The sequence below is a fragment of the Lycium barbarum genome, chromosome 12 (assembly GCF_019175385.1).
Source record: "Lycium barbarum isolate Lr01 chromosome 12, ASM1917538v2, whole genome shotgun sequence".
NCBI lineage: Eukaryota > Viridiplantae > Streptophyta > Magnoliopsida > Solanales > Solanaceae > Lycium > Lycium barbarum.
The window spans coordinates 10,975,089-11,047,177 of NC_083348.1; the positions used below are offsets into that span (position 1 = coordinate 10,975,089).

General features: G+C 36.8%; 4 protein-coding genes across 4 annotated transcripts; all 4 read right to left on the reverse strand.

Annotated features, from left to right (window-relative positions):
• Positions 1–8,795: 8,795 nt before the first annotated feature.
• LOC132624119 (PKS-NRPS hybrid synthetase cheA-like) lies at positions 8,796–9,719 on the reverse strand. Its single transcript, XM_060338945.1, has one exon. The coding sequence runs from the start codon at positions 9,717–9,719 to the stop codon at positions 8,796–8,798; it is 924 nt and encodes a 307-aa protein (XP_060194928.1).
• A 4,215-nt stretch (positions 9,720–13,934) lies between these two features.
• Positions 13,935–24,351, reverse strand: LOC132622286 (protein S-acyltransferase 11-like). The gene is made up of 5 exons (XM_060336872.1): positions 24,198–24,351; positions 20,868–21,093; positions 16,077–16,375; positions 14,717–15,196; positions 13,935–14,385 (listed from the first exon to the last, which is right to left on the reverse strand). Exons 1-4 carry the CDS (start codon positions 24,264–24,266, stop codon positions 14,729–14,731), a joined length of 1,062 nt encoding a protein of 353 aa, XP_060192855.1. The 5' UTR covers positions 24,267–24,351; the 3' UTR covers positions 13,935–14,385; positions 14,717–14,728.
• A 1,048-nt stretch (positions 24,352–25,399) lies between these two features.
• Positions 25,400–26,149, reverse strand: LOC132624120 (uncharacterized). The gene has a single exon (XM_060338946.1). The coding sequence runs from the start codon at positions 26,147–26,149 to the stop codon at positions 25,400–25,402; it is 750 nt and encodes a 249-aa protein (XP_060194929.1).
• Positions 26,150–35,504: 9,355 nt separating this feature from the next.
• LOC132624121 (uncharacterized) lies at positions 35,505–36,090 on the reverse strand. Its single transcript, XM_060338947.1, has 2 exons — positions 35,870–36,090; positions 35,505–35,811 (listed from the first exon to the last, which is right to left on the reverse strand). The coding sequence occupies exons 1-2, from the start codon at positions 36,088–36,090 to the stop codon at positions 35,505–35,507; spliced, it is 528 nt and encodes a 175-aa protein (XP_060194930.1).
• Positions 36,091–72,089: the final 35,999 nt, after the last annotated feature.

The following is a 72,089-nucleotide window of genomic DNA, read 5'->3' on the forward strand; positions in this document are numbered from 1 at the left end:
TTCTATTTCAGATATGGCAATCCGTAAGTTGTTTGCAACTTTCATACCTATGAGCAATGCCAAGATTTCAGTGTAAACTAAAGTGGATTAGTAGCAAGAGAGAAATTCATGTAATATCCCAAAATCCAGTTCCCTAAATGATCCCTTATCACCCCCCAATTCCGCCAGAGTTATCTTTTTCTAAGTAGGAACCATCTATGTTGAGCTTGAATGTATTTTGGGCCGGAGGGTTATTCAAGTGTTTACATACAAATTCCTGGATAGAATTGGTATGTGTTTAATTTTTTGCGCGGAGTGCCCTTCTTTTGGGCTGGTCTTTATATTTTGTCCCTCATTTATGCCTTCTTTAATTTTTGCCCCTGCCGCCTGTTTAATGAAGTTTTTTTGACGCAATTACCCTTACCCCATTAAAACCCTTTCTATTTCGTCATTTTCCCTTTTCTTTTCTTTTTTTGCTTCTTCGTTCCTCCTCTGTTTTGTGTCTGTCTTATTTGTTCTAAAATTTAGGTACGAATTTGGATCTTTTGCTCGTTTCAATATTTGTTTTTATGTTAAATTGTTGTTTGTTGAATTGATATCTTTGTCTTCGTCGTTTTTTATATTTAATTGATCCTTTTTTATTTAAAATTATAGTGTTTTGTTAAAGTGTCTATATGATTTTTTGAACTTTAGTTTCGTTCCCCATGTATATATTTTGGTTTTTTGAATGTCGTATTATGAATGTCGTAATATGTTTTAGTTGATTTTGATATGCGTTTTGATTTTCTCTTTATTGAATCTTTGAAGTTTTGCCTGTGAACAGCTGTTTTATGTTGTTGGTGTTGTTTTTGTTTAACAATCTGGTTTTTGTGAAGAATGTGTTTGTGCGAGGCGGCATATGCCAGTTCTGGCAGAATTTTTATTTTTTGAAACTGAATTTATGCCTATTCCGGCATAATTTCGTGATTTAAGTTAGTTTGTATGTGTTTTGATTTTTTGGTGTTTTTTTTTTTTTTGTTAATAATGTTGGTTTTTATGAAAGTTTATATGTTTTCCTGATTATAAACTTTAGTTTAAGATTTTTGGTGTTTTTTTTGTTTAGTAACCTGTGTTTTCATGAAGACTGTGTTTGTCTGAGGCAACATATGCCGGGTCCGGCAAAGTTCTTGGTTTTTTAAACTGAAGTTATGCCGGTTCCGGCATAAAGTTATGCCTGTTCCGGCATAACTTCTTGAATTAAGTTAATTTATGTGTGTCTTGGATTTTTGGTGTTGTCTTGTTAATAATTTTGGTTTTTATGCAATCTTATGTGTTTTTGGTGTTGTTTTGTTAATAATGTTGGTTTTTTATGCAATCGTATGTGTTTTGGTTCTTTCTTCTATTATGCAGGTATTTGTGTACCAGTCTAGGGAGCTGATTTTTTATTATGGTATATGTTAATTATTTTCATTCTCATTTTTGGTTTATTCTTATGTAAATTCTTGGTTTCTGTTGACATTAATTTTTCTTTTATAGGAGGAACATCCCTTAGTTAAGTTTGAACACTGGGTTGAAGGAGGTGGCATGTGGAGTGGTGATTTTCATTTTCGGAGTTTGATTTTGTCCTTTTTGAGTGTCTCTCAATTGGACTTGTTGAAAAAGGGTGTGTTTGGACAGTTTATGGATTTGGTTGATGTCCACCTGAGTGATAGTATTTTCCATTGCTTGATCTTATCGCAACTTTCATCTAGTAATGATAGTGTGTTAAAGTTTAAGATATTTGATCGCGTGTGTGTATTTGATTCCGAGTCTTTCCGTCTTATTACTGGTTTGGATTCTTGTGTTGGCGATTTTAGTGTTGTGTCTAGCAGACCAAATAGATTGTTGAGACTTTATTTTCCAAATCAGGATAGAATAAGGTTGTGTGATCTCAAGAGTTTCTTACAGATCAAGTCAAGTAATCGTACTGGTGGTTTTTGGGAAAGATCTAGTGATCCTGTTAGACTTGCTGAGGTCTATATAATGGAGAGGGTTTTGTTGGGTCGTAACGAGAAATGTGTTGTTAAAGGTCATCTAATGAAGATAATTGATGATGACAGTCTTCGAGTATCTTATGGGTTCTCTTAATTTTAATTGGTTGGTACGGTCGATTCGTGGTTGTGTGAAGACTTTCAAGAGCATGCCATTTACACGTTATATGATTAGTGGTTTCCCTTACGCTTTAAATGTGTGGCTGTTGGAGGTTTTCCCTATCTTTCGAGGGTTTTCAAGTTTTCATGGTCTGAAGTCTCCTCGTATGTTGTTTTGGGGTCCTTCAAAGCAAGTTGATTATAAAGTTATTACTGATAATTTCTTACATGCTGAAAAAATATGTGTTTCCCTTTTGTTAATGCTTCTTTTTCTTGGTTCTTTTTCCCTCTTGTTATTTTTTGTGTTTTTGTCTAATTGATTTGTTTATATTGTGTTATAGAGATTCAAGAAATTTATTGTCCATGCTGTTGTTGTTGGTACGGAACAAGAGATGTTGGATTATCCAGTTGCACTTAAATTTCCTGATGATTCAGGCCCTTGTTCTTCCCGTGCGGTTTTGCCATCTCAAGTTACTTCTCAGATAGTTGATATAAGTTGTACTTTACCTTTTGTGTTTTTGGTTGTTTAACTGAATTCTGAGTTAGAGGCCTTGTGGTAGAGTATTTTAGTAGGAGACATTTTTGTAGTCTTTTCTGTTTTGGTTATGGAAATTAAAGTTTATGCCCCTTGAGGCGTACTTTTTGGTTTTGCAAATGTAGAATCTGCCTCTTCCGGCATACATTTCTCCTTTCATATTTCAGTTCTGCCCCTACCGGCATACTGTTCTCTTTTGAGACTAATTTTAGTAGGTACCACATTTTGCAGTCTTCTCTGTTTTGGTTTTGGAAATGAAAGTTTATGCCCCTTGAGGCATATTTTTTGGTTTTGCAAACTTAAAATCTGCCCCTTCCGGCATACATTTCTCCTTTAATATTTGAATTCTGCCCTTACCGGCAAACTGCTTTCATTTTCAGACTTCAGTTCTGCCGGGTCCGGCATACTTGTTCAACATTAATTTAATGACATCAAAAGTAATGTGTTGTTTTATTGATCTGTTATACAGGGTATTTTGTCTAGTGTGAAGAAGCAACTTGATGATGAACGATCTACAATTGTCAATCAAGTAAAGGTATGGCTTTTTATTTTTTTATTTTTGAGTTTGTTCATATGATATGTATACTTTGCATGCTGCATTCGTTGTTTTTGTTTATTCTCATTTTCTTTTCTTCTTTGTTTAAATTTTTTTTCGTTGTTTTGTAGTCTTTGGATAGCCGTTTCGAAGAATTGGATAAAAATTTTGTTGGCGCGATTAATGCTGTGGATAGCTTAGTTCGTGTACATGATGAAACAAAGTCATGTGTAGCAGCTTCTGAAAGTGCTAAAAGAACTTGTTTAGAAGGTAGACTTGACAGTTTGGAAAGTAAATTTGATTATGTGATGCATTGTGTTGAAAGTTTAGTTCGATTGCATAGCGAAAACAAATCTTTTAAAGCTTGTGCATCTGGTAAAAGACAACCTGATTTGGGTTATTCAGTGAATGATGAGGTGAAGTTAGATACACATCTTGGAAAAGATTTGCAGGAATGTATGGAGAATATGCTTTGTAAAGCAAGGTCTACAAAAAATGAGACGTCTCCCATGCTCGATATGCTCTGTGATGCTGTTGTTTCTTCATCAAGTCAACTGTCTGATAAAACTCAAACTCTTTCTCAGTTTGAAAAGGAATTTGTGAAAGAAAATGAAGACTGCGCAAAAAAAGAAGCACTTAAAGAAATTGTTGCAATTAATAATGCTTTTCAATGCGGAGATTATGTGTTTTCTTCTAATGAAACATCACAAAATGTAAATGAAGTAGTAGCTGCTGTTGAAGATAGTAGAAAACGTCCGAGATGTGAAGATGGAAACAAAGAAGATGATGGTTATCCTAATTGGTATTTGCTTACACCAAGCAGTACTCCAGTTGAGAAACGGTTGAGTTCTGTTGTTGAAGATATATATTGTACTGCAGAAGAGTTAGGAAAGTGAATTGATTTTTTTGTTGTTATTTACGGCAAGTGTTATGTTATTGTGTTTCCCCCTTTTTCGAATGATGTATATGTAAATTGGTCTTTCATTTCTGTACATATAATGAAGTTTCACTTTTTCAAACTGTGCTCTGTTGTAGTCTGCCTTAACCGGCATACTTTTGCCATTTTTGTGAACAGATGTTCTGCCCCTTCCGGCATACTTCTAAGATGGAAGTAACTGTTTTTCCTAAAAATAAAAAAGATAATTAAAAAGTGACTCTTGTTCCAAAACATCTCGAATAAGTGCGACGGTTACTTCCAATTAATGTATTAATTGTTTTGTTTTTTTTTAAAATAAAAATGGAAAGAAAAATTGAAAAATTCTTTGTATTTTTGTCAATAGTTGCGACAGTTACTCCAATTTAAATTTGAGTAACTGTTTTTGGTTTTAAAAAACAAAAAACTGCAAAACTTGTTGTATCCTCAGCCAATTGAAATCCAAAGAGCTTAATATGCAAAAGTCAAGGCAAATAATCTTGCCGCCTCCGGCATAAGTTTGCCCGTTGGGAACAGAAGTTCTACCCCTTCCGGCATACTTCTAAATTCGTAGTAACAATTTTTTTTTCGCTAGAAATAAAAAAAGATAATGAAAAAGTGACTCTTATTCCCAATATCTCTAATAGGTATTGCTACATTTACTTCCAATTGAAAATGTATTGATTCTTTTTTAAAAAAAGAAAAGAAAAAAAAAACTGAAAAACTCTTTGTATTTTTGTCAATAATTGCAACAGTTACTTCAATTCAAATTTCACTAACTGTTTTTTTTTTGTTCAATATATATTTGCCCACTCTTCCTGTAATTTACTTTTTATTTTCGTTTGTTCACTTTAAAGCTGAAGAAGGCAGTTGCTTTGTCACATTTCCTATATCATCTTTATCAGTTTTTTCATTGATTTCTCTTAGTGGGGTTTCAATTTCATCTGTAAGTTATTAGTTACTATTTTATTACTTGTTGATAAGTTATTTCCTTCAATTGTTTGTGTCTGTATTTTATTCGAATAGGGTTTTCTGTTTTTTTTTTTTTTTTTTTTTTTTTTTTTTTTTTTTTACGTTTTTCGTAATGCATTGTGGTAATGCATTTTTGTTGGTAATGTTTTTTATGTGTTTTTTTTTCCTGATTGAATTTTATGTTTTGCTCATGTCAGTGTGCTAAATCATGAGACGTCAATTTGGACAAGTTGTTGACTATTATATTCCTCCGGAAGAGTGGACAGACACACGCATCAGTGCTGTATGGCGAGGGGATGAAAAGTTTGTTAAATTTGTTGAGAAATTTCTTACAAAAGAACAGTTGGTAATTTTGAAGAATCGTCCTTTTGGGAAATTTATGGAATTACATAATATAAAAATGTCGGGTATCTTGGTGAATTTTATGTTGTTGTCAGAAGTTCAGTGTTCTGAAACAAATGAAATGCATTTTAATATACAAGATAAACTTGTGACATTTACAGACCAATCATTTAAGAGAGTCACTGGGTTATCAATTACTGAACCTCCTAGATCTTTCTATGCTAAATATAACAAAACCAATGACAGTCGTCTTTTGAAAAGATATTTTGGTGTTGAAGATGGTAAAAGGAATTTGGAAATGAGGGATTTGAAGAATGTGATGAGTGCTGAAAATTTAGATTTTGAAGATGACCTTGATGTGGTGATGCTAGCAGAGGTATACATTCTTGGTCGTGTTTTATTGGGCGGTAGAATTAATAAGAAGGTATTGTGGCAGCATATTGTATACATAGAGGACAGTGAATTGTTTGAGCAGTTGAATTGGGGGTCTTTGTGTTTTGTTGAACTCCTCAAATCAATATATAAGCAAGGGATAAACAGACATACCATTGATTATGGTGTTGTTGGTTTTGTTTATGGCTTTAGCGTTTGGGTTTGGTCTAGGTTCAATGACTATCACAGACAATATGTTGAAATTATTGGCGATTGTCGTGAACCTCTGATGTTGTCGTATGTCAGTAATAAATCTCCACATTTCAATGATGTCAAGAAATTGCTTGTATCCGAAGAGTACACGAGAGGAAAGGTAATGGTGTTTATTGCCCTTTACTTTTCATGGCAACTTTTAATGTGGTTTTCTTTTTCTATTTTGATGTATTATTATTTATTGTTGTATGGATTTTATTACAATAGCGAGGTAAAGGGGTGATTGATGAATTTCCGGACAATTCAAGTGGTGATGGAAGTGAATCTGAAGATGCCAATATTGTTGGCAAATCCACTGAAAGCTCTTCTCTAGAGCGTCGCGTTGAGGTATTTCTCATCATTCCTGTCTGTTTTTCCTCTAAAAGTTTTGTTCTTTTTTTTTTCTCTTGAGTTTAACACTTTGCTGTATTTGTTTATTTTCACAGTTCCTGGAAAATGTTTGTGATGTTAAATTGGATAGGATTTTGAATAATCAACAGCAGGAGAAGGTCTGGATGGATCAGCTGATTTCTGCTCTGCAAAAAACAGGATTAAATTTTGAATCCCAAACTGCTCCTGATGCTGAAAATGTTCGTCGACATGTTGATTCTCCTTGTCATGTTGAAAAGGGTAGACGCAAGAGTACGAGATCTGTTTGTAAAATTGCTGCTGCTAAAATGAAAACTAAACAAGCCAGGTCACGTAAAAATGTTGAGCAATCTTCCATTGGCCAACGAAGAAGATCGGTGCAGTCTCATGTTGGTGAATATATTGCTGACATTGAACAAGCATTTTGGGATGCTGAAACTGCCACCAGAGACGAGGGGGGCAACTCGTTTGGTATTGATTTGTCTAATGTTGAGGCTGAAAGTAATTAAGAAATTCAGATGGAAGATGTGCAAGCCGTTTCTAGTGAAAGAACCTTTGATGAGACAGAGTTGGGAGGTAAATTCCGGTTTTACAAGAGAAGAAAATTACACAAGACAGTACAAGATGTAGATGCTTCTCCTAATCCATGGCTTCCGGATGGTCCTCAATCTACAAATGTGGCAGCTGATAGGGACAAAGCATTTGAACATGTTTTTGGAGAAGGACAAGCAAATGTGACATGTCCTATGGAGACAGATGTTGAACAAGTTCAATCTCTAAATGCAACTGAAAACGTTGAGGCTGAATTGCCTTCGGTAATTTTACATTTATACTTTGTTGTTTTCTAAACCTAAGTTTCCTGGCACACTTTTCCGGCAGTTAACACTTTGTGTGCTCTTTTTTTGTTTTGCTTATGCAAATGATAGTTTTGCCCCTCCTGGCATAACCCCCCCTTTTATTTCAAACTCATGTTCTGCCTACTCTAGCATACTACCTTTTTTGCAAAGTTACATTTCTGCCTACACCGGCAAAATTTTACTTTTTGAAACTTAGCTCTTGCCCCTTCCGGCATACTTTCACATTTTATTTTGCAAACTCATGTTCTGCCTCCTCCGGTATACTCATCTCTTTTAGAAAGTTATTTTCTGCCCACTCCGGCATGACTTTACTTTTTGAAACTTGAATCTTGCCCCTTCCGGCATACTTTTCCCTTTTTCAAGCATAAGGTTTGCCCCCTCCGACATATTTTTCAAAACTTGTTGATAAATTTTCTTTTTTGTGAACCTAACTTCTGCCTGTTTTGACATAATTTTCAATCTTTTACCACTTGCAGAATTTGTTAATTTTTTATTTTAATATTTTTGCTTCGATGATGGATGTTGTGTTTCTTAATTTGTTACTTTATGTAGGTTGTTGTGGAGGAACAATTGGGCGGTGAACAGCTTCGTGACGCCAATCATAAAGAATCCAACGTATCTCCACCAAAAGGAGATATGCCTCAAAATCTTGAGCAAACAACAGTTGAAAATCTTGAGCCTATAAGATGTGAAACACCTGAAGCTCAAGTTTCTAAAGAGGGTGATGAACGCGCTGTTGTTCCTCATATTGGTGTTATGCCCGAGCCTATTAAAACGATTGAGCCATTGAGGACCGAACCTGCCAATGCAGACGCGATTCAAGTCACCACTCCAAGGGAGTCTGCTGTTGATGATGGAAAGGGTGATAACTCTCAAGGAATGGAGGACAATTTTCGATATGTGTCCTTTGAAGATATTGCAAATGTCGCTTCTTCCGCTGTCAAAGAGAGTACTGTTATTCAAACCCATCCTCTTGCTGAAGAAGAACCTATTGTTGAAGTGGAGGAAGTGCTATCTTCCTTGAAGACAAGGCGCTAGAGGAAAAGGAAAGCAGTGGGTGATACCCCGGCGCCCGGATGGATGCTATATTCTGCACGTAGTGATCTTCCTTTTGGGTCACGGAAGGACGAAAGTGACTGGAATGAAGAGTACAGAAGGATGTGCCCATTCCATTACATCAAAAGCAAAGTTGCTGTGAACTTTTGGAAAAAAATTATCAATCCTCGAAATCTTCCACCAAGTAACTTTCGACCTACTGGGTAAGTTGTTAGTTATGTGTGTGCTTTCTTGCATTTTTCTTCCTTATTTTGGGTTTATGTTTTTTTCTTTTTCAGTCTTTTAAGTACAATCTCTGTATTTTTTCCCCTTCCAGCATACTTTTTCCTTTTTCAAGCATAAGGTTTGCCCCTTCCGGCATATTGTTCAAAACTTGTTCATAAATTTCCCTTTCTGTGAACCAAACTTCTGCCTGTATTTTTGTAATTTTTGTTCCCTTTTCTTTAATCAGGGATGAAGACGAGGTAATGTATCCTGCAAAGTTGAAACAACTCAGTGAAGTTTATCAGTTGGGTGATTTTAAGCCAAAATATAGGATCGCCTGTTTGTAGGTAGTTGTTGCATTGTAGAACAGTGATAGGATCGCTTCAGATGGGAAATATTTCTGCAAGTTCTTCTCCATGTGGTAGATGCATATTTCATGCTGGGTATCTGGATACAGTTCTTTGATTGCAGTTGCAATTGATGCGTGGCGATCGGAAAGAATTGATAGGTCTTTGCGCGTGCCAAACACCTTTTTCACGTGTCTGAAGAACCACCTGTAGGATTCATTACTCTCAGAGTCTGCAATACCAAATGCGAGAGGAAATATGCTGTTGTTTCCATCTTTTGCTACTGCTATCATGAGCACACCGCGGTATTTTGATTTCAAGAAGGTTGCATCCACCATCATTACTGGTCTGCAGTGTTTCCAACCCTCAATTGATGCTCCATAAGCGAAAAAAGCATACTTAAACTTATTGTCAGCGGTCCATTTGATGTTAGCAACTGTTCCAGGATTTATTAATTTCATCATGTGAAGATATTGCGATAGAAGTGTGTAGTTATTTTCTGGGCTTCCTCTTATGACATTATAAGCGTGTTGGAGGGAACGCCATGCTTTGTGGTAACCAATGTGCAAGCCATATCTGCTTCTCATTTCTTCAATGACAAATTTGGGTGTTATCTCTTGTAGTGTATGGCGTACTAGGTCTGTAATGTATTCCGCTATGACTTTTGAAGTTGCATTCCTCATGTCAGAGGTGATGAAATTTATTGAACAACTATGTCTCTTTTCAAAGTTAACTACTTTGAAAAGTTCTGATCCTCTGAACCTTGAACTGTGGAAACGCCAAATGCAGGTTGGGTCAACACATCTGATGTAATACCGTTGCGTGCATGACTTTTCTACCTTGTACTGTTGATGACGAGTAATTGCAATGTTATTCATGCACTTTTCACGGTATCTTTTTCTTTGAATAAAATGCCAACTTCTATTTGATCAATCGATGCACTAGGTGTCAAAATTTGTGTATCATTTTGTATCCTCTTCCTCTTTAGTGTCTTTCTTTTGTTGTATGGCTGTGTTTGTGTCTCTTCAACTGTCATGCTCGGAGTAAGTGATACAACATTCAATAAAGTTGGATGCTGAGAAAGGTCATTGTTTATAACTTGCTCAATGTTTGGCGGTTGCCATTGTAGTTGCTGAGGTGTCTGGTTAGGAGTTACTATCTCGCTCTGCTCATGTGGAATCCCAAGGTTATGTCCAATAGGGCTTTGTTGTTCGTCATCCAATCCAACTTCAGACATGTCTTCTTCATAAGCAATGCAGAGTTGTCTGTCAATTTCCTCTATGGTTTGTCCTCCTGTCATTAGGATAGAGTAATTATGATGTTCTTGTAATGGGTTGTTCTACGCATCAGCTGAATTGAACTCTAATATGAAACGGGAATTTCTGAAGTTGTCATTGTTGTTGAGCAGGTACAAGCAAGTGTGAAGATCAATGTCGTTTGTTACACGCATCCCTTTGGATGTTTTCTTACTGGTGTCAAACCATATGTTGGCCTTTTTTTGCTGAGTATCTTGTGTATGCCCCGCAAATATCTGTTGAGTGAATTGTTGAAAATTTATACCATCATTGATAAGTATTAGCTTGGTTTCATGATTAACATAATTGTAGGCGGCGTCCCATTTGCCGTTGAAGGCTACGTAGATGCATCTTGGTGTCATTGTTTTGTTAAACTTCCTGCATAAAGAGAGGTTCACTTGAGAAAAAACCAAAATGAAATGTATTTAAGTTGTTAGTTTTGAAAATTTAAGTTCTGCCCTTCCCAGCAGACGTTGTATGTAAAGTCATGAAGTATGCCTGAAACGGCATACTCTACCACTTTGTAAACAGAAGTTCTGCCGCTACCAGCATTCTTCAAAAACGGAGTAACTGTTTCTGCAACAGTTATTTCAATGAAATTGCAACAGTTATTTTCATGAAACTGAAAAACCTCCTCTGTCTTTATCCAATTTAAATAAAATCCATGCAACAGTTATTCCAATTTAAAATGGACTAATTTATACTTCTATATAAACCAACACAACTTTTGAAAGAAGGAAAAAAAAAACACTTTACTTCTGAAACCATATATAATCACATACAAAATGAACCAAAATCAACATATTATACATGTTAATGGTGGCCACGGGCAAGCACATGAACATGCCCATCTTTATAACCAAATCCATCCTAATATTGCAAATTTGCAAATTACTCATGAAATTGCTGATATCAAAAGAGACATAGATTTTCTGAGGGCTCTTTACGGTGCTCTAAGTAGAGAAAATGATGATCTGCGAAGAGAATTACGATTTGTAAGGCCGAGGTTATTCCAGCACACTGGCCAAATTGACAATGGGGCAATTTGGAATGGGTACACATGAAATTAAAACTAATGATGATAGTTTGATACTTATGAAGTTAGGATTTTAAGTTTTGTGGACATATATATATTTAAATGTATGTTAATGAAGTGTAAGTTTCTTTAGGTTTGTAGAATTTTACTTTAATGGCTTCTAAACAGAAGTATTGCCTTCTCCGGCATACTTGTTCAGAAGTTTGTTCAAAACTTTGCCTGTAACGACATACTCTACTACTTTGTAAATTGTACTTTTGCCTCCTCCGGCATAAGTACTTTTTGTTTTGCTTAACATAATGCAATAACTGTTTTTGGTTAGAAAAAAAAAATGAAAACCTTTTCTACTTTCATCCAATTTAAATCAAATGCCTGCAACAGTTATTCCAATTAGAGGATTGACGCAACTGGACTAATTTATACTTCTATATAAACCAGAACTTTTGCCTTCTCCGGTATACTTGTTATGAAATTGGTTCAGAACATTGCCGGTAACAGCATACTATACTCTTTTGTAAATTGAACTTTTGCCTCCTCCGGCATAAGCACTTTTGTTTTGCTGATGATAATGCAGTAACTGTTTTTGGTTAAAGAAAATAAAAAAAATGAAAACCTCCTCTACCTTCATCCAAATTAAATCAAATGCTTGCAACAGTTATTCCAATTAGAGGATTGACGCAACTGGACTAATTTATACTTCTATATAAACCAGAACTTTTTCCTTCTCCGGCATACTTGTTATGAAATTGGTTCAGAACATTGTCGGTAACGGCATACTCTACTCTTTTGTAAATTGAACTTTTGCCTCCTTCGGCATAAGCACTTTTTGTTTTGCTGATGATAATGCAGTAACTGTTTTTGGTTAAAAAAAATAAAAAAAAAATGAAAACCTTCTCTACCTTCATCCAATTTAAATCAAATGCCTGCAACACTTATTCCAATTAGAGGATTGACGCAACTGGACTAATTTATACTTCTATATAAACCAGAACTTTTGCCTTCTCCAGCATACTTGTTATGAAATTGGTTCAGAACATTGCCGGTAACGGCATACTCTACTCTTTTGTAAATTGAACTTTTCCCTCCTCCGGCATACTTGTTCTAAATTTGTACACAGTTTGCCTTAATTCAAGTTTAAATCGATAAGCATTGCCTGAATTAAATTGAATTTACTATAATTACAATTTCAAGTAAATAAGCATTGTATACTAATTTAATTAAGGTATAAAGTAATTAAAATCAGAACAAAGCAATAAATCCAATCAATTCTATTTTGTTGATTAATTTTATCATGCGCAATGTTCAATCTGAGCTGTATGTCATCTGTTTCTTAATAATCAGGTCGTAGAAGATGATTTTTTTCAAATATTAAGAATCTAAACTCAATAAAATCGTTAAATTGAGTTGAATTAAGATTTATACTTTTTACTGATGTTGTAGCAGCAAAATCAATTGAGAAATCTGGCTTGAAACAACGATTTGAATAATGTGAAAAATTGGGAACGAAGTTGGGCTGGGTTAACGATATGAAAGAAGGGAAGGATTTGAGAATAACAATATTTGTTTTTATATGTAACAGTTAGGGGTAGTAATGTCTTTTTACTATGTTACTTTTGCTCGGAAGGGCAATAATTAAAGACCACCATTTTGAGGGGCAGAATCTAAAGACCAGCCCAAAAGAGGGGCATTCGCGCCAATTGCCCTATTTTATTTAGCAAAATTAAGCCTAAAAGAAATGAAGTTCAATAGTCATCTCCTTTTATCTCTCCATTTTTCCTCTTTTACATTCCATGTGTTTAAATCTCTCTAATTAAAATCGATATTTTATCAAAATATTTTGCATATTTTTTAATTCAATTCAATTGATTGATTAGGATAATGGACACCAATTCCAGTTCAAAAAATGTGATTTACATCATATGTACACTACCATAATGTATCTTAAATAAATCAGTGCTATACACACTGATATACATTAGTATTCCAGCTCCCATTATATACTAATAATGTGCATACACATATTCCAGCTACTCCCAATTTCACGCTTTCTCCTTCCCAAACTCAATTTCACACATAAATCCAGATCTTTGTTGCCAAAGAAAAATCGAAGAGGATGAATCAACAGCAGCTGCTCTCACATTTGAATTAGAGAAAAGAATATAAACTTGTACAAGTTTTGTCCAAGAAAATCACCAATCATTGGATCTAACGAGTTCAGACAATTCGATGGCAACGTGTATATATTCATGTATATCACTATTAACACATTGATCATCAACAATTAGGTACACTGAAGAAAATTTGTTAGACTCAGTGCTCTCTTACAAAGCATGTATTAAAAATTAGCAAGCAATACCTGTCAAATGTGTCACTGAACATCAATGTAATAAAGGAATGTATAAATGGCATACTGCTATCAATTCGATGCGCTGAGACGATTATAATCCTATTATATTTGGTTCCCATATTGAAGCCAAAGTATGCGTATTTGGAGAGTGCTTTGGGAGAAGATTTGAGAAAAAGAGTTGGCTAAAACTTTAACAAGAGAGGAGATTTAAAAATTTAAAGCTATTTTAAAAGGAGATTTTTCAATTATAAGATACAAATTTTGTAACCTGAAACATGGGTATTGAGTACCGGGTGCCATTTTTTCAGACTTATGTTTGCGCCATTTAATGACCACGCTTGTCATACTCTCTTTACCTTTTTACTAACCACAAGATAAAGCAATCAGCCATCAATTGTTTTTTGAACACATGCTCTTATCAAATACTGGATTGAATCTTAGTGGAGATAAACATAGCGGAGCCAATATCAACCCTTTCGATTGTGTGACCAGTTTTTTTTTTTTTTTTTTTTTTTTTTTGACATATCTGTTACAATTTTTTCGGGACAGAAAGATGAAATTTTATACATAACAAAAAAGTCCACAGGGAAGTTAATGTTATGGCTGAGCCACAATATCACAAGCAGGATGTGCATTAAGTAAAGTGTTTTGCATCCTGTAACTGCCTGTTTTGCCTCGTGCGAATGACGGATTCCCATGCTTGGTCTGAGAGCAAAACATCTGGTAAGGCAGGAGGGGTGAGCCAAAAAAGCTTCAGTGAAGATCCCATAGTGGCAGTTGCCATTTTTGCAAGCTTATCAACCAATTTGTTTTGCTCCCTCTAGACATGTCCCACTAAGGAACTGTTCAGCAGCTGGAGGAGGCACCTACAGTCATCAACAAGTGGTAAGAAATTAGATGACGGAGCCCACGAGATACTTCTGAGCCGCCAGAGCGTACAATGCTAAAGTTTCAACTGTTTCAGCTATCTAGTCATCTGGTTATTAGCCGAATTATCGAACTTCCATAACAAGGTTATAAAAGAAAAATGACTGTAATGTAGGCAAAATGTCTATCTGAGAAAATGAATTAAGAGATCTTCTATTTATCCCCTTTTTCTTTATCTATTTTGCATGATATTGTTTGCATTTATCTGAATGGTCCAATCCAAGGGAATAACCAATTGATGAGAAACGTGCAGAGGAGAAATTCGCTCACCCCTCCCAAGCTTCACTTCTTGTGTTTCTTCCTAGAACTGAAGTAGATTGGCAAAAATCTTGTCGTAGAAGGACAGCCAAAGAACTGGATGAGATTTTGGCAATCTTTTTCTGTAGTTTCATCACCCTCTGATGTACTTATATGACTCAAGTAGGTCTTACCCTCATATATAAAGCAGAGTTGCTGCCACAGCAGCACACTTAAACTTATCTGGATAGAAACACTAGCAATAAACAGGTAGACAAGAACAAGCCCTCTCGCGGGTACAAACAATGTAGACTCCAGAAATGCAAATAAGACATCTTTCAAGGTTCTCAAAAGCAACTTTTGACCGAGGTGAATTGGATTGTGGCTTAGTGGCGGCCAAAAGTGAAAAGCTGCATAGACAGAAATGATGGACACATAAATTGTGCTAATGATTGCTGAAATGAGGAAAATGATGAAGCTCCTGTGGTTTGCTGCACCAACACAATTGCCAATCTGGTGCAATAAAAGAAGCACTCTCATTACTCTATTCAATTTGAGTTTCATTTTTCTTTGTTGAGCATAAAAAATCAGTGCACAAAAAAATTGAAGTTTCTCATAGTTGACTAGTCTAAAGGACAACCAAATATCAAGTAGCAGCAATATTCTGATAACCAGAATGTGATGGCATGAAGAAAGGAGCTCCCAGTGATGGAGGCAATATTTCAACAAATTACAGCCAATGAATGCCAATTAATCTATGGAAACAAGACACTTCAGTACCACTCCCTCTATTAGTATTCCCTTTTGTGGGTGTGGTGGTGGGAGTGGGGAAATTAGGGGATAGTTTTAAGTGATAAATGTAAATCTTGATAAAATTAAGTCAAAGATATGATTTGCCTGAGAGGTCTAAGATATTGCATTTTGTTTGCAAGTGTTCTAATATATTAATATCAGTCTTCCCAAAGTCCACGGAGATTAAAGATTTCCTACATCAGACTCCCAACAAAAATTGAAGAAGAAACAACTATATAATTATATGATGTTTTAGGGAAACATTCAAGCAGTCTACATGCAACTTTTAGCAAAATGCTAATTGAGAGAATACCATCCTCCAGTATAAAACATTACCGATTTTAAAAAAAAAAAAAAAAAAAAAAGATTTCCTAAAACAGAGTTTGGAGATACTGAACAGACCAACTTGCTAGAACAAACAAATCTTTAGAGGCTTCATTCTCGGTTAAAGTCCCAGAAACATGATTGTCATTTTCTCCTAATTTCTAAAATTTCACATATTCTTTTTGTTGTTTGTACTGAAAACGGGTAAATTCAAATGCGTAACATTCTAAAAGACAAAGATCCCCTTGAAAAATGCAAAAGAACAATGAGAACTTACAATTGGGCAATGATGATCCATGTCCAGTATACACATTCCACAAGAACGGCAATGGTGTGCCCTAGGTGACTTTGGCTTTGAACAATACTGACAAAAAGTATAATTCTCAAGCCCACCCTTTTTAACAGCAGGATAACTACCCCAAAGTATGTCTGGTGGAGCACCAGCAGATCGAAATGCAGCAAGGCCAAATGTGGACAAGGTAGAAATGGACAATGCTACAGCAATTAAAGAGTGAACACTACCGCAGAAGTAACTGATCGAAAATACTATAGGAAAAATTGCCCAAACACCACCACCTGCACTACCCAAAAGAAAAAAAAGAATCAAAACAGAAAGCTAAATAAACTTACAGTATTAAATAGCAACAAATTGAGGTTAATGCTGCAAAGAAGTATTCATATATTTTAATGCAACGAGGTACAAGAAGATTTATAGAAACAGAAATGAATCAGAAAATTTAAAATCTCTAATAGGGAAATAATTGCATACAATACTGCAAAAAACAAGATTTAGATGCATTCAATGACCAGGAAAAAAAGGGAATAATCAATAATAAAAAAAGGGTGTAAACAAGCAGCCTAATAATGTGTACAGAACAAAATAAAAATGATTATATTCACAATGTAATTATAAAGCCATCATATTCATCCATAATAGAAGTACCACTTGCCATATGTGAACATTTAGTAGTTTTCACATATACCCTAGTTGGCTTCCAATGTGGATGAGCTTCAACCATCTTTATGAACGGTATTTCACTTGTTTGTGGTTGACACTAAGAAAAATAAGTAGAGGACATTGCTGATTGGTATAAAGAGTAGACCGAATTTAACGGAGAGTAATTATACAAACTACAAACACCTATGCAGAGGTGAATCTAACGGAGAGATGATACAATAACTAACACCTATACAGAGGTGCATTAAGCCAACAGGAATACATAAAAAGCAGGAGTATGGCTTCTTGGAACTTGAAAGGTTAGAATTTTCAAGTGGTTTCTTTGTACAATTGCACATAGCACTGCCAGACACCAGAAGTCTAAGAGGCAGGATAAGTTTGCAGAATAAGATAAGGGTTCAGTAACATTGTTATCCTTCAGTTTATACATGTTCTTCCAATCCAGACTTCCCTATAACTTGATCTGTATTAGTCTCCTTTTCTAAGTTGTTACGAAACATCTTCTGTGCGTCTAGCAAATATAAGTGTATGCCAAACAAAACAGTTACACCAACATGGACAAATAACTTGCCAGTATGACTGTCAGATAAAGCAATTCTACAAATCTACATATAACTATGCATAACAACTGAGTAGCGAACCTAGAATTTTCAGTTATTAGTTCTAAACAAGTACCTACCAGTTTAATATGCATTTGACTTAGAATCCACCTCATTGTCATAATACAGATAGTAAATCATTGCTTAGGCTTCTGTAAACATGCGTAAACGTTAAAGTGCACGTATTTATTTTTAAATTAAAACGTCCATTAAGTGGGCTTTAAACCTTCCAATTCCTACATCACTTGGATCTGTTTGGAAAGCCACCTGGTAAATGGAATTGGTGTAATTACTAGGGTAGTAATTACATAGTATTGTAATTACAACGACCTGTTTGTTTGTCATAACGTAATTACAGTGTAATTACAAGCGTGCTGTTTGGTTGCACAAGTGTAATTACACAGTTAGTTTAATTTAAAAATAAAATTTAATAAGAAAAAATTAAAAATTAATATTTGAAAAATATGTGCCTTTATAAATGATGTTAAATTAGGTATTTAACAACACATTGTTTCTTGAAAATATATTAATTAGTAATCATATGTTTGTAACTAATATTGTAAGAAAAATAATTGATATATATATATATATATATATATATATTTCAAATTAATATATTGTATTGTAATTACAACGACCTGTTTGTTTGTCATAACGTAATTACAATGTAATTACAAGCGTGCTATTTGGTTGCACAAGTGTAATTACACAGTTAGTTTAATTTAAAAATAAAATTTAATAATAAAAAATAAAAAATTAATATTTGAAAAATATGTGCCTTTATAAATGATGTTAAATTAGGTATTTAACAACACATTGTTTCTTGAAAATATATTAATTAGTAATCATATGTTTGTAACTAATATTGTAAGAAAAATAATTGATATATATATATATATTTCAAATTAATAATATTTTAATTTTAATTAATTATAAAAATTAAAAGCAAACTTTTTTGTGAGAACATCATGAATTGGAGGTTTGACAAAAAAATTAATATTTATAAATATAATGCCATAACATTATTCAAATGTTTGACCAAAAAAAAAAAAACTCTATCAACTGTAAGTGAACAATAAACTGCATGCAATGTGAAATAACAAGTCAATAGTACTAAAGCAAATAAAATTTAAAAAAGGAAAAATATAAGTACATAACCTCATTCACAACGAAATTCTACTTTAACAACGTCACTCATTATATGCAAAGTTTGTTAATGACTCATTCTTTCTAATATTGAGCGGCAGAGTTTCAAAAATTAGAATAATAACACAATTATGCTAAATGAATAAAATAAAAAAATTACGAGCAATTACATGGAACCACAAGTAAAGGTTGGGAACGAGAAGAAAGGAAATGAAAGATAAATAATATAAAAAGAAAAATATATTTTAAAAATAAAAACAATTAAAAAGTAAAAATAAAAAACAAATAAAAATAATAGAAATAAAAATAAATTAAAAAAGCAAAGAAATTAAAATAAAACAAAAAAGAAAGACACTAAAGAGTAACCCTGTAATTACAGGGTGTAATTACACCCAATGCTCAACCCCCGTTGAGAATTGAAGAGTGTAACTACACCCTCCCAATTAAACCAATTCCACCTAACCAAGTAATTACTTGGTCAAACAAACAGGCCAAACTGTGTAATTACACTTAATTCCAATACCTCGGTGGCTTCCCAAACAGGCCCTTAGCAATTTCTGTTCCAATGAAATATCTTCTCAGTTGTGTCACTTTAATCAATATCATCATGAATCACTAATTCTTTTAGATTGTGAATACACTATATAGATAGCTTAGTCGTATAACATTCACGTAGCTGTCTTGTGGTCTTATGTGAAGTGGTTCAAGCTTTATTCAGAATTTGATCATAAACATATAACCAGTTCATACTTGACAATGTTCAACTGGGACACCTTGTTTTCATAAGAGTCTTCCAGAGTCTACAGAGCTACATTCCCCAGTCAAACTTTTGAGCTTGCAATTCTATCCAGTTAGTAACTGATCCAAAAAAAGGAGAGAACTATGTCAGGTCAGTGTTTGAGAGAAGTCTCAACAACCTCTGCACTGAGAGAATGGCATAAGTGGGGCCAATGTCCACAGAAGATCATTTCAATCTCTTAGTAGATCAGAAAGTGGTAGACCCCAAACTACGCTTGCACAATTTTGTTTATACAAATGTGTAAAGGATACACTAGGTCTGCTCCTTCCTTGATAGAATTAAAGCCCTAAACACGGACAAAGGATAAGGGACCGAGGAAGGGGCATTACAGCTAAACAGAACCATTATGAAAACATGAAATAATATGTAGTGCAACTCTGCAATAATCAAGAAAGTGGGAAATGCAGAACTATATGGCTGAGAGTAGTATTGAGTTCACACATCACACACAGTAATATGGTCTTCAAGGTAAATGTTGATGGTAGTTATATCAAGGATAAAGGCAAAGCTGGCGTAGGAGGTATAATAAGAGATAGCAATGGAAACTTTTGTAAAGCTTTCTCCAAACCAGTAGAATGCTACAGCAACAACTTCTCAGAAGCAAAAGCTGCTGAATTTGCAGTCAAATGGTGTAAAGAAAATGGCTTCAACGACATTATCATTGAAATGGACTCCAAGATCATTAGTGACATGTTTATGAAGAAGACCACCACTAACAAGAAGCCGAAAAATATGATTCATAGAGCTACAACAGGAAATGACAAACTGGATTTTATCCACTGCTACAGAGAGGCTAATGGCATTGCTGACTATTTTGCCAAACTTGCATCAACCAGTGGAAATGAAACCTTCTACACCTCCTTTCAACAGTTACCAAAGGAAGTTAAAGGTTTAATTCAACTGGATAGATGGAGGTTTCCTTGTATGAGGAGGAGATATGACAAATGTAATTTCTTTGTAAGTTAAGAAGTATATATTTTTTTGCTAGGAAAGAATAATGTATAGGCTTAATCCTTCCCATCTTGTTGTGAAATAGATGTGCAGATGACATTGGTTAGAGGTATTGGTACATGTCCCCCTCTAACATGTAACTTTTTTGTAATTAATAAACATGGTAGGGTCGAGCCTAACCCCCACACCAATGGGATCACAACCATGCTGATGGCTTTAAAAAAAAAAAAAAAAAAAAAAAACATTGAGGAATTTTCTATTAAGTCATTTAAAACCATCTGTATCAACGTGAAATCACACAGTCACACTTCTGATCACAACGAATTATGAATGAGATGCTCACACCATTTCCAGCATCAAGTTGCCAAAGTGAATCTAGCTATTGATCAACTCTTAGCAATCACATCTAACATGTTATTAACTATACCAGCTCCATCCACATATGGACTGCTGACAGTTTCTATAGATCGGAAATGGAAAAGAAGTATAAATCGCTGCAAGAACATTAGATAGAGAAGACAGAGAATGCTATGAGCATATCTAACTCAAACGTAGTTGTTCAGAGAACAATTAAACCACAATAGCAGGGGGTATTATAGATGTTTGATCACTTACATATCACAATTAGCATAAAGACAACAAGCACACCAACAAAGCACCGATCTCGCAACCGTCTCCACTTAAAGTTCTTGTTCTCAATTTTAACTGCATTCTGGTTAGTTATTGCTCCGCACCAGGAACACTTGAACGCAGGTGCATATGGCGGAACAAGTAAACGAAGCCCACATCCCCAACATGTCGTATCATGATCCTCACTAAGAGCTGTCACATAATGCTCCCCCTACATAGTAGTAAATGAAAAAATAACCAAGGATATCAGTTGTACTGGCTCATGTATGCCTTAAATTTTCAAATTAGGAGAAGAAAGGAATTAGTGAGATCAAACAAAAGATACTTAAACTTCGGTACAAATTCTTCCTTTTGTTTTTTTTTTTTTTTTTTTGAACTGGTAGTGTAACTTCGGTACGAATTCTTTTGGAATAACTTACAAAACTATTCTGCATATTTGTTTCCTCCAGGGACATACCAAGAAATGATCTATTTAAAGATATCTATAACCCAAAATATGAGGAGAGCCAAAATCGGAGAAGAACATTTGATCTTTACAGTTTTCAGCGAAGATTCTCTTGCTCCATTGGTGCTTTAAACAATTCTTCTTCTTCCTTCCAAAATTCTTTCAATTTTACTGTTTACCCACTATTGTTGACAGCTGTTAAAGACTACCAAACCTCCAGCTTTCTGTACAGAAAAGAGACCTCAATGTTGACCTGGAATTGCTCTTCTTCCAGGAAGGCCAGTAGTAGGTTGGAGATCTCCCCACTCTCATCCTACATTATTTCAAGTTTGGGTAGCCTAAGCAGCAAACTTATTCACAAATTTGAGTGCCTAATCAGATACAAATCGATATCCAAAGGGGTATTCACTTCTGCAAATGTTGTGCCAAGACAGGCCTCGATGTTTCCCACATCAAGTTCTTTTAATGAAACGGTATTTTTATTAATGAGTACCAAGGAGGTATCTTGGTAATTAAAGTGTACAACAGAGATTCTTTCTCCTTCTATATCAGTGAGTCATACCAATTTTCTCTTGGTTTGACAAATCATTTACTCTGATTTTTTTGAAGTTTGTTGGATCATCGGAACTGATCCAACAAGAGTAGGATAATTTTGTAACTCTTTGCTGAAATATCCTACTTAATACTTGTCATACATATTACGACACTCCATTAACTTATTAATTCCTTCATGTCGGCCACCAGGACTTAGTTCAAGTGGCAAAGGCCGACTTAGGTCACAGGATTGAGCGTTGCACCATGCAAACTAAGCCTGGTATTTAAGTGGAGACGCATGCCCGTTATCCCGAAGGCTGCAGTTGGTCCTAAGGTTGGCACCAGGCGGATTTCTTGGTCATAAGAAAATAGAATTCCTACTCCTTCTATATTTCGAAGGATTAAAAAAGATTCATCAGTGAGTCAAACCAATTTTTTCTAGCTTGGTTGGACAACTATTTAGTCTGATTTTTTTTTGAAGTCATATTGTTGATCATGGTGACCGACATTCCAACAAGACTAGGAAAATTTGGATTTATATCCTACTTTTAACTTTTTGGATGAGATATCCTACATATTACTTCTCATATATATTATAACTAGAAAAGGATAATGTACTCCAGTAAGTTATTACTTTGTTCATGTAAATATTTTCTTTTTGTACATTTTCATCTCGTTAAATTGGTTAGAGACTTGGCATCATAGATTCTCTTCTCGAAGCTTAAGTTCAAAATTCTAGAACAATAAACAACAGAGACTTGATAGAGGTGAACAAAGTAGCTTTCAAGAGAACAGCTGCATCAATAGCTAGTTTACAAAGGCTGTCAATTTCATTTGTGAATACGGGACTTGTTTGGGTATCAAAGGTAAGCAACAACAACACAACAACAACAGCAACAACATACCCAGTATAATCCCACCAGGTAGGGTCTGGGGAGGGTAGAGTATATGCAGACCTTACCTCTACCTTTTGATGGGTAGAGAGGCTGTTTCCGAGGGTATCAAAGGTAAGCAAGTTCTAGAAATATGAACCGCTAGACTGCATTTTCTTTGTACTTTCGCAGTATCAATTAATAAAACTTTACCTTATAGAAAAGAAAAAGAAATATGATCTAGCGGTTCATATATATTTTTTTTGTCATAAAAAAAATAAAAAAGAAAAAGAAATATGAACCGCTAGACCATAGTTAGTATCGAGAATTCAGAGGATGAATTGTGCTAGTGGTTCAGAGGATGAATTGTGCTAGTGGGAGGTAAGTGGTAACCGTAAGCTGTGAAAGAATTTGCGCAGACAGCACCATCATCAATATATAAGAAAAAATCAGAGGATGAAGAGAATTCTGAAATAAGCAGACAATAATTTTTACTTGAACCAAGGGTCCATCGGAAACAACCTATCTACCTTCACAAGGTAAGGGTAAGGCTGCATACGCACCACCCTCCCTAGACCCCACTTATGGAATTACACTGGGTATGTTGTTGTTGTTGTTGAAGTAGAGAATAACTTTAAAGCTTTACCCAAAAGAAAATACATGTTTTTTTGAGATAAACGTAACTATTTTTTTTTTTTATGAGATAAAGGTAACTTAAAAAAAAAAAAAAGACTTGTTTAGACAATAGTTTCATTGGTTTTCATGAAAGATGAATATTTTTGAAGCTATATCAAGAAAGATTTTTTTTTTTTTAATGTCGGTGGTGTCCGAACTAACTTGTTCACACTCCGATTAATTCCACTGATTACGTGCTACCCGGGGAGCCAAGATTTGAATCTTATTGGTTCGAGATTCGAGATCTTTTAAGTTATTAGGTTCTAAATTACTCCCTCCGGTTCAAAAAAAGTGTCTAGTTATCAAATCAAGAAAGAATTAACCTTATTTTTCCAATTTTTCCCTTAGTGTTAAGTGATCATACTTATTTAATTAGGAGCAGTCTAGTCAAATTGCCTATTTTTTTGGGTGCGTAAATGTCTAAGTGGACACTCTATTTTGAAACAGAGGGAGTAATAATTTGTACATATCCAATGCATTTCTCAAGACGAATACTGAGGTTTGGACCAAAGCTACTGGTTCAGCCCAACCCCTTAAGAGTCTAGCTCCGCCCATGTGTGCTACCTTCCTGCCAGCACAGATACCGAGTTACTCTAACCAGAATTTATCTGCCTTAATTCTTTAAAGACATTATTATTTTTAGCAGCAGAATGTTCCCACTACAATAGGAAAGCTAATAGCAGAGATTTATTGTTATTATTATTTAAAAGAGAGAGAATCAAGGTGGTGAACAGAGGTCAACTGAGAGGTAGAGTTTGAAGTAAGGAAGGAACAAAAAGAGAAGAATACCTGAGAAGAAGCGGCGTCGTTTGAGGGGGAAATCGACGGCGCAGAGGCTGTGCAGTCGGCGAAATCCATATTCCCCAACTACCTCTGCACCACTTTCTTTCTTCCCTTCCTTATTTTTTTAAACCTTTATTTTAGCATAAATTGCTTATAATTTATGTAATGATTAATTAAAAAAAAAAGTCTAAATTTAATATTTATAAATTTAGTACAGTCAAACCTCATGACAGCTTTGTTCTAAAATTTTATGACTATTATAGTGATGTGCTGTTATGTATATATATTAACAGTTGATGTTAAGCCTGTTAACCGATTCAACATGACCCCGAACCGGTTGGCTATTCCGAACAGGTAAATTATATCGTTACCGGTTAACCGGTTCCGGTTAGCCGGTTAGAAAAGCTCTAACCTGACCGGAACTGATAGGCTTGGTAAAAACCGAAAACCAATTAACCCTTAAACGTATTTTTTTTTTTTTTGCTTAATTACGTATTTTACACATAAATTATGTTATGTTATGTTACTATAAGTACTCTCTCTGTTCCAAAAAGATTGTCCTACTTTCCTTATTAGTTTGTCCCAAAAAAATTGGCACATTTCTATATTTAGAAACAATTTAACTTTATCACATGATTTATAGCCACACAAATATTTAAGTTTTGTTTTGGACCACACATTTCAAAAGTCTTCCTTTATTTCTTAAACTCCGTGCCAAGTCAAATTAGGACAATCTTTTTGGGACGGAGGGAGTATATATATATATATATATATATATATATAAAACAACTTATGAGTATTATAAAAGTCATGATTGTTTTTTTCCTAAGTATATAACTTTCTATTTTATAACTTAAGTATATGTATATTATAAGTATGTTCTAAGTATATTGTAGGTATATATATGTATAAGTTATATGCATTACTTAAATTTATGTATAAGTTATATGTATTACTTAAATTTTATATTTACTAATGACTCATGAGTATTATAAAATTCAAGATTGTATATTTATAAATATATAGTTATTACTTTCTATTTTTTAATTTAAGCAGATGTATATTATAAGTATATTCTAAGTATATTGTAGGTATTTTCATTTTTTTTGGTAATTAAAGACTTTATTAATCACCAAAGTGTATAATTACAGACCAGTAGCTGCTAAACCCAGCAAGCTAACTTCTCACTACTCATCACATCAGCCAAACTAGAATATAAAACTATGAATTACATCGAAAATTCTAGGATTAGCTCTAACACAGGCGACATATACTATCTCTTTTGCTATTGCTTCCCAGGACCTACTTTGTTTCTCAAACAACCTCGAGTTCCTCTCCATCCATATGGCGTATGTAACTTCAGTGCTGACCATTTTAAATACTTGAGCATTCTGCGACTTTCCCTTGGAATTGATTATGAGCCACTGCTGATGTTGAATCCAGTTGGTAGGAGGAAAGTTTTGTATGTGCATCCATTGTCCCACTCTTGTCCATACCTGTCTAGCATACTCACATTGTACAAAGAGGTGCTCCCTTGTTTCATCGTATTTCTGGCAGAAACAACATTTCGTATCCACTTTTATCCCCCATTTACTTAGTCTCTCTGCAGTTAGTAATCTATCCAGTAGCAATAGCCACATAGTAAAAGTTGCTTTGGGCCTTGCAACATTTTGGTACATGATACACTTCCATGGCATTTTAGATCTAGCAGTAAGAGCGTGATGGTAGATCTGTCCAATCATGCTTTTACCTGTAGGCTGAATTTGCATGTTAGCTACTAAAGGTCTTGCCTCGAACATCTTTCTCACCATCCAGCTGGCTTGCTTTGGCACCGGTACACTGTCCATGTGCTGTTGTTTAACATAGTAAGAGTGGATCCACCTGATCCACATCTTGTCCTGTTTGTGAGCAATATCCCACCAGTGTTTGGCAATAGCTGCCCTATTCCAGAGATACATATTGGTGAGTGATGTGCCGTGAAATTACGGGATATTCGATGCTAATTCCTTAAGATTTTGTGACTCTTCAAGCACTTTTGGTGTTACTTTTCGTGTATTTATGTCGTTTTGTAGGATAAGATATCTGGAGAGCATAACAGAGCTAAATGGAGAAAAAATAGCTGAAATGCGGCACATGCTAGCAGCACGTGCGAGTAGCATGTTGTGCATGCGAGCAACACCTGCTGCAGCATGTGCTGATAGAGATGTTTGCACAACATGCTATAGTTTGGTGCAACATGCGACTGGCATGTTGCACATGCGACACCAGATGCGAGTAGCATGTTGTGCACGCAGGGTATTTTTGTCCACAATTTGTTCCAGTTTTGGAATGTTATAAATACTCTTTTAGGGTTTTTGTAAAACTCATCTTTGGCATATACACACAAGTTTTGGAGGCTAGGGTTTACACCACACTTTGAAGTTGAAGATTTGGTTGAGCACTTTCTTGAACCTTTACTTCATTTCTTTAATTTCTTGCTTTGTAATGAATATCTAAGTGTGTAGTATTTCATTTCTTTACTTGAACCTTGTTTATGGAAGTATACATTGTTAAAGTTTGGATTGAAACTCTTATTTTGCTTATGTATAGAATGATTTTATTTCTAATGAAGTGGGTCTTTGTTTCTTTAATTAATTTTGTTCTTTAATGGTTTTTAAGGGATTAGCTAACCCTAAGACTTGCCCATTTACTTTGATTGAGCTCGGAAGAGGAAATCTAGTTGGGAAAGATTAATTAACAAGAATTTGGGTCATTAAACCCATCTAATAACTTGAGCTAGGAATAAGATAGTTACTTGAGGTTAAATTGATTGTGCCTAATATCACACTCTAAGGCTTGGAAAAGTTTAGAGTGAAATTCATTGATTTGGTTGGAAGACTTTCAATGAGATTTTAGAAATCATTATCTATTAACATATTTTTTTTTTCATTATCTATTAACATAAACCCGCTCTTAGTTGTAAAATCGTGAAATACATTGGATCGTTACTTGAGCGTAATATCCTTTGTATCCATACTTGTGGCCATTGATCATTTTACCCGCTTTCTAGTTAGCTTTATCTTTGTTAGTTTTTAAATCAAAAATCAAAGTATTATTAAGTGTTTGGCTTAGCGTAGAAAGCGATAATTCCTTACTTGCTTAAATCGCCTAGGATTCTCTGTGGGTTCGACCTCGACTCTTAGTTGGGTAAATTATATTGCATTCGACCGTGTACACTTTCTCTTTGAGGAGTCTATTTGAACGTTATCAATTTTGGCGTCATTGCCGGGAAACAATATTGCGTATTTGGGTTAGTTTGGGCTTTTAGCTTACTTGCTTTGATCCAAACTTGTGAATATTTGTGAAAATGGGTTTGATGGTTGCAATCCATATTTTGATGACCCATGTCCATATTGTGAAGGACCCCATTTTTGGAAAGATTGTGAAAATGCTCCCGGGAGAGAGATGTGTGCACCATCTCAATTCTATGATGAGAATATTTGTAATTTATGTGGTGGTCAAGGTGAACATTGGGGTGATTGTCCCAATTGTTTTGCTCCCCCTCCCCCAAGTTGTTCTAATGAAAATGCTAGTTGTGCTTTTGAGTTTGACAGGGACAATGACATGGCAAGTGAAGGACAAAGTGCCGGATTTGAAGGTATCATGGAAATGCTCCAAACATACTTAGATCGGGAAGCTAAGATGGAGGAAGAGCTAAAACTCATCCAACAATCCATTTTAAAAAATGGAGAAGCTATGAAAAGAATGAATGATTCATTAGAGGATGCAAATTCCTCAATTGTCATGGAAGTGTCGACTTCTCAAAATGAAATGGTTGAAGAAGAGATTTCAAATTTTAAAGATGAGCCTGAGAATCTTGTGACTGTGACCAAAGTTGTGAAAGTGAAGAAGTGGTTCAACTTAAAGAAGAGCAAAACCTTGAAGAAGAAATCTCCAATTCTCAAAAAGAACAAGTTCAGGAAATTTTTTGAAGCATAATGGGGAGGAATGAAAAGTATGGGCAAGTCTTGACCAAATTGTGGGAAGAAGTTCAACATGGAGATGATGAAACTATCCAAAAGGTGTATCTCACCATGGATGGATTTTTACAAGCTTTGGACGACTCTCACAATGAAGAAAAACTTGACAAGATGGAAATTTTGAGCCAAAATTGGCTAATGAATCAAGCTCAACAACTTGAAGGCTATGGGGATCACCGTGAAGGCATTTCACGGATGATGGAAGAATTTCTAAAAATGCATGTAGAGCAAATTCAAGAAGTGGAGCTACTTGAAAATGCTATCCGGAAATTGGAGGCCGAATTGAATGCAAAGATTGAGGCATGTGATGCTCAATATCAAAGGGCCATGGATTGTAGTTTTGAGTTGGTTTCCAATGAAGAAGATGTCAAGATTGATTTTCATGAGCTAATAGTGAATTGCCAACCGACCAACCCAAAAATAGTGAATGATGCCGAAGTTGAAGAAATGATACTAGAGTTGCATAAAAAAGTTAATAAAATAATTTTTAAAGACTCTAGTTCATTTTTGGGTGAGAATGTCAAATTCATGCAAGTTTGGAATTTGAGCGCGTTGGACCTCATTCTAACCATTTTTCAACGTTGTGCTTGGTGGGTGATATGGAAGTTGAACTAACAAGCCTATGGAAAATTTTGGAGATGAAGATCAAAGCGTTTTTATTTTGAAGTTTGCTATGCCAAGAAGACAAAATGACATGCCTCACTTACGAGCCCAGAAGTGCAAAATGCGATACCTTAGAGTTGGCCTCTTTACTATTCTACCACCGCCTCACGAGCATCACTGGAATCTTGATTCAAAGTTGAGGCGCAAATTCATATCTTCCAAATGGAAGGAAAAGTGGTATAGTTGATAACCGTCGCGTCGCGACGTTAAATTAAATGCTTGGTGGGAGGCAACCCATCGTTTTCAAAATTTTAAGTCGTTTTTGCAACTTTATTTTTAGAATAGTTTATTTTATTGTTTTTGACTAATCTGCAAAGTTTCAGAATTTTTGGAGTTATTTTGAGTAGGTCGGGGTTTCAGAGCAGCCCAAAACCAGTAGTTGCTGCTAAAAAAAAGTTTTCAGGTGACATCACCTGCGATTTGCAGGTCATGCCTGCGTCTCGCAGGTGCTGACAAAAAAAAAAATCTTTCTGTACCCTCAAACTATTTTGTGTTTTGTTTTGATTATGTGCAGTGATGACACTGCAATATTTGTAGTTGGAGGTGGCATGTGGTAGCACATTATATTTTGGTTATGCTTAATTTGTGCCCTTGCTGGGCTTTTGTCTTATGTGTGGATATTGTGTGCCCTTCTCGGGCTTGTTTTGTGACTATTGGTGTGGCTGTGGATAGACGTTGTCACACATGGAACTTGCTCAAATTTTTGAAGATTTTGTTTTGTTGGCATGTTGTGGATTAGTCACTTTTATTATTTTATTTTCTTTCTTAGCTTCTTTAATTAGTCTTGTAGTTTAGGTGTAGGTGCTTCTTTGAGGAAAAATGTGGGAACTCTTGGATTTTTTGGTACTAATAGAGTTAGTCTCTTGCATGTGAAATGTTAAAATGCGATACCCCTCCAATTTTTTTGTGAAAGTTAAAAAGCAAGGTGCATAGGAAAGAATGATCTTTGTGACAACTTTTTGGCTCATTTGGTGACTCTTTACCTACTAGATGAGTTTTACTTGGGATGATGAGATATTATTCTATTTGTTCTTGCTTAGGAAGTGAAATTGTTCCATCTTGACTAGTTCATATGTCATGTGTGGTGAGTGTTTGTTGAATAATTCTTGTGCTTACTTTTATCATCTAGAACTTGTCTGGTTAGTCTTCAATGCTAATTTTGATTATGTTGGTTGGAGAGATGACCTTGGGCTATCATTGTGATTTTTGAAAAAGTCTCTTTAGTCTTTCTAGCTTACCATTACATAAATAATATCACCAGTAACCCCATTCGTGCCTATGACCTTTTCTTTGATTGCCACATTACAAGCCTTACCCTTTTTGATGAAAAGTCTCTCTTTTGAACCTTTCCCTCATTGAACATGAAATTGTGAATTTGAGGCCAAAAGCCTAAGTTGGGGGTGTTAATGTTGATTGAGAAGTGGTGAAGGTTGGTGTTGTGGAAAAATCAAAACAAATGAAGAAAATTTGGAAAAATACAAAAAGGTTGCAAACTTTTTGTGCAAAAAAAAAGTATCTTTGTGAAAAAGGAATTGGAAAATAACAAAAACATTGAAAATCTAGAAAATGGTTGCACAAAAAGAAGTTGGAAAAATTGGGGAAGCTAGTATGCAAAGGAAGGAGTGATGTTTTGAAATGAAGAGGAAAGTGGACAAAAGGTATTGTATAGTGTTCAAGGAGGGCCTAGTCACTTGTATCCAAAATACTTATCCTACCCTTCCTTAAGCATACATTACCAGCTTAAAAAGTCCCTATGTGATCTCCAACTGGGTGTTCTTGAGTTAGTGATGATTGAAAATAAGGGCAAGCTTATGGTGTGAAATTGTTAGCAGTAGAATTTCTTTGTTGAGTGTGAGTGACTTTGTGTATATGTCCCTTGTGTTGTTGTTGTGAATATACTGATTTTGAGACTTTCTTTCTTGCGAGGGCATGTGGATTACGATTTATTGGAAATGTTGAAAAAAAATTCCAAGTTAAGTCAAATGAGCATATCTAGTAAGCACTTATTGAGGCTTGAGTGTTGTTGCTTGATTGTTTTGAATCTCTACTGCATTCTTGAAATTGTATTTTGAAATGAGGGAGTTATTTGGTTAAAGGTCACATGCTTGTAGCCTAATTGTTGGTACCAACCAAAGTCATGAGAGTTGTGCTTAGATGAAAAAATGTGCTTTGAAAATGATAGTAGCACTACCTAAGCTTAAATTGATGGATCCTCATTGAGATTTTGTTTTTGATTTGCTTGAGGACAAGCAAAGACTTTAAGTTGGGGGTGTTGATGTACCGTGAAATTACGGGATATTCGATGATAATTCCTTAAGCTTTTGTGACTCTTCAAGCACTTTTGGTGTTACTTTTTGTGTATTTATGTCGTTTTGTAGGATAAGATGTTCGGAGAGCATAACAGAGCAAAATGAAGCAAAAATAGCTGAAATGCGGCACATGCTAGCAGCACATGCGAGCAGCACTTGCTGCAGCATGTGCTGGCAGAGATGTTTGCACAACATGCTATAGTTTGGTGCAACATGCGACACCAGATGCGATGTCACACCACCGACCTTGGTAAGGCGTGACTGGCACTCGGCACCCTATGGGAACCGAGCGAACCAAACTGTAACTCACGTTTTCTCTATCTCGAAAGGCAACATAAGACCAAGGTACTATAAGCCATAGGAGCACAAGCCCAAAAGATAACATACTTACGTCTTCAAACTAATCTCGAGTGCATGTGCCGGTAAGGCTATCCTTAATAATGATACAACATAGTACAAGTCGTGATAATTATAAGATATCTAACAGTGCATATCTGTCTATGAGCCTCTACAGGAGTACATGCACATAAAGTGGCCAGAACAGGGCCCCGCCATACCCATGCAAATGCATATGCAGCCATGCTGACTCACAGGACAACTCCGAAGCAAGTGGAGCGCCACGACTCTGCCTGCTGAGCTGGTATCCTTACTGAAAGATCCGTCAAGCTATATCTCAAGACCTGCGGGCATGAAACGCAGCGCCCCCAGCAAAGGGACGTTAGTACTAGCAATGTACTGAGTATGCAAGGTGGAAAGTGCAACAAAATAGCCATATACTAAAGATGAGAAGAATAAAAATCAACCTGACATTTCTGAACTACCGATGGAAATCTAGCATATGTATACATACCTCTTCATCTTCTTGCGTTCTTTACTAGGTCTGTATACCCTACCATAGTCCTGGTTACCTTATCATCAAACTTTATCTGAGCATGTGTTGCGACGTGCAACCCGATCCATATATGATACATATCTCTCTATACTCTCGCATGCTTAACCATATCTATGTACAATACTGTGCCTTTATCTTACTAATCATTCTATACTAACTGCCCAACTGATCAGTGGTAACTGCCCGACCGGCTGCAGTCCGGTGGTAATAACTGCCCGTCCGATTATCGCCCGACGGTAGAGCGAAACTGCCCGACTGATCAGCGGTAACTGCCCGACCGGCCGTAGCACGGTGGTAACTGCCCGACTGGCTACAGCCCAGTGGTAAATATATACATACATATTTGCCCAACCGGCCGTAGCACGGTGGTAATAACTGCCCAACCAGCTGTAGCATGGTGGTAAATGCATAACTGCCCAACCAGCCGTAGCATGGTGGTAAATACATAACTGTCTAACTGGTCGTAGACCAGTGGTAAATACATACCTGCCCAACCGGACTTAGCCCGGTGGTATCATCTGCTCGACTGGTCGTAGACCAGTGGTAATTATAATCAACATCATGATCAAACCTCTACGAGTAACCTCTATGCACTTTTCATAGCCGCCATTTATTCGCTAATGTCCACATAATCACATAAGACTTATAACACATCTCTGGGCCACAACATATAGATATATGTGCTGCAGAACGTGCAGCCCGATCCAGTCTCTCATTTAGAATCCCTTTATATAATTCTAGTACTCATTCCTTATCTATTCACTTCTAAGCTCTTCTCGTGACCATCAATTATTCGTCAACGCGTATATTGTCATATAAAACTCATAAGCATTTTTCTAGGCTTTTAAGACTTCTGCCCGCTTAACTAAACATTAGCCAAATCCTGAGATACATCATAAGTCTCTCTTCTAGTATCAAATACCTCATTAGGGATCCTTCGCTAGCACTCTATTCATGTCCCACAAAACATTCCTTAAGACACATTCCTAAACTCATTGGATTGTTATTACTATGGAACTATCGTCATCGCTATATCTCACCTTGAAGGAACAAATATCATAAGGTGAGATCAATCACAATGAATTTCAAAGGTCATGAATGAGCTCAATAATATAATGAGATTCATAGGCGTCTAACATTTGTGGAAACAACGATATTATGGATATAGTACAAAGGTTTATAATAAGAAATCATGCCTTTAGAAAGAAAGGGTTTAGCCTTAACATACCTGGAATCTTGGTCCTTGACCTTCCCACTTATCTCCTGACTTGTAATCTACATATAAAATCATTCATACTATTATTAGGCTCACCATCATACACTTGTCTTAAGGCTTTAATTAAAATCCCTTTAGAATCTGCCGAAATTCGGGCAGCATCTCCCCTGTTTATATGCCTAACCCGAAACCATAATCCAACAACCAACAACAATACCAACATCAACCACAATATTATCAATACCAACATATTCCATAAAATATCCCACACGACATTTGTCTAATTTTTCCACCAACAAATCCACTATACGATTATTCTACAACTCTACTTCCGTAAATAAACTTATATCCATATCAATAGGGAGAGATTCATACCTTATTCTCGCTAGTACCGCGTTATCTCCAATATTTGCCTTGAATTCCAATCAAGATTCACCGCAATACGATAGTATAATCGCAACTACGCATTGTCCAAACTTAAATCCGGAGATTATACTTAATTCGCGTTAAAATCTAGTGGACAGAAGTTGGGAGAATTTTCTAGAAGATTTGGGAAATATGTGGAGAATTCTTGGCTGAAAAATGAGGTTTGGGATCTGATTTGATCCTTAAATAGTGGGTCAAATTCGGGGGTCACTGTAGCAGTTATTGTAGCAAGTCGGTACTGTAGCAGTACTGTAGCAGCCCGGTTACTGTAGCAGCATTTTTGCTCTGTCAGCCTAACTTGTAAAGTTCATAATTATCCACTTCGATGCCGTATCGACGAGCGATTTGTTGCGCTGGAAACTAGACACGACGAACTTTATTTTAGGCTTTTACTTTGCTTCAAAACTCCTCATCTATTAAAATATATTCTTTCTCCAAGTCGGGCCAAAATTGCCCCTCATATTTTCTTCCAAGTTCCAACAAATTTAATTTCCTTAATTCACTTGCCCTTCAATCCTTTCATAGCTTACTATATGAACTTAAATCCTTATAACCATAAATTAAACACATAGAAGCTCGCATACCTCCTGAAAGGTAGCTCGAATCTCAACATACGAAACTACGGGGTGTAACATGCGAGTAGCATGTTGTGCACGCAGGGTATTTTTGTCCACAATTTGTTCCCATTTTGGAATGTTATAAATACTCTTTTAGGGTTTTGTAAAAATCATCTTTGGCATAAACACACAAGTTTTGGAGGCTAGGGTTTACACCACACTTTGAAGTTGAATATTTGAAGATTTAGTTGAGCACTTTCTCGAACCTTTACTTCATTTCTTTAATTTCTTGCTTTGTAATGAATATCTAAGTGTGTAGTAATTCATTTCTATACTTGAACTTTGTTTATGGAAGTATACATTGTTAAAGTTTGGATTGAAACTCTTGTTTTGCTTATGTATTGAATGATTTTTATTTCTAATGAAATGAGTCTTTGTTTCTTTAATTAATCTTGTTCTTTAATGTTTCTTAAGAGATTAGCTAACCCTAAGACTCACCCATTTACTTTGATTGAGCTCGGAAGAGGAAATCTAGTTGGGAAAGATTAATTAACAAGAATTTGGGTCATTAAACCCATCTAATAACTTGAGCTAGGAATAGGATAGTTACTTGAGGTTAAATTGATTGTGCCTAATATCACACTCTAAGGCTTGGAAAAACTTAGAGTGAAATTTATTGATTTGGTTGGAAGACTTTCAATGAGATTTTAGAAATCATTATCTATTAACATAAACCCTCTCTTAGTTGTAAAATCGTGAAATACATTGGATCGTTACTTGAGCGTAATTTTCTTTGTATCCATACTTGTGGCCATTGATCATTTTACCCGCTTTCTAGTTAGTTTTATCTTTGTTAGTTTTTAAATCAAAAATCAAAATATTATCAAGTGTTTCGCTTAGCGTAGAAAGCGATAATTCCTTACTTGCTTAAATCGCCTAGGATATTGTTCTTTGTGGGTTCAACCCCGACTCTTAGTTGGGTAAATTATATTGCATACGACCGTGTATACTTTATCTTTGAGGAGTGGATTTGGACGTTATCAGTGAGGTTCAGTCCCCCAACACTCTTGGGGGTACACAAGTTATCCCATGCCACTAAAGCCTTTTTTAGTTATAGTACTACTTCCTGACCATAAGTAGCTCTTGCAGTGAGCTTCAATGAGTTTCAAGACCTTTGTAGGAAGGATATAGATCTGTGCCCAAAATGCTTGAATACTAAAGAGAACTGATTTTATGAGTTGAGCTCTGCCTGCGTACGATAATTTCTTAGCTGTCCAAGATGAGATCTTTGCAGTATTTTGGTAACAAGGGGCGACCATTGAATAAGGGATATTTTCTGCGCAGCAAGGGGAATCCTTAAGTATTTGAAAGGTAATTCCCCACAAGAGTACTCCAACTTATGTAAGATGCTCTCCTGAACAGCTTGTGAGACTCCACCAAAATATACTGAACTTTTCCCAAGGTTAGCCTGCAAACCAGAGGACTGAGAAAGCATAACAAAGCATGCTTGTAGGACAGTTACAGAAGCTAAATCACCCCTAGAGAACGAGAGCAAATCATCAGCAAAGCATAGGTGACTTAGGCCAAACCGCACACCTTGGGTGAAAATGGAACTCCTTAACCTCCTTAAGAGCATTTAAGATTCTACTAAGGTATTCCATGTCAATTGCAAACAGGAAAGGTGACATAGGGTCACCTTGCCTTAATCCTATGGCAGCATCAGAAGGCATGGTAGGCTCTCCATTTATCTGAATGTTGTAGCTTACAGTTTTAACACACTCCATAACCCATTGGGTATAGGTTGTAGGAAACCCCATTTCAGTCATTACCTGCTCCAAGTAGATCCACTCTATGGAATCGTAAGCTTTTTGAAGATCAATTTTTATCATGCATCGTGGATATATATTCTTTCTACTGTAGCCTTTAACAAGTTCATGTGCAAGGATGATGTTGTCCCCTATCTTTCCTCTAGGGATGAACCCAGCTTGGGCTTCACATACTACACTAGTCATGATCTTTTGCATTCTATTGACCAGAATCTTTGATATAAGTTTGTACAGAACAGTACAACATGCATGTCACGCCCCAAAATCCACCCTAAACGTTACCGGCATCCGACGTCATGAACAACATCGAAAGAACCTAAATGATGCAATAATAACACTTGAACCTACCAGGTTCAACATTCACCTCCAACAGTTTATAAAAATAAATGCAAACAGATCATGAATATAAGAATTAAATCAGCGGAAGTCTTTATTAATCAAATACTTAGTCAAACGTAACAACATGCCCAAGAGTTAATCAATAACTCAACAACTACCCACAAGAAGGTATACCATGGAGCTTCTAAGATAAAGGAATAATAGTTTGACTCATCGGGACGCAGCCCGAAAAACTAGTATAATGAATTAATAAATAAATAGGGCATCCCGCGAATGAATGTGTGGGCTCACCAAATTAGCAGCAACATCAAGTCCTTTGTAACGCCTGGAGTATCAAGAACCTGCTCTTCTCCGTTACCTAACATACCATAAAAAACAACAATGGTATGCCTGAGTACTTCGTACTCAGTGAGTGCCTCGGGGACAATCAGTAATAAGAAAATAGAGTACATAATACATAAAGAAATTAGTCTTGAAGATCATGTGAAAGCAATGTAAGACCAGTTATTCAGTTTGTGTGTCTCAATAAGAATTATCAAAACGGATTACAAGGCCTCTTGTGAAGGTACAACTTCAAATATGCCTTTCAATTGATCATAATTAACAACGACAGTTCCATGAGAAAATAAGAATATCACACATGCTAATACAGGCCCAAGAATCAAGCACATCGAAGGGGTGACCGTAGAGGTTCCCTTGTCACAGCGCACCACACCGGAATATGAAATTCAACGGTGGCTATCCTTCCTCCTGAATAGCTAGGCATAATCACACCCCAGGTAGCGAACCCGGAAGTGGCCACTCTTCCGAATCATAATCATACCATAGAAGCCGAATCATATTTCATCTCAAGGTAGTCACTTTATCAATTTGCATTAAAGTTCATTAGGACATTATGAAGTTATATCATCTCATGGTTAGCGTTGAAAACGTTTGCAATTCTTTAAACAAGATTCAATTATCATTGTTTCATCATGAACACCATTATCAACAATTAGCCTTCAATTATGATCATCTCTTATAGAGGAAAACAATTATGATTTCATAGACATATATAGAATATGTTACAAACTAAGTTTAATGTGGGTTTGTCCCCTCACATACATTAACCACCATTTAGACATGAATTAGAGTTCAAGAAACATGAAAAAGTTACCTTTTTATTCATTAAAGAACATTGAATGCAATTTATACTCCCAACAATAGTTTCAAAAGGTTATTTACATTTCAAACATGTTTTCAAAGGGGAGACATACCTTAATATGTTAAACAAAGTGTAGCAATTCACTTTTCTAGTGAAGAACACCCAAACCCTAGCCTGAATCACTTTAGGAAGAATTATGTTGCAAACCCTAGGTTTTAGTCACAAGAATCATGTTAAGAATCATGGGTTTGATGTTAGGATTGATAATCAACGATTAAGATGTTCTTACCTTAGTGTTGGAGCCCTAGAGAGAGATTTTCGTCCTTAGGGTTTTTGAGAGTGAAAAGAATGGAAGAAAACTAAAATTTTGCAACCGATATAATTTCAGCCCGTCAGGCACATTCTACGATACAAACGAGGAGCGTCGAACAGATCGACGGAGCGTCGATCTGCTCTGTCGAATGGTCTTTGTGCTAGGTCAGTTCTACGGTACAAACGACGGAGCGTCAATCTGCTCTGTCAAAGTCATGAAATTTCCAGTGAGAAACTTTATCTTTCTCACTTTTTACGGTGCAAAGGACGGAGCATCGAACAAATCGACTGTCACGACCCAACCGGAGGGCCTCGACGAGCACCTGGTGCTAGCCTACCCGGGCACCCCTTAGCATACCTTTACATTCACATCTAGGTGAGCCACATATCAAATCATACATTCTATTCATCCATCATACTAGTCCCATTGGACAACAATGCCTTCATGTCATCAATAGCAACTAGCCCATATTAAAATACATAAGCCGACAAGGCTAACAAAATGATATCCAAAAATATAGGCCGACAAGGCCAAACACATCTAACTATATACACATGTCTACGAGCCTCTAAGGAGAGTATGTCATATCATACAGGCGGGACAGGACCCCGCTATGCCCATAAATATGTACACAAAAGAATCAATACCAAAAGCTATAACTCCGAATGAAATGGAGCTCCGCTATGTAGTCCCGCAGTAATGAAGTTATGGATCATGTCTGTCTCCCTGGCCACCTGCGGGCATGACGCAGCGTCCACAAACAAAAGGACGTCAGTACGAAGAATGTACTGAGTATGTAAAACATGATCAATATCAATATAGAAACATAATAAGCAACATGAGAAGTAGCATAAGATGGGAGATAGTAGAATCATCGTCATAAACACTTCCTTGCTTTTCATAGGGACTTCCTATTTCTAATGCGAGGTTGTGTACATACTCCCATATCCGTATCCGTATTCATTTACATTTCGTACCCATAATCGTATTCATATGCCTATTCTTATTCGCATTCGTATCATGTTCGTATTCATACTCATATCTATACCATACACATATCTATATCGTATACATATTTGTATCACATACATATTTATATCATATACATACCTGGCCAACCAAGGCTTCAGGGTTACACATACCTGGCCCTACCAAGGCTTAAGGGTTACACATACCTGGCCGTACCAAGGCTTCAGGGTTATCCGTACCCAACTGCAGTGGTGCGCGCGCATCGTCATACACACACACACACACACACACACACACACACACACACACACACACACACACACATATATATATATATATATATATATATACATCTACATATTCTACCCGGCCATATAAGCTCGGGGTTTCATAATAGCCATACATAGGCACACATACATATAAGCTCATAGGCATCTTTAGCATTATCACTACTATCATTGTCATCATTATCGTTATCGCTATTATTGTCGCCGTCATTATCATCATTACCATTATCGTCATTCGTTACGTCTGTCCTTATAGGATTATTCGTCATGTAAGAAATTTAGTACAATCGTAATACATATCAAGGATTATAAGCTTTGTAGCTTTTTGAAGATAGAATCATTTGGAGCGCATCATAAGCTTATAGAAGAATAGATATTTGGCCAAAGAACCATGCCTTATGAAAGAAGGGTTAGCCTTACATACCTTCCCGTTCAACTATTCTACACTTGCACGTTCTCCTTCGAAGCTCACGTTTCTACCTTCATTAAAGTCATACTATATTAGAAATCGATGGCTAGCATACATGACTAAAGCTAGAGAAAATCGGACAGCATCTCCTTTATTTATACGTCATTCCTCCATATCATAAATCAACTCCCAAATGTCATTAACACATTCACAATATCATAACAATAGCCTTTACTCATTCACATTATCCATATTTCTCAATTCACTTCCAATCGTCCATATCCAAAGTCATAACACACGATTACGTCCATTCACATACAATTTCTATCTCATGTTCTTAACATCATTTATAACATATTCATTTCACAACACATTAAGAATCATGACTCAATTCACGCTATTACTCAAAATGGCACTATTCCACATTCATGACCCATTTTTCTATATCCTTCTACAATCCAAGTATTTCAACTTTAAAATACCTTAACCAACATGGAAATACCATAAATATTACTTTAGATATTGTAGGAACAAGCTTTGGGTGGAAATACTTCACTTGTGCCAAAACCCTAGTTCATCTTCAATGAGATTTCTTGACTTGGATGATCTTTAATGGGTTCTCTTACACTTGATTCACTTAGTTTATGTTGTTGATCACTAATATCTCTTGAAAACTTGTGGAATAAATGTAGAGAGATGTTTTATAGAGAAGGGGTGTGATAGGGAAATGAAATGAAATGAAACTTGGATCCCTTATTTAATGAACCAATCTGATCCCGACCAGATATACGGACCAACATACGATCCGTACATTTTATACGGGCCGTATGTTTGGCCCAGTGAAATGTGTAATTCTGGGTTGATTATACGGCCAGACATACGGCCAGTATAATTTATACGGCCAGTATGTTTGGCCGTATAATGCCAAGTTTGTCCGAACTCATTCTCGTTGACTCGTTTGATCTCCAATCCTTATGGAACCTTCTTGACACTTGTTTATCACCTCATTAACAATCTAAGGGACGTTATAACTCTTCTCCAAAGCATCACTAAATCCTCGTTAACTTGTTACTCGCAAATTCTTTCCGATACTTATCGTAAGTCTTGCCTTCTCTTGGCAACTTTCTTCTCTTATCTCAAATGCCTTTGAAATCTTAACTAGGGTCATCGAATGTCATTATTTACTTATAGAAATACCGTATAATTCATGCTCTTCGTTAGTCTATTCACTGTGCATCAACGGAATTTTTTTTCGAGGTGTAACATCGACGGTACAAAAGACGATCGTCAAACATCCTTTTCGTGAAACTGCAGTGAATTTTCATGTTGACCATCTCCTCTTGGGTCTTTAGCCTAAAGTCATGCACGTAACCCAACATATAAGGTTCCAAAGGACTCATACAATGCTTTCACACTCTATACGAATTTACGGGATGTTACAATGCAATGGGCCTGTACTCTCTTATTGAAGCAGGATTTGAATTCTTAGGAATCAAGGTAATGGCTGTACAGTTTATAAGCTTGTAGAGCTTTCCAGTATTAACGAAATCTAGTACAGCAGCTACTAGGTCCAGCTTGATGATATTCCAGTTTTTTTTGAAGAACACTGTATTATATTCGTCAACTCCTGGGGCCTTGTCATCCCCTATAGCCTTAAGGCACCCCACCACCTCAGCCTCTGTAATAGGTTCACATAGATGTATTCTTTGTTGTTGTGTCAAAGTTGGCCCTTTCTTCATGACCACACTGTTTACTACTGGTAACTCAGACGTAGAGGATCCTATTAGTCCCTTATAGAAAGCTATAACTTCCTTCTTGATTTCTTCTGGTGTTTTCAATACAGAACCAGTCAGGGATGTAAGTGTGAGATTTGTTTTGTAACATTCTGTAAATCTGAGTTAAGTGTGAAAGTGTTTGGGATAATTAGACTCCACTGTTTTGGGTTAAATGTAAAATACGGCCCGTATTTTGAAATACAGTCCGTATACCTTGGGCGTATTTCACCCACCATCTTAGGTGGCTCGCTGTTTGATATCATAAAATTCGGCTAGAGTTTACGGCCCGTATTTTGAAATACGGTCCGTATTTCTGGACGTATTTCACCTGTTCCCCAAAGACTGCTCACTGTTTTCATTATTGTTAAATACGACCACAGTTTACGACCCGAATTTTGAAATACGATTCGCAAAACTCTGACCGTATTTCACCAGCCGCTAGCTATGTATATAAATAGCGGGATTCAGTTAATTTTATGAATTATTCTCATTCTCATAAACCCTAAGGACGAAAATCTTTTCTCCACGTCTCCTAACATAAAGGTAAGAAGATCTTTAACATTACTAATCAATCCTAGCATTAAACCCATGATTCTTAACATGGTTCTTGAATGAAAAACCTAGGGTTGGCAAGGTAATCCTTCCCAAGGTGATTCAATCTAGGGTTTTGGGGTGTTCTTCATTATAAAAGTAAATTATTGAATTACGTAAAGCTTAATTAAGGTATGTCTCTCTTAAAAATCCTTTTTGACTATGAAGATGATTTGTATGACTCTCTTTTAAAAACCTTATCATGGATATATGTTTTCTTCTCAAAGGTTCTTTATTGAACAAAAAGATGAATTTTCATACGAAACCCTAATTCATGTTTTTGATTGTGGTTGGTGTGCGTGAGGGGATAAGCCCACACTAAACCTTGATTTTATTATCCTATATATACGTACATGAAATCATAACCGTTTTCTTCTACAAGAGATGGTCATTAATGAGGGTTAATTGTCGGCATGCATGTTTTAAAACGGAACTATGACAAATGAAATCTTGTTGAAAGAAGTAGAAACATCTTTGAGATTATCTATGAAACTGTGGATTTTTGTAATGACATAATGAACTTTAATGTTAATTGATGGTGTGACTACCATGAGACAAATTGTGAATCGGCTTCTATGCTATGAACTTTGTTGTTGTGTTTGGCCTAGTTACTTGGGAGGAAGGGTAGCCACTATGGATCCTAGTGTGGTAATTGCCTAGCCATTCGGGAGGAAGAGTGGTCACTGTCGGGTTTGCTACCCAGAGTGCGGTTAATGCCTAGCTATTCGGGAGGAAGGATAGCCACCGAGAATTCCATATTTAGGTGTGGTGCGCTATGACAAGGGAACCTCTACGGTCACCCCTTCGATGTTCTTGATTCTTGGGCCTGTATTGGCATGTGTGATATCCTTATTTTCTCATGGAATTGTTGTTGTTAATTATGATAAATTGAAAGGCATATTTGAAGTTGTACCTTGATAGAGGCCTTATAATCGGTTTTGATAATTCTTATTGAGATGCACAAACTGAATAACTGTTCTTACATTGGTTTCACATGATTTTCAAGATCGATTTCTTTATGTATTATTGTACTTTATTTTCATATTACTTGTTGTCCCCGAGGAACTCACTGAGTACGAAGTACTCAGGCATACCATTGTTGTTTTTTATGGTATGTTAGGTAACGGTGAAGTACAGGTTCTTGATACTCTGGGAGATTTGGAAGGACTTGCGGTTGCTGCTGATTTAGTGAGCCCACACATTCATTCGTGGGACACCCTATTTACTTAATATCATTTATTTATATTAGTTTTCGGGCTGCGTCCCGAAGGTTTAGATATTTATTCTTTATTCTTAGAAGCTCCTTAGTATACATTTGAATGTGGGTAGAAGAAGAGTTGTTATTTAACTCCTTCGGACACACTATCATATTTTGGTTGAATTATTTGTGTTATAAAGACTTCCGCTGATTTAATTCATATATTCATGATTTGTTACATTTATTTTATAAACTGTTGGAGGCTAATATTGAACTGGAGGGTTCAAGTGTTATTATTGTGTCATTTAGGTTCTTTCGATGTTATTCATGACGTCGGATGCCGGTCACGTCTAGAGTAAGTTTTGGGGCGTGACAAGCTTGGTATCAGAGCCTAGGTTTAAATACGTCCTAGTATTATTGCCGGTGTCTGTGGAGCTGTGTCTAGTGGGGTTTTCTTTGTGCAGCCTAATCACCTGCATGACCGAGAAACTCCCAAGACATTTATAGGTGTTTGCTATTCTTCTTGATTCTAGATTGTGCTGTAGAGCTTCAAGTACCTTCAGGATCGGTACTTTCTCATCTCTGGTTGGGTTTACTGAACAACAAGAGAGTTGGAAAAATGAAGAGAGGGTAGATTGAGATCAGAACAAGAAGGCCCGTACGGCGGGTGGTTTTAGTGGTAATAACTATAAGGGAGGGCAGAGTAGAGGATATTCTGCACCTGATCAGTCTGGTTCTCATTCCCATGCTAGTGTGCCTTCTGGTAGGCAAGGCCAGAAAAATCATGATAATAGTAAGTTTTCGCAGGGAAGTAGTCATCTGCCTCTGTGGGAAGATAGTATCTGTCATCACTGTGGCATTAGGGGGCATCTTAAGAGGGAATGCAGAATGTGGCTATGCGAGATGGATGCTATGTCTAATCAAAAGAATGATTCGCCTGCTTCTGTATCTGCTAAAAATCCGCCTGCTGATAATGCTAACAATAACAATCAGAATGCTCGTAATAACGGTAAAGGAAAGGAAGTTGCTAATACTTCTGGTGGAGGGACAACTCGACTTTATGGGCTGACTCGTAGGGAGACAGCTGAGGCTTCTGATGCTGTGGTTATAGGTATCCTTACCATCAGTTCTCATGATGCTTACTCATTGATTAATCCGGGTTCAAATTTATCCTATGTGACCCCTTATTTTGCTCTTGATATAGGTATGAAACCCGAACCTTTGTTGGAACCCTTTGCTGTTGATATGCCTTCGGGTGTTCCTGTTATTACTTCTAGAGTGTATAGAGATTGTGTTGTTGTAATTAAAGGTCGTGAGACCGTGGCTGATTTGTATGAACTTGAGATGGTGGACTTTGATGTAATTATGGGTATGGACTGGTTGTCTGCGTGCTATGCTAATGTGGATTGTCGCCATATGTTAGTTCGTTTTGCCTTTCCCGATGAGCCTGTTATTGTGTGGGAGGGTGAAATTACTAAGCCAAAGGGTAGATTTATTTCCTACCTTAAGGCTCATAAGATGATTACTAAGGGGTGTATTTACCATTTGGTTGCTGTCAATGATACAAAAGCCGTAGTACCCGAATTTGCATCTGTTCCCATAGTCAGTGATTATCCCAAAGTATTTCCCGAAGATCTCCCTGGCATCCCTCCTGATAGAGTTATTGATTTTGGGATTAATGTTATTCCCGACACCCAACCTACTTCTATTCGACCATATCGTATGGCTCCAGCGTAGCTAAGGGAATTAAAGGATCAATTGAAGGACTTGTTGGATAAGGGTTTCATCCGATCAAGTTCCTCACCTTGGGGTGCTCCAGTCTTGTTTGTTAGAACGAAAGATGGTTCCCTTAGGATGTGTGTTGATTACCGTCAACTTAATAAAGTGACCATTAAGAATAAATATCCTTTGCCTAGGATAGATGATCTATTTGACCAAATTTATGGTGCTAAGTTCTTTTCAAAGATTGACCTTAGGTCTGGGTATCACTAATTGAAGATAAAGGAGAAAGATATCCTGAAAATCGCTTTTTGTACTCATTATGGGCACTTTGAGTTTCTAGTCATGTCCTTTGGGTTGACTAATGCGCCTGCTGCATTCATGGATCTGATGAATCGTGTGTTTAAGCCTTATCTAGACTGCTTCATTATTGTGTTTATTGATGACATTTTGGTGTACTTTAAGAATCGTGAGGATCATGCTAATCATTTGAGGATAACTTTGACAACACTTGAGGAGAACGAGCTTTATGGAAAATTCTCTAAGTGTGAATTTTGGCTTGAGTCTGTGTCTTTCTTGGGTCATGTGGTGACTGGTTACGGCATTAAGGTAGACCTGCAAAAAATTTCAGCGGTTAAGGATTGGCCTAGACCAACTAGTGCGACGGAAATTCATAGTTTCTTGGGTTTGGAAAATTATTACAGAAAGTTTGTGGAAGGTTTTTCATCCATAGCCTCACCATTGACTAAATTGACACAGAAGCCTGCTAAGTTTCAGTGGTCCGAAGTTTGTGAAAAGAGTTTCCAAGAGCTTAAGACAAGGTTGACTTCGGCTCCTATTTTGACTTTACCTTTTGGGTCTGGTGGATATATGGTGTATTGTGATGCTTTTAAAATTGGTTTGAGTTGTGTATTGATGCAGAACGGTAAGGTGATTGCTTATGCTTCGCGTCAGTTGAAGAAACATGAGAAGAACTATCCGACTCATGACTTGGAGTTGGCTGTTGTGGTGTTTGCTTTGAAAATTTGGCGTCATTATCTGTATGGTGAGCATTGTGATGTTTTTACTGATCAACAAGAGTCTGGAATATATCTTCAAGCAGTGAGAGTTGAACGTCAGGCAGAGGAGGTGGTTGGAGTTGTTGAAAGATTACGACTTGAATATCTTGTATCATCCTGGTAAGGCTAATGTGGTTGCTGATGCTTTGAGTAGAAAATCTATGGGAACGTTGGCTTATTTGCGGGCACATGACATGCCCATGGGGAAGGAAATTCGAAGACTTGCTAGTCTTGGGGTCAGACTTGATGAAACCAAAGATGGAGAGTTAGTGGGAATCATGCCATCACGGTCTGACCTGGTGGAAAGTTTAAAATCCAAGCAATATGATCATGAAATTCTGGCAAAAGCTGAGAGATGGAGTGGAAAGGGGTGAGTACACTTCATTTACTGTTGGTACTGGTGATAGTGTTCTGCAGTTGCAAAGACGATTGTGTGTTCTTGATGTTGATGGTCTTCGACAAGAATCAATGATGGAAGCTCATAGTTCCAAGTATTCCGTTCATCCGGGATCAACCAAAATGTATAAGGATTTGAAACAACACTATTGGTGGAAGAGCATGAAGGTTGATATTTCTAACTTTGTGGCTAAGTGTTTAAACTGTCAACAGGTGAAGGCTGAACATCAAAGGCCTGGAGGCCTGGCTCAGAATATCGAGATTCCACAGTGGAAGTGGGAGGAGATCAATATGTATTCCGTTGTAGGGGTACCCGCACAAAGGCCAAGTTTGACTCGATTTGGGTTATTGTGGATAGACTCACAAAGTCTGCCCATTTTCTCCCTGTGAAGACGTCATATACCGCGGTGGAGTACGCCAAGTGATATCTAAAAGAGATAGTTAGATTGCATGGTGTTCCGACATCGATTATATTTGATAGAGGTACGCAATTTACTGCTCATTTTTGGACATCCTTTCAGGAAGGGTTGGGAACTAGAGTGAAATTGAGCACTGCCTTTCATCCTCAAATCGACGGGTAGGTGGAGAGAACTATTCAGGCTTTGGAAGATATGTTGCGAGATTTTTCAATCGACTTTGGAGGAAGTTGGGATGAACACCTACCTCTAGTTGAATTCGCTTACAACAATAACTATCAAGCGAGTATTCAGATGGCTCCTTATAAGGCTCTTTATGGGAGTCACTGTCGGTCTACAATTAGTTGGTTTGAACCAATGGAAGTGGAGTTGTTGGGTCCGGATTCAGTTCATGAAGCAATTGAGAAGGTTAATCTTATTGTGCAACGGCTCAAGACAGCTCAGAGTAGACAGAAGTCCTATACGGACATGAGGCGGCGTGAGCTAGAGTTTTCTGTCGGTGACAAGGTGTTCTTGAAAGTGTCGCCGATGAAGGGAGTAATGCGATTTGGTAAAAAGGAGAAACTTAGTCCCCGTTTCATTGTCCCTTACGAGATTGTTAGGAAAATCGGGACGGTGGCTTATGAATTGAAGTTACCATCTGATATGGCCATGGTGCATCCTGTGTTTCACGTTTCGATGTTGATGTTGTACAAACCTGATCCTCCCCATATGTTGAACCATGAAGAGATTGAAATTAATGAAGGTTTAACCTATGAAGAAAAACCGATTCAGATTCTAGATCGTCAAGTTAGAAGGTTGAGAACAAAAGATGTTGTATCGGTTAAAGTGTTGTGGAGAAACCATAATACGGAGGAAGCTACTTGGGAAGCAGAGGAGGACATGAAGAAAAGATACCCTCACATTTCCCTATGGTAGGTATGAGCTAGCGCTGTAAATTATTCATAGATGAATCGTTGTGTTTGTTCGAAACAACTTGTGGTTTAGTGAATTCTTTCTACACTACGATTCTCATTAGAGGACGAATGATGTTAAGGGGGGGGGGGGGGATAATGTAACACTCTGTAAATTCGAGTTAAGTGTGAAAGTGTCTGGGATAATTAGACTCCACTGTTTTGGGTTAAATGTAAAATACGGCGAAGCAATACGACCCGTATTTTGAAATACGGTCCGTATACCTTGGGCGCATTTCACCCACCATCTTAGGTGGCTCACTATTTGATATCATAAAATACGGCCAGAGTTTACGACCCGTATTTTGAAATACGGTTCGTATTTCTGGACGTATTTCACCTGTTCCCTAAGACTGCTCAATGTTTTCATTATTGTTAAATACGACCATAGTTTACGGCCCGTATTTTGAAATACAGTCCGTAAACTCTGATCGTATTTCACCAGCCGCCAGCTATGTATATAAATAGCGGGATTCAGAAAATTTTATGAATTATTCTCATTCTCATAAACCCTAAGGACGAAAATCTTTTCCCCACGTCTCCTAACATAAAGGTAAGAACATCTTTAACATTACTAATCAATCCTAGCATTAAACCCATGATTCTTAACATGGTTTTTGAATGAAAAACCTAGGGTTTGGAAGGTAATCCTTCCCAAGGTGATTCAAGCTAGGGTTTTGGGGTGTTCTTTGTTATAAAAGTAAATTGTTGAATTACGTAAGGCTTAATTAAGGTATGTCTCTCTTAAAAATCCTTTTTGACTAAGAAGATGATTTGTATGACTCTCTTTTAAAAACCTTATCATGGATATATGTTTTCTTCTCAAAGGTTCTTTATTGAACAAAAAGGTGAACTTCTCGTATGAAACCCTAATTCATGTTTTTGATGGTGGTTGGTGTGCGTGAGGAGACAAGCCCACACTAAACCTTGATTGTATTATTCTCTATATACGTACATGAAATCATAACCGTTTTCTTCTACAAGAGATGGTCATTAATGAGGGTTAATTGTCGGCATGCATGTTTTAAAAGGGAACTATGACAAATGAAATCTTGTTGAAAGAAGTAGAAACATCTTCGAGATTATCTATGAAATTATGGATTTTTAAAATGACACAATGAACTTTAATGTTAATTGATGGTGTGACTACCATGAGACAAATTGTGAATCGGCTTCCATGCTATGAACTTTTTTTTGTGTTTGGCCTAGCTACTTGGGAGGAAGGGTAGCCACTATGGATCCTAGTGTGGTAATTGCCTAGCCATTCGGGAGGAAGAGTGGCCACTGTCGGGTTCGCTACCCGGAGTGCGGTTAATGCCTAGCTATTCGGGAGAAAGGATAGCCACCGAGAATTCCATATTCAGGTGTGGTGCGCTGTGACAAGGGAACCTCTACGGTCACCCCTTCGATGTGCTTGATTCTTGGGCTTGGGTTGGCATGTGTGATATCCTTATTTTCTCATGGAATTGTTGTTGTTAATTATGATAAATTGAAAGGCATATTTGAAGTTGTACCTTGATAGAGGCCTTATAATCGGTTTTGATAATTCTTATTGAGATGCACAAACTGAATAACTGTTCTTACATTGGTTTCACATGATTTTCAAGATCGATATCTTTATGTATTATTGTACTTTATTTTCATATTACTTGTTGTTCCCGAGGCACTCAAAGAGTACGAAGTACTCAGGCATACCATTGTTATTTTTGATGGTATGTTAGGTAACGGTGAAGAGAAGGTTCTTGATACTCCGGGCGTTTAGGAAGGACTTGCAGTTGCTGCTGATTTGGTGAGCCCACAGATTCATTCGTGGGACACCCTATTTACTTAGTATAATTTATTTATATTAGTTTCCGGGCTGCGTCCCGATGGGTTAGATATTTATTCTTTATTCTTTGAAGCTCCTCAGTATACATTCCAATGTGGATAGAAGAAGAGTTGTTGTTTAACTCTTTGCATATTGGCTAATGTCAGGGTTATGGGAGAGTGATCTGATACATTAGGTAGTTCATACTCTAGCACCACTTTCCCCCAAGTCATCATCCACTCATGATTTCCTAGGGCTCTATCCAATCTACTACATACCCTATCATCCCCATACTGCTTGTTATTCTATGTGTAATAGTCTCCCCTCCAAGCCACTTCATTCAGGTGCAGGTTTTGCAAGCATTCTGCAAAGTCTCTTATCTCAGCATATTGGAAAGGATTGCTACTAAGTCTATCTTGTGGGTAAAAGAGGGCATTAAAATATCCACATATCAGCCAAGGGCTGTTAATTCCTTGTGCTAGATCGTTTAGGTACCCCCATAGTGATTTTCTTTGTTCTATTGTGTTGTAGCCATAGATAACTGTCAGGTGGCAGTTAATATCATCCCCATTTGTGACCAAACAGTGTACTAGTTAGTTTTCTTCTCTAAGGGGAGTCACTATAAAGTAGTTGCTATCCCATATCAACCATACCTTTCCATTGTTGGCATACCTATAATTATCAATGTGGCCTCATCCTGGAGCAATAGCCTGTTGTATTCTTTTTGCATTGTGTTATTTAACCCTTATTTCTATCAAACCAGCAAGCTTGATGTGTTTATTCATTAATATTTTCCTTACTTCTTTCTGTTTGTAAGGCTTATTCACCCCCCTAACATTCCAAAACAACCAGGTCATTGAGACAAAGGTTTCCCCTTGTCAGGGGGTAAGTTTGTTTTCTCTTCTCCTATACTCTTTCCATACCCTATGGCCCTTTTTAGCTGAACTCATTTGAGGGAAATGAGTCATGTTTAGCACAGGGTTAACACTTCCTTGCCTCTGATAACACTCATGCCCCTGTATTATGGCACCATCAGTTTGTTGTTGCAAAGGACTTAGCTGACACTGCATAGTCCCTGTGTTAATTTCTGGTTGACTACTCATAGTAGCTTGTTCAGTTTGCTGGTTTTGTTGTTGTTAATAGATGGGTTGTAGTGCTTGATTGCCTTGTATCTCCTCAGCTTGTTCCCCTGGTTGCACTGCTGGCTGAACTGGCTGAGTTGGTCCTTTAGAGACCCAGCTCTGTACAATATTTGGCCCCCTCTGATTAGCTCTCCTTCTGGGCCTAGCTGGAGGAATAGGATTTTGCATTGGTGCACTTTTGTGCCCAAGAGTTTCACATTTTTCACAATACATTGGCCTCCAATCATAGGTTACAGGCTGAGTAAATAACCTACCATTAGGGTCAAGCACCTTGATCTCATCAGGCAAGGGCTTGGTAATGTTTGTTTCAATTAGCATCCTAGCAAACAGTACCCTTGTTTGTTTGGCAGTGCATTCATCCGCAAATATAGGTGTCCCGATGGAACTAGCAATTCTACTAAGGGAATTCCTTCCCCAACAATTCATAGACAAGTGAGGTAGCTTAACCCAAAGAGGGATTTCAGTAGGAAATTCCACAGTGAAGTCGAAATCTGGTGTCCAAGGTTTTAAGATGAGGGGCCTATAGTTTAGGGTGTAAGGGCCTGCGTATAGGATTTCACGCAAATCTTCTAATGACTGGAATTTAACTATGAAATACCCATCCTTATGTAATAACACTTCCGGATCAGCAATGTTATTCCAATTTTGAGCAATAAATCTAGTCATAGTGTTGTAGCCAGGACACTCACCTATGGTGTACACAATGAGCGCACATTTCCACTTCTCTGTCTCCCTATCCACTTTCTTTTTCTCTACCACATTCTGGCCATTAAGAATCTAAGAATCTGGGGGGGGGGGGGGGGGGGGGAGGGATGTACATCAAGTTTAACCCATTTTCTACAGGTCTGTTCTTGGCAAACAAATTGACCTATGGGACCTCTGGTTGCTTACCCTTACCCGGAGCCTCAGTCGTCTCAAGTGTCGAATCAACTTTTCCTTGGCCTGAAATTTGTATTGTAGCAGCTCCGATGGACGGGCCTAACTAGATATGGGCTCGCTTTTGGTGATTCTATTGCAGCATCACTCATCTGCAATTTCATTGTCGGCCATGCAGAACTCGATACCGCCCCTATCTCAGACACTGTCCTCTGATCTGAGACTGGCGGAGTAGATTTGTTTGGATCGTTCAGTGTCGCCGGTGTTTGAGTAACTTGGGCTCCTTCTGAGCTCATAAACGTTGCTAGTGGTACTTTTCGAGGCCTTCCCCGACCTCAGACCTCAGCGTTTCCTGCTGTTTTGCCTTTGCCGCGTCCTCTTGCCATGGATTCCTCACCGGCGTTGGTTAGCTAACGTACGCGGGCTTCATGGAGAGAGGAAAATGTAGAATTTTTTCTGAAGAAAAAATATTATTTTTCACATAGTTCTTGTAGGTATTTTCTTAACTTAATATAAGTAAGAATATGAATACAAGTAAATAGAAGAAAGCTCAATGATCCATAATTTTTATTCATTAATGGATAACATTTATTTGCAAGTTGTAATTTTTTTTAACTTGCAAATAATACATGAGTTGTACAAGAAAAAAATTACATTGTAAGCACCATTTCGCTAAGTTCTTCTATTATATTCTTCCATTGGGATATCTTCCATGTCATCAATTTGGTCCCCTTTCACTTGCTATTAAAAATTCAATTTCTTCCTCTTCGCCTCGCCTCGCCTCTAGCCTTTGGTTGCACCGCTCCGATTGAATCGAATCGCGAATGCAAACTAGTACTTGCAAGCTAAATCCAGACAAGGAGTATATATGATCTTCAATTTGTTGTCTTCCTTGGATAAATGTACTTTCCGAGGCCACGGTTGATAATTGAACATTAAGTATATCCCGAGCCATTCTTGCAAGTACTGGATAATTCGCCTTGTATTTCTTCCACCATCCTAAGACGTCCACTTCGGGCATGGTCATTTTCACCAATGGCTGCGTCGAATAAAAGTTAAGATCATCAAAGTTTGCAGTCCTTTGAGTAGTAGAAGAAGACATTCTCTGAAAAACACCTAAGCTCGATATGCCTTTTCCTTTATTTTGAGAAGTAGAAGTACTAGGTGGTGGAGCTTTGGGAGGAACACTTTCTTCCAACTTAGAATAATATTCAAAAACTTTTCTATGCTCAATATCTATGGCACTCAGGGCCTCAAATTGTGATGGTTCCTCGGTGGTAATTTCTAAATATGCATAAATTTGTTTAACCAATTGAGAGGTAAAAGAAATTTTAAGACAAAGATTAAAAATAGAACCCAATATGAATAAAGTTGGTATGGGAAAATAATAATTCTTAAATTTTTCCCTCATAGAATGAATAGCCGCTTGGTAACCCGGTTTTTCCTTATACTCAAATAAAACTCTAGCTATTTCGGTCAAGTATGCTAAAATTCCGGTGACCGCAGGATAAAATTGTCTAGAAAAAACAAGAGTAGCATTATAAAAATTGTTACACCTTGGAAAAACCCCCGTACATGTACAGTGAATAGGCTAACAGAGGACGCGGCGTATACGATATTTTGATGAGTAAGAGAGAGTATTAGATGACCCTCAACGAGGTTTTAAAGGCATACAATGCAAAAAGAGAAAGTTGCTAAGGAAAGCAAATCATACGTTATGTATCGGATAAGAATTTTGAGCAACAAGTCCATGATGGAATAATGATGTCTTAGAGAAGTGTAATAATGTCCCTAATATTGATATTGAAGTGTTAAACAAGTGCCAAGAAGGTTCCATAAGGATCGGAGATCAAACGAGACGATGAGAACGAAAACGGACTCACTGGGCATTATACGGCCCAATCTACGGACCGTATAATTTATACCAGCCGTATATTGGACCGTATATTTGGCCAAGAAGGCCACCAGCCACTGGACCAGATGTACGCCCATACATACAGTCCGTATAAATAGTACGGACCGTATGTTGGTCCGTATAACATGGTCGGGCAGCTTTTAAGTTTAAGTGTAAGGGACATTTTTCATTCATTTTTCATTTCATATCTCCTCTCCTATCTTCAAGAAAACTCTAGAATATTCCTTATCACTCATCCACTAAGATTCAAAGGGAATCCATGATCAACAACATCAAGTTCATGAAAACAAGAGTGTGAAACCCAAGTAAAGTTCATCTTCATCAAAGAAAACCAAAGGAGGTGAGATAGGGTTTTGGTGCTAGAGGAGTATTCTCATTCAAGGCTTGTTCAACCAACATACAAGGTAAGTTTCATGAATATAACATTTTGGTTAAGGTATTGAAAGGCTAAAATACTTGAATTGTAGCAAGACATAGAAAATGGACCATTACTGGGTGAATAGTGCCATAGTTGGGTGATAGCTAGGTTGAATCATGAATGTTGGTGTGCTATGATGATGAATACGTTGAAAATGATGTTTAGGTCATGGAATGAGTATTATATACAAGGAAATGTGGTAACAAGGTATATTCATGAATGTGGAGTAATTGGAGAAAAATGGTGGATTTTGCTAAATGTAGATAAATGATGAATGTTGGTACAATATTGTGAGTTGTTGTTGTAGATGTTTGGGAGTTGAAATAAAACATGGGAAACGTAGTAGAAACAAAGGAAATGCTGTACAAATTTCCCTAGAAATAGTAGCGTGTTCTTGTCATCGATTGACTAACGTTAGTATAAATTCTCTCTTGAAGGTAGAGACGTGTCATCAAAGGAGGACGAGTAAGCAATAGAATAGCTAAACGACAAAGGTATGTAAGGCTAGTCCCTTCTTTCTAAGGCATGAATCCCATGATATGATATTCCTTCCTTCTTCCTGATTTTCCCTACGCATCAGAAACTATGAGTCTACGATTATAAAGAGCATCACAAGATAAAGAAAAGAGACACGTTACGAGCATGACGATGTTGATAATGAATCTAAGTCTAGAAGTCATAAAGCTCGTGATATGATATTCCTACGAAGTTAATGATCCTTATATGATTCCTAGGATAGTATTTTCCTTACCTCTCCATGACTTTCCTACTTTCCGGAAAACTAAGATCCTATGTTTATGAATAGCCATATGGGATAAGATAAGAGGCATGTTACGAATGCGGTATTGACGATGATGAGTCTAATTCTAAAGATACTAAGGCCTACAATATCATAGTTCTACAAGGCTAATGATCCATATTACGCTCTATCGATATTGTCCATTGACTACACACCTTATATGCTAATTCCTTCAAGGTGAGGCATAATGCTTATGAATGCTCCATAATGGTCTCGGGGGTTCTCGACCTTATGTCACCCCGCCATTGTTATAGATTGTCCATAAGCCTTAATGCATGTTCTATGACCAATGTTCCGTAAAGTTACGAGTCTATGTTTATAGAGGATTTCATGTGAGATAAAGGTAAGAGATATGCTATAGAAATGATAATGGAAATGATGAGCTTAAGCCCAAAGATTATAAAGACTATCATGTGATATTTATACGAAATTCATGCTACGAATATGATGTGATTTTCATAGATTGTCTTTAAATTTAAATGTGTGCATTAATGAAAGGTTACGATGAGCTTATAAGATGTATGTGATGGCTATGATAATGATGAGACATATTGATCCTTGTATGATGCACGTGATATGGTCGAGCCACTACGTGGCCGAATATGGAAGTTATGTATGTGATACTGTCGAGCCACTACGTGGACGAATACGGATACTGTCGAGCCACCAGGTGGCCGAATACGGATACTGTCGAGCCACCATGTGGCCGAATACGGATATTGTCGAGCCCTAAGTGGCCGAATACGGATAACGTTTTATGTTTATGAGTAGATACAATATTATGATGATGAATTATATGACGTGATGATGTATACGCTATGATGATTCATGTACGACGATTATGTATATGTGGTATATGTATGAAATGCATTCATCCTTAAAGGTCGTGCAGGTTTTGCCTTCACCTCATGACTTATGATTCTCTATTATGTTTATTTCGTTCATGCCTTACATACTCGGTACAATGTTCGTACTGACGTCCGTTTTCTTTGGACGTTGTGTTCATGCCCACAGGTAGACAGGGAGACGGCGCAAACCTAGAGGAGCTATCAGCAGATTTTCAGGAGCGCTCCATTGTTCCGGAGGTGCTAATCGGGTTTATACTTTTGTGTATAGATATATGTATATGTATTTTGGGCACGACGGGGTATTGTCCCGTCCATATGTCTAGTACTCTAGTAGAGGCTCGTAGATACGTATGTGTGGGTTATATGGTCTCATAAGGTCACTACTGTATATACGTAGATATGTGTACATTATCTTTTGATAGCCAAAGAGCTCATATGTATATAAGTATTTATGTTCTTAAATGAAAATGATTTTTCTTATGATTATGAGTTTATGAACGAAAAAGGAGGCTTAATGTGTATGATGAGTGGTAGAACGAGCGGTGCTCGGTGGTTAGCCCCGGGTACCCATCACGGCCCCTAGCTGGGTCGTGACAAAAATGTTCTAAAAGTTCTTTACATTCCGAAACATCTTCCCAATCGCAATCATATAACCACTCCGAAACCTCTTTATTGTGATTGTTGTGAGTATTTTGTATGGTAATCCTATATTCATATGCTTGTTGCAACATAATGTAAGTGTAGTTTCACCTAGTATCAACTTCAACTTGAATTTTCTTAGGTCTAAGACCAAGACTCTCACATTGATTTCTAAAATCTCTCATTTTAGCCTTACTTGAATTACAAAAAAGAAAAGCAACCGCATCTCTAACCTTTTAAATAGAATCTTCAAATAAGGAAAGACCATCTCTAACAATCAAGTTTAAAATGTGACAACTACATCTTACATGAAAAATATCCGCTAGTGGAGGTTTTAATTCCCTTTTTATAAGGCCAACTGCTCTTGTGTTGTTAGTAGCATTATCTAAAGCAATACAAACTATTTTTTTTTTTGTAAATGTTAAAAAATTTCATAACAGTTATCATTCCATCCACTAAAAATTTACCGTCATGACGACCCTTACCTTCATCGTATAAATAAGCTATAATTCTTTTTTGCACGACACAATTATCATCTATCCAATGACATGTAATAGCAAAAATTCTAACTTATTAAGACTAAGACCGATATCAGCGGTATGGGAAACATTACAATTTAAAGATTTAAGTAAATGACGCAAATAAAATCTATATTTTTTACATAAATCAATAATATCCGCTCTACAAGTACTTCTAGGAATACCCTCAAACATCTGATTATAACTACGTTGAATATAAATATCAAAACTCGCCCCCGAAGGAAAGGAAAATGGTAAACAATCATAAGCTGCCATTTTAGCTATCTCTATATGGTCTTTCTTTTTGTTGTAACCAAAAGATTTTCCGGTATGTGGGTCTATTGTTCGTTGAGTACCCCCTACGGAACCCGTTCCCTCTACCCAAACGTCCGGATGCATATTCCTTAAATGAGTGCTTAGTGTTCCCGTTCCCCCAGACTTATTGTTCTTACACTTGAATTGAAATGTTTTTTTTTTTTCACATACATACATATGGCTAATTATTTCTCCCTATCTCTAGTCATAAAATTCCAAACTTTAGAGGTTGGCGTACGAGTTTTTGTCGCTTTTTGTTGTGTTTGTGATTCTTGTGGTTGTTGTCCTTGTTGTGTATCACTATCTCCTGTCGCATTTTCCGATGATTGTGTTTCGTCATCGTCATCATCAATAATTTCATTATAGGTTAGGACAAATCGGTGTTCTAATTGTTCATGTTCTAAAATTGGATTAGTTTAAGTAATGTCAACTTGACCCATTATATATGCTTTCGTTTCCCGCAAAAATGTTTCCTCCATAATTCTCCCCACCCGACTGCCACTGCCTCTTCTAACTCTCTTAGACATAATTAAATCGCAAGCAAATAAATTGCAAGAAAATAAATTGTGAAAATTTAATTACGAAAATTAAAAATAGAGTTGGAACGAAGGTACCAAATTGCCGAAATAAATTCCGCCAAAACAAATGTTGAATTGAAGGCGACTAGACTTGCAAATCCACCAACACTTTGTTTTTGTATAGTTGCAAAATATAAAATAGCTAATAATTGAGAATTTGAGAGAACTTGTAATTTTAAAATAGCTAATAATTAAGAGAATTTGAGATTTGAGAAGGGAAAATTGGTGTGGATGAAAATAAAACGGAGAGAGATTTATATAGGAGTGGGAAAGGGGTTAAAGTGTTAAAAACAGTTTGGGGGGTTGGGGGGGTGGGGGGGGGGGGGGGGGGGGGGAAGGGGCCAAAATTGGGGTTTTAGGTCGTTGCCAACGGCCAAAAATAAAATTGGACTGTTGGGCAACGGCCCAATAACGGTCACATTTGCCCAGATTGTTTTTTAAATTTTGACCTGTTAACCGGTTCGCCAAATTTAAAACCATAACCGACCCGATATAACACGGTTTTCGCAACCGCATAACCAGTATACCGGGTCCGGTTCCGGTTTAACCGATTGAACCGGAACCGTTTAACAGGCTTAGTTGATGTTTAGATCTCATTTAGCTATTATAAACAAAGACACACAAATAATTATTTTTCTGTATTTTTTATATTATAAACAAAAACAACATACTTTTTAATTTTAAAATCTCAATTGATTTTCATATCTATTAATTAAAAATTGAAAAGACTCATATATTACTAATAAATTCATAACTAGTTGTATCATACTGATAAAGAATTGAATTATGAGGAATATATGCATTTAAAATTAATTGATAATTTAAATATTTCAAGTTTGAAGTAAGAATTCTTCAATTGTAGGTTGTTTAGCAAATTCCAGTCTCTTAGTGATAATACAATGTTGGCTTAAGTCATTTGCAGCCACCTAACTTGTTCGCAGATTCCACTTAGACCCTTTCCAATTAAACACCTAAAACACTCCGGATTTGAACCACTTGGACACTTTTTTGACAATAAGTGGAAAAGACAAAGTGAGTGTAGTCCACTCCCATATGATGTGGCAAAACGACGAATTAAATGTGGACACATGGCATTTGGCCTCAAAATAATAATTAAAAAATTAACTGTACTTTTTTTTTTTTTGAATTTTTTTTTATTTTTAAATCTATTTAACTCATAAAAAAATAGTTAAAAAAGAAAATCACTGGACCCCACCCACCAACCCAAACAACATCCCCTTTCTTCTTCATCCTCGTCAAACCCCCCACCTCCGGCCGCCGTTCCCCCAACCCCACCAACAATTATTCCCTATTTCTTCCCTTATTTAGGTTCAATTCAATTGATTATTAGCTGACTACTGATCACAAGCTGATCACCGCCGAAATAAAACAAGAGCTCTGGTGCCGGAGCTACAAGAGGGTAAAAGGGTGAAAGTGGGTCAACCTCAGTCAATCATATCTTGTTGAGCAAGTTTCAGGAAAAATGTGATGAACCTTGGAAAGAAATGAGATTGAGAGGATTTGAGCGTTTTAATGGTGAGGTTAAGGTGGCGGCGACGACGTGACGTGACCGTGTGGTTCGACTCATTCGGTAGGTTTTAAGGTGTGATTGAATTGCACACTTTGTTATTGTTTTCAAGAAAAGTTTCCAATATTTGAGTTAGTGTTGAAGAGCTTATGGGGTGGAGCTCTTAGAGGTCCTTCAATGGTGTTTTTTGATACTTCAAGCAAAAGAAGAGGAAATAAAAAAAAATGAAAAAATTGAAAAAGAAAGGAAAAAAAGAAAATGAATTAATCATTTTTGAGTTCCTGGACGAGATCAAGGAGAGTGGAACATATCCACTTAGCCATGTCAGCAAAAAGTGTTCAAATGGTTCAAATCCGGAGTGGTTTAGGTGTCCAATTAGAAAGGGTCTAAGTTGAGGTGTCTTAGTGGAATCTGAGAACAAGTTTAGGTGGCTGTGGATGACTTAAGACTATAATGTTTGAATTGACAAAGAATTTTGTCAAAACTTTCAACAAAAGAGAATTCAATGGCTTACCCTTGAAGGCTATCTAAGGACTTAACACTTGACTCTTCTTCTATGTCCATGACATTAATGATGATTATCATAAATATTTTAATAGTTTATCTTTTTACATAATATGTTTGTTACAATATATAATTACACACAATATTTAATATGGCTATTATAGAGAGGTAGTTTTACAAAGAGTGTGCCGTTAGTGACATTGCTGTTATTGATAGACTGTTGTTATAGAGAAGTAAAATATAACATGAAAAATCGGTTCCGGAGAAAATCAGACCGTTATAGTGAAATGCTGTTATGTCAAATGGCAATTATAGAGAGTTTTGACTGTAGAAGTTGTGTGGCTGAATAAGTAAATAATGATAAATCTTTTCTCATTAAATTAAATAGCACAGTATACCTATTTTTTCATTAATTCTAATTTTCCCCCTATGTATAGTCTTTTTTCATGTTTATGACAATTTCACTTTTTAGTTCAACTCAGTTTATCTGAATTAGATACTTTATGTGAATTAGATATTTTTTTTTGAATATTTGATTGATCCATAAATCAGAAAGAAAGTTATTTTATGTCAATTTTTTTAAATAAAAAATTCCTGAGGTAAGTGTCGCAAGGTTCGAAACTTAGTAGATAATGGATACGCTCTCTAACCTTTTCCACTTACATACCATATTTTGTATGGTGGATAGTTTGATATTGTGATGTACGCCTAATCCACATATTACCGGTTGCGTTCTCTGTTAGAAAATATGCATAGCGAAAGCCATTCCATAAACATGCTGTTTAAATGAATAATAGATAACAAAAATGAACACGATAGGGCTAAGGTCAGAGTCCTCTACCTTCCCCATCCCCCCTTGTGGGAATATATTGGATATGTTATTGTAAACACGAACACGTAGAATATGCAAACGTGCTGAAAATCAATTCAGGAAATACCTCTCGAAGAGTGAGGAAATATCTGTTACATCTCGGAGATTTCGGATTGTTGCATTGTGAGGGGACTAGCGTGAGTTTTAGGTGAACATGAAGTCCTTATGAGATTACGGAGATTATTTGATAGCTTTAAGAGCGTACCACAAGATTTTGAAGTCATATGCATCGGTGGAACTAAGTTCGTCAAAGGAAGTGAAATGCAAGTCATGTTTGAAAAGGTTTTCGCAATAATTGAGCTAATATTTATTTAGAAATGTCTTGAGGAGGAGTTATAGGGCCTCTTAGATGGTTAATGAAGTGCTATATAAGTGTCAATAAGGTTCCATAAGGATTGGGAGTTGAACAAATCGATGCGAGAAAGTTTAAAAAAATGTTGAGTTGTACGACCATTTATACGGACCGTATAAGTTATACGGCCTGTATAATGGTCCGTATAACCATTCTAGAGAAGGGTGCAACCATGGTGGGATTATACAGTCCATTCATATGGACCGTATAAGTTATACGGACCGTATAAATGGCCGTATAATCGGGTCGGGAAGCTTTTTTTTCATTTTATATATATAGACGACCCTTGTCTTATTTTTCATTTCCCACTTTCCCCAAACTCTTAAAAGCTCTAGAATCTTCTCTCAAGCATATTCCACTCAAACCCAAGAGAAATCAAAGATCAAATAGCAAGGATTAAGATATTCAAGTGTTGGGAGACTCATTAGGGTTTGTAGGATTGAAGAATTTCTTAGATGTTGAAGCTAGGGTTTCATACAAGTTGAGAACTTGATCCAAAGCTCTGTCTTTTGAGATAAAAGGTTAGTTTTCATGTCTATTTCATGTTATTAAGCATGCCTAGTTGTTGAATAACTTGGGTGAAAGGAGGAGGTAGAAGATGGAGTTCAAATGTGGATTTCATGATATTTTGAGTAGTAACTTAACTTGGGTTATCATTGTTGGAATGTTATGAGTATAATCTCGTTATGAAGGGTAATAATGATGATAAGAAAGTGTTGTATAGAATTGTGCAAAGGGATGGTGTTAAGTTGTTGATACAAGTTGAATATGAGAATGAATTTTGAGACTCAATGGAATAGGACTACTTGATTATGATATTGTGGATGTTATTATAGTTGTTTGAGAGTTGTTTTGAAATATGGTGGGAGTCGATGAAATAGGGGAAACGCTGCCCAACTTTCATTAGCTCATGAATTATTCTAGTTTGGATTTAAGAGTGTCTTTAAGACTTAACCATGGTATGAATCCTTTTAAATGTAGATTTCTCAAGCTTTGGCGGTGAACGTTAAATAATTTAGAAGACAAAAAGGTATGTAAGGCTAACCCTTATTTCCTAAGGCATGATACCATTGATGTATACCTTCATGTGAAATCCATAATATATTCCATGATGATTTCATTCCTAGAATCACAAAAGCTCATAGTTCTTAATACTCTCATGATATCGTTGATCTCACCCTATGATAGTTGATCCTCTGAGGGAAAATATATTGACGATGATGATGTTGACGCTACGTAGGTACCCCTAGGTGTATATGTATGTGTATATATATATGTATGGCCAGTATGTACACCGAGCTTATGTGCCCGGGTAGGATATCTATTGCGCGCGCACCACTGCAGTTGGGTATGGACAACACTGAGCCTTGGTAGGGCCGGGTATGTATAACACCGAGACTTTTTATGGACGGGTATGTAAGACACCGACCTCACATGGTCGGGTATGGTACTACTATATATGTAAGTGTACGTAAGGGAAAATTTCCATTAGAAAAAGAGTAAGTAAATGTGATGAACGTCGCTAGAGGTATAAATGGTTCTACAATCCCGTGACTCTTCTTTCTTATGTTATCGTTCATACTTCTATTATGTTATTGACTATGCCTTACATACTTAGTACATTATTCGTACTGACGTCCTTTTGTTTGTGGACGCTGCGTCATGCCCGCAGGTGGACAGGGAGATAGACTTGATTGTTAGGCTGCTTATTCAGAGACTGCTTAGAGGAGCTCCACTTGATTCGTAGCTACAACTGTTGGTACTATTCTTTTGTGTACATATGGGCATGGCGGGGCCCTATCCCGTCTATATGATGTTCAATACTCTTCTTAGAGGCTCGTAGACAGTTGTGTATAGCTAAATGTCTCTTAGCCTTGTCAGCTCATATTTCTTTTTATATATCATTTGGCTACACTTGTCGGCTTGTGTATATGTGACTGGGCATAGTTGGTGATGTTGATATAAAAATGCTTTAGCCTGATGGAAATTGTAATATTGATTCATAAGATTGCGAGTTAGCCATGTGGATCACCTAGATATGATTGTTAAAGTATGATGAGAGGTGCCTGGTGGGTTAGCTCTGGGTGCCCGTCATCGCCTTCTGGTTGGGTCATGACAATATCCTTCAGCAAGTCCGACTCCAATTTTGCGATCTTCTACAGTGATCCCAACATAACAGCCGTACTCTCTCAATACTTGGGTGGACAAGTATTGTTTGAAAACTTGTGACTTCTAGGTTAGGAGGACCCTTAATTCTAGATGGATTTTCACGTTTTTACCCAGTCCAAAATTGGACAAAAAAACAATTTTCTTCCTTTTGCACCAAGAAACAGGATTCTGAGTCCTAGTTAAATATGGGCAAAACATGGGCCACATAATTAATTACTGAGGCTCCCTATTATGGAGATAATTCAAAAATCTGATTTGAATTATTCTTACCATAATAAATTACAAATCATTCTACTAGATATTCATAATTGCACTCCTCCATTTATGTTTGGAAAGTGCCCATTAAATACTTATGTAATTCCCCATGTTAATATTACAGACACTAATTAATAAATCAAATTATTGAAGAATTTAATTCAATCGTTAATTATCTTTAGAGCACTCTTTAACTTATTTCATGTGTCAAATCCATAAATCCACTGTTCAGGTTTGCACATGAAAGCTTATAAGCTACTAAAAAAGGTGTATCATCAATCTCTCTATCGAGAAATGTATTCCATCAACTAACTTATTATTTCACCAGTTTATATTATTATCATCCAATCTACCAAGCATACTGACCAATCCCAGGATCTCACCTTTTAATAAATCAAAATGGCAATTAATATATACATCTCATAATAGTTATATCAAGATTAAGAATATAAGTACATTCATGTTACACCTTGAATTTTCAGAGCATGAGCATGTCACGTATTTCACTGTATTAATGGAGTATCAGAGACATCCTATGAAGTTTTGGAAGGTACAAGCCATGGGAAGTTCGTAACAATGAAGTAAAGGATGAATTACGATCTCGCAAGTCGTAACCGGAGAGGACAACCTTGAAACCAAAGTACATAACCATTATCAAGTATGATTAATGATAAATATCATGTATGGAGAGTTTCGAAAGATTCCGGGACTAAGCAAATTGAAGAAAATAAGTTTGTCGAAATTTGGAAAAAAGTTGGCAGAATTTTGGGTCAAATTTGGAGGGGTATATCTCTAGGTATATTAGGAGTTTTAAGGTATTTCAAAAGCCTAAAATGAAGTTCGTTAAGTCTAGTTTCCAATTAAACAAACCAACCGTCAAAACGATATTGGAGTAAGGCGTTATGGCCATTTTAAGATAACCCATCCAAGCTGCAAAATGGCTTTCGCGGGTTCCACTTGGGAAGTCGGTGGAACCTACCTATGAGGGGTATAAAAACCCCATCAACCCCATTTTTTCATCATTTTATATTCTTATGAGTCATAGAAACTTCCTAACACATCCCCCAAACATTTATAGCCCATTAAATCAAGAATTTAACAAGATTACACCAAACTAGTCCATGAAAGGTGATTGTTCTTGCTTGTACTTGATGTTGTGGTGAGTTTGGTCTTGAAGAAAGTTGGTGTGACTAAATTTTTTTAAGTATAAGGTATGTTATTCATCCTATCTCTTATGTTGAGTTGATTTGAAGGTTTAGCAAGTCTTAAAAGTGAAAATAGTTATGGAGGAAAGGTCATAAAGTGTTGTGTTGTAGTTGTTGTGTTTATGGAATGTTTTGAGAATGTTGTGGCTGTGTGGTTGGGCTGATTTACATGTATATGTATGGTATCTAATGTTGTTGGTGTGTTGATGAGATTATGCTCCTTGATTGGGAAGAAAGGAAGTGTATATTGTTGTTGTATGTTGAAAAACATCGTGTGGGATGTTTTATGGAATATTTTGGTATTAATGATGATGTGGTTGATATTAGTATTGGTATTTTTGTTGTTTTGTTGGTATTGTGATTTCGGGCTAGGGATATAAACAGGAGAGATGCTGCCCGAATTTCGGCAGATTTTAAAAGGAATTAATTTGAGGGCTTAAGACAAGCATATGACGATAAGCCTAACGATAATATGAATTCTCTTGAATGTATATTTACGATCTTGGGAGGATAAGCATTAAATATTTAAATTTAAGGCGACCGAAAAGGTATGTAAGGCTAGTCCCTTTCTTTCTAAAGGCATGAGTCCTATGTTACGATTCCATATATGTCTTCCATGACATCCTTGTTCCCGAAAAGCTAGAAGTTCATGATTGTCAAGGTTTTTATGATATTCAAGACAAGATGTTTTCTATGAGGACCATGATGACAATGATGACTTCTTTCTTGTGAATCCATACATGTCTTCCATAATGCCCTTATTTCCACAAGCTAGAGATTCATGTTTCTTAAAGTTTCTTATGACGCAAAAGATGATTATGCTTTCATGATGATGATGATGATCCTATTTCTGGAAGTTCAAAAGTTATGATTTTAATGTTATTATGAGATTATTGAGCTTATTTCATGATTTTCATGATTTTATTCATTGTTTTTGATATCACCTTATAATCATTGTTCCTTCAAGGTGAGATATAGCGATGATGATTCCTCCATAATATAATCGGAGGTTACCGACGTTACGTCACTCCGATAGAGTCGTAGCTTTTATTTGGGCTCTCATGCATGATACTTATATTTATGTATATGATATATATATATATATATATATATATATATATATATATATATATATATATATATATATATGTATGTATATAGGGGATATGGGAAAAGGGCGAAGCGTTATATATGCATAGCCACCTGATCAGTTGGTATATTATGATATCGTCCCGGATGCGGGATGCCCGGACGCGGAATATATGGATAAATGGATCGGGCCGTTTGTTCCGCGGCAATATGTATATATATATATATATATATATATATATATATATATATATATATATATATATATATATATATATATATATATATATATATATATATATATAATGATGATATGATATATGGATCGGGCTGCACGTTCCGCAGCAATATAAAATATTTATGGATTGGGCTGCACGTTCTGTTGCACTATTATTTATATATATATATATATATGAGGAATGTTTTTTTTTAAAGAAAGCTATGCATGCATGGTATCCGCCTTATGAGGCAATCAGATGTACAGGATATCTTTATCTCATGTTATGTTTTATATTTCTTATTATGTCGTTATTCATGCCTTACATACTCAGTACATTGTTCGTACTGACGTCCTTTCTTGTGGACGCTGCGTTCATCCCCGCAGGTAGACAGGTACATGAATTTGACCCGTGGGTGATTTATCAGCGGATTTTCAGGTGCACCTTACTTTGGAGCTGCAGTCTATTGGGATTGGTCCGTATGGTCACTTGTATTCTATATAGAGGCTCGTAGACATGTGTGTATAGTTAGACATTTCATAACCCTACCGGTCTATATCATTGTATAACATTTTAGTAGCCTTGTCGGCTGGTGATGATGGACATAACTGTTGAAGATTATATAGAGATGTGCTGTTATATTGTGATATATGTCCTTACAGATCATGATATCCAGGAGCTATCTTTATGGTCCACCCAGAAATGTTTATGAGATGTATATTTAGAGGTATTCAGTGTGTTAGCTCCGGGTGCCCGTCATGACCCTCTGGTTGGGTCGTGACAATTCAATAGTTTAGAGAATATGTTTTTGCCAGTCAATCTAAAACACCTAGCCCTACTCAGTCCTGTTCAATGCATTCAAAACACAGTAGCATGAGAAGTTAGAACTACACCATTCTCGTAATCAAGATAAATTAACTTTAATCTCGTGCAACAATCATTCTGATGGTTTGTCCAAATTTCCATCTACGTTATGTGAACTATAACTTTAAACTTATAAGAATAGATGATTTAATTTTCTGTGTATAAGCTTAAACTCCATACACAAATCAACCACTATATTAGTTAAGGACACATATATGATAAAATGATCTACTTAATGTAACATTTTATTGAATTGAATAAAAACAAATAATTGTTCCATAAAAAATACTATATCAAAACACATGGTTAATAGTATATCCTAACAATCTCCCACTTAGACTCATAACCATGTGCTACAACTCTAACACCCATTCCTTCGACATGCCTATTAAAAGGCTTTTGTCTAATGATCTGCCAGGTTGTTCTCTGATGCAATCTTTGAAACTACCACGTCTCCTTTCTGCACTATGTTACGAATAAAATGGTACTTACGCTCAATGTGTTTTGATTTCTTATGGCTTTGTGGTTCCTTTGAATTTGCAACAACTCCACTATTATCACTATAAATTATAAGTGGTGCTTCAATTGAAGGTACAACTGCCAAGTCTTTTAGAAAGCTTCTAAGCCATACTGCCTCCTTGGCTGCCTCAGAGACGGCCACATACTCGGCTTCTATACTGGAATCAGCACCACAAGTTTGTTTGATGCTCCTTTAAGCAACGACTGTACCTCCTAAAGTAAACACACTTCCTGAGGTCGACTTTTAGAGTCCTTGTCAGACTGGAATTCTGAGCCCATGTACCCTATCGGCACCTACTCATTTGGATAGTAGACTAGCATGTAATCTCTAGTCCGTTTCAGGTACTTGATTATATTCTTAACTGCAGTTCAGTGTTTTCGTCCAGGATTGGACTGAAATCTGCTAACCATGCCTACGACAAAACAGATGTTAGATCTAGTGCACAACGTAGCATACATGAGGCTTCCCACAGCTGACGCATAAGGAACCACCTTCATACTTTCTGTCTCCTCATTTGTCTTAGGACATTGGTCCTTAGATAGAGAAATTCCATATCTAAAAAGAAGAAATCCTTTCTTGGAATCATGCATGCGGAACCTGGTAAGAATTGTATCAACATAAAGAGCTTGAGATAAACCTAAATACTTTTCGTGCGATTATGCAGAACCATGATCCCGAGGATATAAATCCGTCATATCAAAATTACTGGACAACCATTCCTTAACTGAATTAAACAATACATGTCATGACAATGGCAGATTTATTTTTGTTTTTACTGAAAAACAATTGAAATAAACATTAATAAAAGTCAGGAAAATAAGAAAACATTACCCTAAATAAATCGAGGCTTTTTAATTGAATATTAAAAGTGTACAAACTGTAGTCTTGACTAGGATCAACAAGAGTCATTTTCATTTTTGAAACATCATGAGGAAATTTAAAAAACAAATGATGGGTTATCGGTCCTCGTACGAACACCGAGTTTTCAAAAGCAACTAAATGTTTTATGCTCTATTGACACTGGTGGGGGATCAAGAGAGCTAGTTAAGAAAGAGTTGTAGAATTGGTGTTTGAATGTCGGGCTGATTATTTGAGCTTGAAGCTAAGTTTCTCGTTGGGTTTTCTGGATTTTAAGGTATGTATCGTCCCCTACTCTTATTAATTAAGTTGTTTATGGAAGAATTTCTTAGTCTAAAGTGAAGGAAATTATATTATGAAGGGTGTAAACTAGTTATTGATGTGAGTGCCTTAAGGGTCGTTTTTGATTGGAGCTTTGGAGAGATTATTACTTGTTTATGTTGCTATGTGATGTTGTTGTTGTTGTTGTTGATGGTGTTGTGTATGTTGTGGGCTGTTTTGGAATTGTATTGAAGTAAGAATTATAGGGGGAAATGCTGCTCAAATTTTGTTAAGTTTCATTCGTACTTGAATTGGATAGTAAGTGATGTAAATGATCTAATTGTAACCTATGTTATGTAACGACCCATTTGGTCGTTATAGTCTTTTTGGCACTTTCTCCACTTTCGAGTGTTTATTGACTTATTTGGACCCGAGGTTGACTTTTGGGAAAATAGACCTTTTCTGGAGTTTCGTCGACCCCGAGAGGTTCAGATGATTGTTGAGAACCAGTATGTATGATTGGTTCAGTTCCCAATGCAGTTTAGTGCATTTCAGGACTTTGGATGGGAAATGGGAAGTAGACACCGGTGGTTGACTCGGTCAACAAGACCTTAGTTGAAAATTTTGAGACCATGAGTGCGTTCGTAGCATATATTTGATGGAAGACTTAGAGGATTTGGGGATTTCTGGTGTCTGGTGCCCACAACGGCAGCACCAGAGTTGCCCCGGCGTTACCACCATGGCGATGTAGTGACTCCTGGGGCGGTCGTGAGTAAAAGGGCTCTCACCACTGCAGCGATGTCCCCGACACCGCAGCGGCGCCGCTGTAGTGGCACTACCCTCGCCGTGGCAGTCACGGGCTGGAGAATTTTATTAAATGTGTCAAAAAATAAGACCTAGACCCTCATTGTGTCATAACTCAATATTGGAGCTTGGGAAGGCTGTTCTTGGGGATAAATTGAGGAATTTCTTGGAGGTAAAGCTTTGTCTAATCAGTTACTTCTCTTTAATCATTATCATCTTAGAATCATCCCTTACCTTTTCAATCCCTTAGAAGTAGAATTTGAAGAAAGGTTTTGGGAGACTTCTCCCTAGGGTTATAATTGATAAAGTTGATGATGTTAGTACTAAAATGTGAGGAATCTAAGCTTAGTAACCCCATATTTTCCACTTTTAACGTTGAATTTCAGATTTGGGGAATTAAGGTTCATCCCTAATTTGGGGGTTTAACTAGAAATCAGATTTGGGGATAATCCTTGAGCTAAATCATCAATTAATGTTTGGGTTATGATTACCTAGGATTCAATTTGGTATTTTACCCGTGAATTTCCCGTTTCGCCCTAATGGGACCGTTTCCCCAATTTCTATGGTGAAATTGGACCTAATTGATATCATAGCAATATTAGTATCATTATTCATGATTTATAATTTAGAATTCGATTATGCTTAGACTACTTTGGTTCTGAGTTTCAGAGCAAGGGCAAGGCGCTAGAGTGACTTGTTGGTGTTGCAGTTCGGCAGTCCAGGTAGGTTATGGTTTACCTTGGTGAGACTTAGTATAGTGAATCACATATTTAGATTATGATGTTGGAGACAGCATGTGAAACTTTGGGTGTGAATTTGGGATGGATATCGCCTTTGATTGGGCACTGATGTGTGTTGGGACTAACCGCCCCGTTATATGTGTTTGATTGTTTAATTGTGTTGGCTTGATGCCATGTGTAGTTGGTAGAAAGTGAATGTCTTTTGTTGTCCTAATTTGGGATAGGATTGACATACCCGTTGTTGTTATTTGTACATGATACCTTATTGGCGTATCCACTGTTGGTACTTGAGTTATTGATATATGTTGGCATACCCACTGTTGGTATTGTGATGTGATATATTGTTGGCGTACTCCGTTGGGGTACTTGTGATATTGAGCTTACTTGTTGATGATTGACATATGCATTGCACGCATTCTCTCATATTATCATGCATGGCCGATATCTAGTGATGATCCGGTATCGTTGATTGAGCGAAACTGATATTTTATAAACTCTTTTTCTTGAATGATTGTGGAAAGGTCGATGTCCGAAGATCCATTCCGGAATCGTTGTTTATATAAAACTAATACTGAATAAACTCTTTTACTTGAGTGATGGTGAGGAGGCCGATGTCCGAGGTTCAATTCCGGAATCATTGATTTATGAAACTGATATTTGACAACTCTTTTGAGTGATTGTGAGAAGGCCGATGTCTGATGGTTATATTCGGGCATCGTTGTGCATGGCCATTTTCGATGTTATCTCGGATTCGATTGTAGTTCATGGGATTTGCGGGTCCCCCAGAGTGGTGACGGTGAGACTCCCCCTGTGAGCAATTAGCCAGGGTCCCATCTGTCTGTTTGGCAAAGATTCGGGACGGGTGGCACTCAGAATTCGCGAGTCATGCTGGGTTGTGCTGTCGAGATGTCGATATTTCCGTCCGGAGTACATGTGTACATCTCATTTGCATAGCATGGCATGGCATCACATTCATACCATCATTGCATTGCATTATGACTTGAGTGAGATGTCGTGAAGACTTTATTGTAATGGATTGTGTTGTTGATTCTATTGTGTTGAATGTTCCAGGATTAGATATACTCAGACTCTTTATATTGGGGTTAGATACTTACATAGGTGTTGATGGATACTCAGTTATGATAATATGGTTTCATGCGTGATTGTTCTACTTGTTTATCTGCGTTATTTTCTGAATTGTGTTAACTATGCTTTGTCGGCCTATGATGCCTACCAGTACTGTTGTTTGTACTGACCTGCACTTGCTGCATTCTTTTATGAATGTAGAGTATCAGGCCGGATCTACTTCCTTGACTCGTGGCTGATCGACTCCTCAGCTTCTACTTGAGCTTTCCAGGGTGAGCATGGCATCCGTTAACCTCGAAGACTCTTCTATTGTTTATGTCTTACTTTTCTTCCAAGACATGATTTGAGACATTTTATGTATTATTATTCTGACCAGAGTTATTCGGATTTAGATGCCCTTGTATGATAAGACCAGATACTGGGGTGGATTAATTTACCTCCGCACTTATCTATATTATGCTATATTGTGAGACTTACGTCATTTACTTCTTCTGCTATTTATTATATTTATTAATTGTGAACGTTGAGCTAAGAGTTCGCCTACCGAGGTGGGAATGGTAGGTGCCCGCATGACCTAGGCTAAAATGGGTCGTGACATGTTATCTTGGTTGTAGACGTACGAGCTTGAGAAGTAGATGTTGGACGTTTAGATAGACTTCGAGGTATGTTAAGGCTATCCTTTTCCTTTATTTTGGCATGATCCTTATGATACAAACGAAAGAAGTAAACGAATCAAATTCCAAAGAGTTCTATTCTTAGATGCTCTAGAGATACTTGTATCTTTGGCTTCGTATGCATATTCAAACATAGTTCATGTCTATAGTTCCAGAGTTCAGAGTGATGTTTCACGAGTCTTTCATGCATTTATATATATGTACAACTATTTTCTCACACCGAGCCACGCTATAGTCGGTTGGGTATGGCACCTATTGTGCATACCACTGCAATTGGGTATGGATGACACCGAGCCTGTCATGGCCGGTATGGACAACACCGAGCCTATAGTATAAAGTCCGGTTACGATACTACTTATATATGTATATGATTTTCAAAGATAAATGCATATGATATGCCCTTATGAGCTCCTTCAGTTATATGGAGTTTTTCAGGAACATTCAGTTGCCCATGGTGATTCTTTATAGACTTATGATATTCTTACTGTCACTTTTATATTGCTTTCATGCCTTACATACTCGGTAAATTATTCGTACTAACTCCTCTATTTCTTGGGAGGCTGCGTTCAT

What these genes read in the sequence shown, in the direction of transcription:
- LOC132624121 (XM_060338947.1), bottom strand. Translation starts at nt 36,090, where the DNA reads ATGGGGTTTCCTACAACCTATACCCAATGGGTTATGGAGTGTGTTAAA. An exon ending in GAGTTCCATTTTCACCCAAG is followed by an intron (nt 35,812 to 35,869) that starts GTGTGCGGTTTG and finishes CTCGTTCTCTAG; the next exon opens with GGGTGATTTAGCTTCTGTAA.
- LOC132622286 (XM_060336872.1), bottom strand. Translation starts at nt 24,266, where the DNA reads ATGGATTTCGCCGACTGCACAGCCTCTGCGCCGTCGATTTCCCCCTCA. An exon ending in CTTTATGCTAATTGTGATAT is followed by an intron (nt 16,376 to 20,867) that starts GTAAGTGATCAA and finishes TGGGTAGTGCAG; the next exon opens with GTGGTGGTGTTTGGGCAATT. An exon ending in TGGATCATCATTGCCCAATT is followed by an intron (nt 15,197 to 16,076) that starts GTAAGTTCTCAT and finishes TTATTGCACCAG; the next exon opens with ATTGGCAATTGTGTTGGTGC.
- LOC132624119 (XM_060338945.1), bottom strand. Translation starts at nt 9,719, where the DNA reads ATGAATAACATTGCAATTACTCGTCATCAACAGTACAAGGTAGAAAAG.
- LOC132624120 (XM_060338946.1), bottom strand. Translation starts at nt 26,149, where the DNA reads ATGTATCTCTGGAATAGGGCAGCTATTGCCAAACACTGGTGGGATATT.